General features: G+C 47.0%; 4 protein-coding genes across 9 annotated transcripts; 2 read left to right on the top strand and 2 right to left on the bottom strand.

Moving 5' to 3' along the window:
- The first annotated feature begins 7,750 nt into the window (after positions 1-7,750).
- On the top strand, positions 7,751-19,265 carry PILRA (paired immunoglobin like type 2 receptor alpha). 2 transcript variants are annotated; one of them, XM_030845949.3, is made up of 7 exons: positions 7,751-7,941; positions 8,256-8,642; positions 14,726-14,920; positions 17,214-17,244; positions 18,250-18,299; positions 18,510-18,541; positions 18,714-19,265. In XM_030845949.3, the coding sequence occupies exons 1-7, from the start codon at positions 7,887-7,889 to the stop codon at positions 18,834-18,836; spliced, it is 873 nt and encodes a 290-aa protein (XP_030701809.1). In that variant the 5' UTR covers positions 7,751-7,886; the 3' UTR covers positions 18,837-19,265. The 2 variants fall into 2 exon arrangements, 1 of the variants encoding a protein (XP_030701809.1); XR_009559111.2 differs by lacking the exons at positions 18,510-18,541; positions 18,714-19,265 and adding an exon at positions 12,457-12,637.
- Positions 19,266-19,633: 368 nt separating this feature from the next.
- Positions 19,634-44,930, bottom strand: ZCWPW1 (zinc finger CW-type and PWWP domain containing 1). 4 transcript variants are annotated; one of them, XM_060285235.1, is made up of 16 exons: positions 44,792-44,930; positions 42,364-42,470; positions 38,584-38,640; positions 37,511-37,764; positions 36,946-37,024; positions 34,827-34,949; positions 28,977-29,093; positions 28,123-28,243; positions 27,424-27,499; positions 26,912-27,016; positions 25,910-25,993; positions 25,241-25,307; positions 24,731-24,828; positions 21,482-21,542; positions 20,649-20,783; positions 19,634-20,089 (listed from the first exon to the last, which is right to left on the bottom strand). In XM_060285235.1, the coding sequence occupies exons 3-16, from the start codon at positions 38,606-38,608 to the stop codon at positions 19,770-19,772; spliced, it is 1,665 nt and encodes a 554-aa protein (XP_060141218.1). In that variant the 5' UTR covers positions 38,609-38,640; positions 42,364-42,470; positions 44,792-44,930; the 3' UTR covers positions 19,634-19,769. The 4 variants fall into 4 exon arrangements, with proteins under 4 accessions (XP_060141218.1, XP_060141216.1, XP_060141217.1 ...); XM_060285233.1 differs by having other exon boundaries at positions 28,123-28,297; XM_060285234.1 differs by having other exon boundaries at positions 28,123-28,297; positions 42,364-42,473.
- Positions 44,931-45,652: 722 nt separating this feature from the next.
- Positions 45,653-51,083, top strand: MEPCE (methylphosphate capping enzyme). 2 transcript variants are annotated; one of them, XM_030845920.3, is made up of 4 exons: positions 45,653-48,409; positions 49,850-50,068; positions 50,241-50,367; positions 50,642-51,083. In XM_030845920.3, exons 1-4 carry the CDS (start codon positions 46,730-46,732, stop codon positions 50,716-50,718), a joined length of 2,103 nt encoding a protein of 700 aa, XP_030701780.1. In that variant the 5' UTR covers positions 45,653-46,729; the 3' UTR covers positions 50,719-51,083. The 2 variants fall into 2 exon arrangements, with proteins under 2 accessions (XP_030701780.1, XP_030701781.1); XM_030845921.3 differs by having other exon boundaries at positions 45,660-48,409; positions 50,486-51,083.
- Positions 51,084-51,533: 450 nt separating this feature from the next.
- Positions 51,534-53,452, bottom strand: PPP1R35 (protein phosphatase 1 regulatory subunit 35). Its single transcript, XM_030845944.3, has 4 exons — positions 52,460-53,452; positions 52,127-52,379; positions 51,913-52,049; positions 51,534-51,801 (listed from the first exon to the last, which is right to left on the bottom strand). The coding sequence occupies exons 1-4, from the start codon at positions 52,973-52,975 to the stop codon at positions 51,628-51,630; spliced, it is 1,080 nt and encodes a 359-aa protein (XP_030701804.2). The 5' UTR covers positions 52,976-53,452; the 3' UTR covers positions 51,534-51,627.
- Between the last annotated feature and the right edge of the window lie 16,014 nt (positions 53,453-69,466).

Consider the following 69,466-nt stretch of genomic DNA (forward strand, 5'->3'; position numbering starts at 1 on the left):
TAAATAAATAAATATTTTAATTAATTAATTTATTTTTTGGCTATGTTGGGTCTTCGTTGCTGTGCACAGGCTTTCTCTAGTTGCGGCAAGCAGGGGCTACTCTTAGTTGCATTGCGCGGGCTTCTCATTGTTGCGGAACACAGGCTCTAGGCATGTGGGCTTCAGTAGTTGTGGCACGTGGGCTCAGTAGTTGTGGCTCGCGGGCTCTAGAGCACAGGCTCAGTAGTTGTGGTGCACGGGCTTAGTTGTTCCGTGGCATGCGGGATCTTCCCGGACCAGAGCTCGAACCCATGTCCCCTGCATGGGCAGGCGGATTCTTAACCACTGCGCCACCAGGGAAGTCCCAATAAATATTTTTTAATAAATAAATAAACAAACAAACACACAAGTGAATTCATAGAAGACACATGAACACCTGGGTCACTGGAATCCAGCCCCCACTGCTGGCCCAGGGCAACCTGGGAGCTGTGAAGAGGGAACTCATGACTAACACCCTTCTGGGCCCAGAGAAGTACTTCTCCCCACAGCTCACCCCATGTCCCGACGCAAATGGGACAGGACCCAAATGCCGTAAGGATCTGGGGGTCATGCCCTTGTTGACATTGAGGACTGTCAGTGCATGGGCCTGTGTGAAGGAAACAGCAGAGGAGTACAAACTGACAGAAAAGACAAATTAACTTGTGAAGTCTTTCCCTCAGATAACTTGAAGGCAATCGATTTTTGCAAAACAAGTAACTGCCTCCCAACTGTGCCAAACACCCACTACATACCTTCTTCTTCCCATGTTCCAATTCCTGGTTCCAGAGATGCTCACGAATTAACACGCTGTGCATAACAGTTGTACATGGCACAGAAGAACTTAAAACAAGTCCTATTATATATCTATATACATGTCTGGGTGTGAATATATATATACAGTATGTATATGCATATATAAAATATATAATATATATGGGTTTGACATATGCATAAAGCAAGCTACCAATGTTGCTTTTAAAAGTGATTAAAATCATGGCATAACTGATAATTTAGATCATGAAATAAAAACATTTTGTAATATTTTCTGCAATAATAACTTCTGATATGTGACCACACCGCACCATGTGAACATGTCGCATAAAATGTGTGACATTTCCCAATCTAAGTGTTCCTTTAAGAAAAGTATTGATGATCCTAGTTGGGGCTGCCACAACAGAGAGAAGTTTCTCCAAACGGAAATGAATAAAACAAAACCACCTCCGAACTACAATGATTCAAGAAATGTTGTCTAATTTGGCATTACTGTCAATGGAAAACAAATTATGTGAAGTATTGATTGTAACAACATACTTAGTGATTTTACTGGGAGAAGGAAAAAAATAAATTTCACAAAATAAATATGTAATAATTTAAGAATTCCGTATGTCTTTAATTTAAAAGTCTTGCAAATATCACCAATGCATTAACAGAAACTGCAGGCTCATGCAATAATAATTAAATACAGTTGTTTCTGTTTTGCTAACTTTCACTGGTACAAAGACATATTTCTCAGTTTTGTATTAAGATGGTCTACTTCGAAGGGCAGAGATACAGCACATCTCTCACTAAGCAGATTATGAGCAGACTCAAATATTTTGACCTAAGGCATGTGGGCCTCTGGTTGTGCTTGGGCCAGGGACCCATGACTGGTAGGGGACAAACCTATGGTCCACAAGGAAGGTGACCAGCCCGCAGTGAACCTGACCACACCCTGGGGGCCACACCCAGGAGGGGCCAGGAGACACCCCCTCGATCAGGACCCTTCTGCTGCTCCCATTGTCTGAGCAGAACGGGGCAATAGTCCATCAACCCCCGGGTAAGGGCAGGGGTGACAAGCACACAGGGTAGGCGCAGGAGGGAAAAGGAGAGACGTCCAGCACATTGTGGCAGCCCTATCATCAGAGGCCCAACAGGAGGACTTTATCCTGTTAGGCTACAGGAAGCACAGCTGAGTAATGCCTCGAGGTTTGGTACCTTCTCCACCTTTTTTTTTTTGGCCGCATTGGGTCTTCCGTTGCTGCGCGCAAGCTTTTCTCTAGTTGCAGCGAGCAGGGGCTACTCTTCCTTGAAGTGCACAGGTTTCTCATTGCGGTGGCTTCTCTTGTTGCGGAGCACCGGCTCTAGGTGTGTGGGCTTCAGTAGTTGCAGCATGTGGGCTCAGTAGTTGTGGCACATGGGCTTAGTTGCTCCGTGACGTGTGGGATCTTCCCGGACCAGGGATCAAACCCGTGTCCCCTGCATTGGCAGGCGGATTCTTAACCACTGTGCCACCAGGGAAGTCCCCCCTTCTTCACTTTTAGAAACAAAATTCACCAATTTGTACTGAGGAACATTGCTTTTTGTTTGTACCTAATTAATTTTCTACAGAGATCACAGTTTAATAAAGTCCCATGACAGATTGTGTCCCGGGGGCAAGCACTGGGGGTGTGGGCCACTCCCAGTTTTCAGATATCATCCCCGGATTTTGGAGATGCCTTTCTCTCCTTCGGTCCTTGGTGTCGCCACCCTCACTCACTCATCTCTGCAGATACAAACTCCCTCCCTGCTCCCCTGGGGTCTCATTTGCCCTCATATGCTTGTGTTCATTTCAGCGTTAACTCTTTTCATCACAATTTTGCTTTGTCCTTCAGTGTATCACTCTAGAGCCATTGGTCCAGTTTTGTGAATCAGGAATGTAATGAAGCCCAATAGTAACACTAAAAAATAGACAGGGGAGGTAGAGATTGAAGCAATGTGTCTACAAGCCAAGGGATGCTGAGGATTTCCAGGAGCACCGCAGCTGGAAGAGGCAGGGCAGCGTCCTCTCTGAGAGGCGTCAGAGGGCATATGACCCTGATGACATTGTGATGGTGGATTCTGGCCTCCAGAATTGTGACAATAAATTTCTGTTGTCTTAAACCAAAACCAGATAAATACCAGGGACCAGTGACATGCAATGACGTGAAGTTTTGTGGGCTGTGATGAACTGCATCCAGTGTTCAGGACCTTAACTGAGATCTATTTGCCAATTCGGGACTTGCAAGCACATTATCAGCCTTTCAGAGTGAGAGATTACTAAAAAGATATTACAAAGAGAGAGAGAGAGAGAGGGAGGGAGGGAGGGAGGAAGGGGAGGCAGTGAGGGGAAAGAAAGAAAAAGGAGGATTTATATATCAATCATAATTCATCATAAATTTGAATTCTGTGAAATACACGTAAATAAGATAATTTTGTGGCTTTTTATCCTAAATTTGCCAAGTAACCTGAGGATCGCTGGGGAGACCCCACAGACAGGGATGTGCTGGAGCTGACTGTTAAATTTGGGGGAATGTTGCAAGCCAGTTGTTAAACACAGCCATTATTAAAAATTAAATAATATGTATACAACAGTGTGAGTGTACTTAATGCCAGTGAACTGTACACTTAAATGGTTAAAATGGTAAATTTTATGTTATGTATATTTTACACAACAAAAAAATATTAATCAAGAAAAAATAAAATAATATAAACTTACAATTAAATTATATTAAAAATGAGGGAAGCTCATCATTTCCTACTTCTTTAACCATAGTTCACTACTACGTATGCTCTCGAGGTTACTGTGCTATTGTATCCTCATGGTGGGAAGGCTGTACAATGACACATGTTATACATTTCCTCCTGACTCACATTCAGTGATTTCACATTGGTAGTCGTATTATCTGCTCAGGCTGTCAGACCAAAATAGCACAGACAGGGTGGCTAAAAAACAGAAATGTATTTCTCAGTTCTGGAGGGTGGGAAGCCCAAGATCCAGGTGCTGACAAGGTAGGTTTTACTCTAAGGCCTCTTTCCCTTGGCTTGTAGGTGGCCGCCTTCCTGCCCTGTGTTCACAATGGCCTCTGAGTGTAGACTCGTGGAGGAGGCAGAGGGGGCACTCTGGGGTCACTTCTCATGAGGACATTACTCCTATTGGGCCAGGGCCCCCTCCTCATGACCTCATTCAACCTTAAGCATTTCCTTAGGGACGCATCTCCAAATACAGCCACACTGGGGGTTAGGGCTTCAACATATGGATTTGGAGTGAGGGGGGCACACAAACAGTCAGTCCATGCAATAGTTAACTTGACACATGGAAATTGGAAAAGCCTACAAATCAGGACTCCTTTTCTAGAGATTGTTTGGTGAACACTTACCAGCACACTGCTCTGAGGGGAAGTGCAGACAATGATCTCTTGGTCCCATTCTTCTGAGTATCCTGCACTTCTCCCAGCCTGGGAGCTCAGCAAGGTCGGGGGTCAGCCTTTGATCCCCAGCTCTCAGCCCTCTGCTCTCATCTCCTAGAAGCCCAATCAGCATTTGTCAGATTGACCAGGAGCTGAAATGCATCCTGGTGGCATGAAAAGGAGGCTGACAAGAGAGGAAGTCTCGGTCCCACAGAGAAGAAACTTGTGAATATGACAGAAGCAGGAACTACAGACGCAGCCTCTGGAGTTGACTGTGGGACGGATGACTTCCCTTCCCTGAGCCTCGGGTTTCTCATCTGTAAAGTGGGGGTAGTAACAGTACCTCCCTTGGAGGGTCCCAGTGAGGACAGGATGAGGTAACACAGAGGACCCTGCACATGGCCTGGAAAGCTACATGGATCATCACACAGATACCTATCCTTTAAAGATCTCTCCTTCTTCCATAAACATTCAGTCAGCACTGACTGCCCCACTCACTGTGCCACGTGACAAGGACCCCCTGAGCCAGTGTCCCAATCAGTCCTCAAGCTTCTCCCTGTGCAGAAGGAAGACAACACAGAAAAGGGAAGCGTTGGCTGTTAACGGGGCCAGAGGGCTGTTGACCTTCATCACTGCGTGGAGAAGTGGTAGGGAGCACGGGCTCTGGGCTCAGACCCAACGCCACAGCGGACATTTACATGTGAGGTGACCTCAGTTAAATCTCATCATCTCACTCGGGACCTGAGTTTCTTCCTGCATAAAAATGAGGATCAAAATAGACCCTGCTTACCTCCTGGGGCTGCTGGGAGAGTTAAGAGCTATTTTAAAACCTAACCTGGATGTGTTTTAATCAGGTATGGTAAGACACACATGCAAATGACTGTTATGAAGGAAGCAGTTTATATTCACAAAACCATAAAAACAAGATGCCCAGCACTCCACGCAGGGCCATGCAGGGACGCACTAGGGTCAGTCAGGAGGCAGAGGGAGGGAGGGGGAAACATGGGCAGGAGCCTTTGTTGTAGGTTCTGTGAGAAAGACAAGGCAAGGGAGAGCAGGCAGGTTTAGGATCAGCTGGTATGAATAATGTCTGCGGGCTCTGGGGATTAGGGGCTGTCCCTAGTTGCCTGGCACCTGGCCCTGGGATGAATATGGCAGAAGAACATGGGCCTCCTGGAGCATAAGAGCCAGATGGAGGAGGTGGTGGGGAGTGTGGGCTCTGGACTGGTTGGTTTGCATATGACAGGTGAGCTCCTGGGCACGTCCATTGCTCTTCTAAGAACTGGCAGCCCTGGGAGGGACAGTCTCTCCCTGGTCAGTGAGGCCCCAGATGTCAGAGCATCAAGAATACAGCAAATAAGAAAAGATGGCCAACACGAGTGCAAAGCACCCGACACACAGGAAGTGGGAGATGTCATCCCTGCCTGTTTCAACTTTGTGGGGCCTGGGTCTCCCTCTACCTGCCTCACATAGTGAAGCAAGCTGAGAGTCTTCCCTTCCCAGCTGGACTCTAGTTCCTGGAGGGCTCACTGCACGCCTGCACCCAACCAGGGCAGGAGAAGCCTTCTCTGGGCCCCTCCCTGCCTGCAAAACAAGAGGAAGTACACAGAGTGCTGATGTCAGCAGAGGCCCGTGGACAGCCCACGGGAAAGAGCAGAGACCAAGACCTTGCCCTTCGTACCTCCCCCTTCCCTGTGCTCTTTCTTTGCCTCATGTGTCCTACCTCACCTCAGGGGCCACACTCACATCCCTCCTGCCTTTGTTTCCCCAGACCCTGAGAAGTGGCCAGCTGAATGAAGCACAATGAATGACCCCCCAGGATGGGCTGTGGAAGGAAGGGGAAGTGAGGGAGGTTAATGGGGGTGGTTGGTGGGGGAGGGGCGATCTTGGGTAAGCATGAAGCTCACGAGGCAGACAGACCTGAGTGCGGTCCAAATCCAGACCTGGAGGGAACCAGAGTAAGTGAGGTCACCTCCCTGTGGACTTTGAAAGATGCTTGGGCTGAATTGGTGACAGGAGTTCATCCTCCCTTCCCCCAACAGGAATGGGAGAGTTTGGGACTCTCCATGCCATTAAGGCTCTGGGCCTCAGTTTCTCCCTGGGTAAAATGAACATAAGGATACATCACCACAGAATGTTGTAAAGCTGAAAATGAGAAAACGCAGGTTTAGGGCTTGACTCAGATAAGGGGGTTCCATGAAAGTGCAGAATCTGTCCTCTGAGGCCTATAAGTGCAGGCACGTAGAGAAAGCCAGGACTACCTGGCTGGCCATGAGAGAACTGTGGAAAACATCTATTAGGATTGGGAAAGAAACTGAGAAAAGGAAAAAGGAAGTTCAAATCATGTCCTCCCACCCCCATGGTCCATTCTGTGAACCAATGCCAACGTCATCCTGGAGAGTGGGTGAGCAGAGCCTCCATCCCAGCCAGCCCTGGGGGGGCCACCAAAGTTCCCAGCCCCCAATCTCTCACCCCGCCCACCACCAGTCACAGGCGGGCAGGGCCTCCATCAGAGGGGGTCCCAGGGACTGTCAGCTGGATGGCTCATGACTGCTCTGACCTTCATCCCCTCTGTCCAGGGAAGGCTCTGGATGAGCCAGGGTCGCACAGCTGCAGATGGAACCCCCTGAGAAGCGTTATTAAATACAGTCTCCGGGCTCACCCCGCAGGGCTCTGTACTCACAGGGTGAAGCCCAGAGATTCTGTGGTGCAGCCAGGAGGAAGCATCCAGAAGGAGCAGAAGGCTCTGTGGGCTCAGCAAGACTGGAGTTCAAGTCCTGGACCCGCCACCTCAGAGTCCTGGACGTGGGGCAGGGCGTGTCTGAGCCCCGGTGTCCTCCTTGTAGAGTGTGAGGACAGAGGGCCCTGCAGATCCAGTCCTGCATCTCTGGGTGGAGGCGTGGCCTCCAGAAGGCCCACCTTCTGGGTAGGTGGGAACCTGCGCCCACCCTCACCTCAACTCAGGGAGGGTGTGAGACTGCACACAGGGAGCAGAGCAGGGCGGGAGGGGCCTGGTGGGCCTTGGTTCTGCCTGGGGATGAAGGGGGGCACTGCAGTGTCCCCTACCTGCAGAGAGAGACCACCAGCATGCTGGTGCCCCTGGTGCCTGGGCTGGGGGCTGAGGCTTGACCACCAGCAGCTCCCTCCTCCTCCTCTCTAAGGGGCTGTAGCTGGGCAGGGACTCAGGGCCGTGGACCTCTCCCTGAAGGAGCCTGAACTGGTCCTGCTGTCACCCCTTTCCCTGGGAGGAGAGAGACACTCAGAGAAGCAGAGAAAAGGAGAGACAGACACACAGAGACACAGAGGCTGACTCCTAAGGAGATGCCAAGGGGGTGGCAGAGGCAGGGAGCTGAGGGAGAGAGGAGAGGCCCCAGCTGGCCCAGGTCAGGACCAGCCCCTCAGTGTGCAGAGCGGGGCAGGGAGCCCTAGATCATGGTTCCCTTTGCACTGACCACAGAGAGGCCCTTTTGCAATATAGGAAAAGAAGCCAGATTGATAAAGGAAGTGTCAGTCATGGCAGGGGTGGGCGGGTTTGGGGAAGGCCCCTACCCTCCTCAGTCCTCGGAAGGAGCCTTGTCCTCGCTCTCCTGGTGCTGAGACTCCCCGCAGGCGGCCCCTCCACAGGCCTCCCGTCTGGCCTTGAAGGCTCTGCTTGTCTTCTCATCCCGGGAGGAGGGCAAGGCCATGGGTCTGCCCCTGCTGCTGACCCTGCTGCTGCCCCTGGCATCTCTGCAGGCAGGTGAGAGGCCGGGACTGTCCTGCTCTGCCTAGGGCCACAGGGACCACCCCCCTGGGGAGGGGCTATGGCTGGGTATCTGTAGAAGTGTCCCCTGGGGTAGCCGGCCAGGCCTCCCACCCCCAACAAACAAAGAGCTGGTCCCACAGTGCCGGGTCCCCCCAACTCCGCACCCTCCTCCCCGCCCCAAGCCTGGAGAGGGGCTCACCCAGGCCAGAGGGCCAGTCCTACCACCTGTCACACATCCCACTGTAGGTGAGGGTGGCTGACGGTCTGGGGTCACCTTCAAAGTCTCTCCCTTTCCCTCCCTCCTCTAGGTCACTGGGCAGAACACAATCCAAACACTGCCTTTGGGATGAACCAACCAAAGGAAATCTCAGCCCCCGAGGGTGGCTCCATCGACATCCCCTTCTTCTTCTATCACTCCTGGATACACAGCGTTCTCAACGTGAATATATTCTGGAGATGGAAACACTTCCATGGGGAGTTCATCTACAACACGACCCCGATGTTCATCCATAATGATTTCAAGGACCGGCTCCTCCTGAATTGGACAAAGGGTGGGAAGAACGGCTCCCTCCAGATCTCGAAACTGCGGAGGGAGGATGCGTCTAGCTACTTCTGCCGGGTGGAGATGGACACATGGGGAAACGGCAAGAAGATGTGGCAGTCCATCGACGGAACCACACTCACCATCACCCCCCGTGAGTCCAGCTGTCCTGCCTGAGGCTCTTGGAGGCCACTGGGGTCTTGTCTCCCAGGCCTGGCCCAGGCCCCCTCTTCCTCTCTTCTCTCAAACTCCTCTCCCTGCCCCCTCTACTCCTCCCCAGGCCTCTATCAACCCCTTTTCACCTTAATCTTCCCCAGCCCTGCGCTGCCTCCCTTGCCCATCCTCCTCTCTGCCCCCTCCCTCATCCTCAGGCCTCCGCCCTCTGGGCTCCCGGCTATTCTCCTCTCTTGCTCCAAGCTGGGGCTGCCCCTCCCCTGCCCTCACCCCATGTCCTCCAGGTGACTTGACATCTTTGGGATGTGGCTGCCTCCCCTTTGTCATGTGTCCATGTGTGGGGACTCAGCTACCCCATGTCTGTCTCCCCACGGCCATGAGCTCAGCCCACACACACAGTAGGTGTGTGGTGGCCACCAATGGTGGCCCGAGGCGTCCCGTGTCCCCATCACCTGTTTCCCATCTCCCCCTTCCTTCTGCTGCTCTGCTCCCCAGAACATGGCCCTCAACGCTCCCACCCCCATCCCACCTCTTTCCCATCTCCTCTTCCCCCGCTTCCACCCTCTTTACCTCCTTGCCTCCCCCGCACCTCTCCCTGTGTGGTTCTAGTCACACTGTCCCCGTTGTCCACCCTGATTTTGCTCCTCTGTCCTGGTCATGACGAGGCAGCAGCAGCGGTAAAGGCAGCTCCCGCCGACTGTGCCCTGCCTCCCGGCTGGACACCTTGGCAGCATCATCCCAGCTAAACCCCAGCTAACCTTCCCCACGACCCCGGTAACAGTCGGCCCTTCTGCCATCCTCCTGTTACAGGAAGGGAGACCGAGGCTCACACAGCAAACACCTGCCCGAAGTCACTCCTGGTGCAGGTGGGGTTTGACCCCAGTTTAACCCCAGAGCCTCTTCTCTTAACCATGAGCCGCTTGGCCTCGGGTACTGACCTGATCATCTTGTTTTGACTATTTTTCACCTAATAATGGCCGTGTAGCATCAACGGATCTCCCTCTGTCATTCAGTGGGGCGTTGAACTTGAACCTCAGTGTATCTGACTCCAGGGCAGAGGTGAGGGGTTCTCTCCCAGGTACAGGCAATAAAGGAGTGTGTTGTCTGTAGATTATTTTTTTGAAAATTGTCTACGTTTGTTTGCTTTTTATAATCACTTGTGCTGGCAATTCTAAGCAGTATCAGTGATGAATCTCTGCTCCCGGCTGGGATGGACACTCCCCGTGTCTCCCCCTCAGAAAACCATTGCCCCTTCTTGACCACTATGCTGGTTTTAAAGCAAATAGATAGTGACTCACAACCTGAATTAAGCAAGACAGCCTTGGATTAGTATTTCCTGCACCTCCTCCATATTTCCTTAAATGGCCTTTTTTGAGGGACTTCGTCTCTCCTTAAATCCCTCTTCTTCCTTTCCTAATTCTTCCTTCTTTTTCTCATTTCTGTGTTTCAGTCACACTTACTGTGAGTTTTTTCATCAATAAGTTAATTTTTTTCAATTAATTCAATTAATTGGATGGTCATGCTCATTACTTTTTAAAAGATACAAGAAAGTAATAAAAAGAAATGTTTTTAATCCCAGTGAAGTACCACCATGCAAAAACATCACACCAAAGGAATATCTGTAGCAAACATATCTCATAAGTTTGAGATTGGCTTATTAATTTTTTTTTACAAACGGTTTACTTTTGTAGCCAAATCTAATTATATTCTCATTTGTAGTTTTTCTCTTTTATTTCTAAGCTGAAAACCCCACATCCCACTAGGGGTGAAAATATTTTTTCCTAATTTTTGTAAGATTTGATTACTTTTCATAATAAAATTCTTCAACATAGTGAGAATTTATTTTGGTATATAGTGTGAGATAAAGAACTAAGTTGATCTTTATACCAAGAAACAAATCAGTTGTCCTTACTTCATTTATTGAATATTTTTTCTTTTTTCCATTGATTCATAGGCCTAGCTTTTAAGTTCTTTTGTAGAATAGCATCCGTTTCTGGTCTGTCTATTCTGTTTCACTAGTCTGTGTTTTCTTATATTAGTGCGACACTGTTGTAGTTATTAAAACTTTATCATGTTTCAATGACTGTTAAGACTTTTGCCATCACAACCACATATTCCTTCCTCAAAATCTTTATTTGTTGCCCGCCTATTCTTCCACATAAGTGTCAGAATAAGTTTGCCAAGTACCTAGAAAAATGCTTATGTTGATTTTTTAAATAAGAATTGCATTAAACCTATAAAGCAATTGACAGAAACTGAAATCAGTATGATGTGCAATCTTCTCACTGAGGAAAGGGTCCTATTTTGTATCCCTCAGTAAACCCTTGTAATGTTCTTCCAAAGATCATGCAAATGCCTCACAAGACTTTTTCCTATTCTCTACTTTTATTATTAATGTGCAACATTTAAAAATGTATACTTGTTATAATTTTCATTTTAAAAGTAATGCATAAATTCTGGCCAAGATGCTGGGTTATATGCACATGTTTACCTCCACTCCCTCCCAAGATCTACTAAAATGACAGCAAAGGGAATTTTTTAAGACAAAACCCCACAAAGACAAAGTATTTGCAATCCAGGTGAACAGAAACAAAATTGGGGACGCTGGAAACAGATAGACTAATGTAACTGGCTCAGGAGACCAGAGGAGTTAAACCCTAAGCCACCAGCAGGGACACCCAGAAGGAAGGCGATTTACACTGCAAAACCCTTTAAAGGGTCAGGAATGGCAGCTCCTAGTACTCATGAAACTGGGGGTGGAAGGGGGCCTGAAAACTAGAGGACTAGTTGAAATGTATTTAAGAAGCAGAGACACCTCCGTACCCCCACCCACAACCCCGGCCAAAGAGTGGATATTTGCTTTCTAGAAACGATAACCCACAAGGAGCCTGGGGGGAGTACCCTGGGGCCTAACTGGCGACAAGGATTTAGTTCTTAAATCTGGAGATTTGGTGAACTGATGAGACCTTAAACAACTTGACCCCTGTGGGAGCCTCCCAGGATGCAGGTAGCCAGGCTGGTACCCACAACCCACCCACCAAGGGCAGAATATTAGGAGACTCTTCTCTGGGATATCTATCTGATGGGCCTGAAAAGATCTAGAAATATAACAGATCACTCTACAGCCCACTAACTGACATGCCTTTTCTGCTATAACACACACAGCTTCCTGTATGCTGGGAGCCAAGGGGGTAAGGTGATTGGGGTCTCGGCCTTGCACCAAATCCCCTGCACTAAGGATTGTACCCTCACCTCAGCTGTGCCCAGGTTGCTTGAGGCTACAGAAGCTGTTTTAAAAATGACTGAACTAAACATTTAAAGAATGCTTTTCCCATGAAATGCAGAGAACAGAACAATCTGGGGGGAAAGGGCATCTGGAAGAATCCAAAATTATGAAAGATTAAAATTTTCAAATAACTATCATCCTCAGAGAGTTAAGGAATTTCATGTATATAACACAAAAGGGTGCTTTACAAAGGAGCTTCTGAAACAAAAAAAGGTCTTGGAAATTATAGGTATACTAGCAAAGATGGAAAACTCAATAAATGATTGAAAGATGAAGTTTGTGGAAATATCTCAGAAGGTAGAAAAAAATTCAAAGATTTGGATATTGTAGTGGGTGAACAGCAGCCCCCCAAAGGTCATGTCTACATCCTAATCCCCAGAACTTTATACTGAATAATGTGAATACTGCCTTATACTGTTGGAGATGTGATTCAGTTGAGGAATTTGAGATGAGATTATCTGGGATTATCTGAGTGGGCTCTAAATAGTAATAAAAGTGTCCTTATAAGAGAGGGGCAGTGGGAGATTTGACACAGATGGAAGAGAAGGCAGTGTGACCACAGAGGCAGAGACTGTAATGAAGCAGCCACCAGAAGCTGGAAGAAGCAAGGAACAGATTCCGCTTCAGAGCCTCCTGAGTGAGCGCAGCGTGGCTGACACCTCGATTTCTGACTTCTGGCCTCCAGATCTGTGAGTAAACTTCTGTTGTTTAGAGTCACCCAGCTTGTGGCAATTTGTCATAGCAGCCATAGAAATGTAATATAGGAATTATAAGGAAGGATAAGAAAAATTGAGAATTGGTCCAAGAGTTCCAACCCCTGAATAATAGTTTTAAAAACAGAGAAAAAAGAAGCCCATGGGGGAAGAAGTTATCAACAAAATTACTCTAGAAATTTTCCAGAATGAAAGAACCCAGCAAAATGGATAAAAATAAAGAGACCAACCCTGGGGCACTGCAACATGAAATTTCAAAACACCAGGGATAAAGGAAGATCCAATACATTTCCAAGGAGGAAATCAACTGGCCACATAAAGAGATTCAGGAATCAGAGTGGCTTGACTCTCTCAATAGCAATAGAGGAAGCTGGAGGACAGTGGTTGAATGTTGTGAAATTCCAAGGGAAAATTATTTCATTTATTCATTTAACAAATGAAATAACAAGCACTGACTGAGTGACTATTATATGTCAGGTCCTAATCTGGGCACTGGGATAAAGGAGTTAAGACAAAAAAAAAAAAAAATTATTATTTGTCTCAGAAAATCATCAATTTCACAGAAATTTTTTAGAATTATCAACCTATGATTGAGCACACATCACTCATGATTTCAACAGACTCTTTGTGGTTGTTAAATCTGCAGGAGTCTTATCTGTCTTCTTGTTTGTTTCTTCTCTAACCACTTCCTGTATTTGTTATTCCTTCTGCTGTTCTGTTTCATAAAAACATTTATTCCAACATAGGTTTTCATTACTTTCAAACTATGAGTTTCCTTAGAGCTGGCTCCTCTCTGTTTGGTAATTTTTTTCTTTGGAAATTTTCATTCACTTTAAAAATTTCTTCCCATTTTAAATAATTACAGCATTTAATACTATGAATTTAGCTTAGAGTGTGGTTTAGTCATATTCCAGGAGTTTTTAAAAAATACATCTTGCTCGTTTTTATTTTCTAAATAGCATGTCATTATATATATTTATTTGACTAAGAACTTAAAATTTTTTATCTCAACTGAGTGATGGGATTCACACTTTTATTATTAATTTCTACAAGTGGACAGAAAATTCAGTCCACACTAACCTGAAGATTTTATTGGAGTTGGATTTTCTGTATGTGGCTTAGTATTATGTCAATTTTTTTTTTTTTTTTTTTTTTTTGCGGTATGCGGCCCCTCACTGTTGTGGCCTCTCCCGTTGCGGAGCAGTCTCTGGACGTGCAAGCTCAGCGGCCGTGGCTCACGGGCCCAGCCGCTCCGTGGCCTGCGGGATCCTCCCGGACTGGGGCACGAACCCGTGTCCCCTGCATCGGCAGGCGGACTCTCAACCACTGTGCCACCAGGGAAGCCCTATGTCAATTTTTTAATGGTGCCTTAAACATCTACAAAGATACAATCTGTGTGTAGGAACTAAAGTTCAATACATATTAATTTAACCATAATAATATATTTCCAGGATACACTAGGTGCTTTACAGATGTTTTCTCACTTATTAAGACAATCATGTAAAATGACAAATACTGTTTGAATCCACTTCTATGAGGTACCTAGAGTAGTCAAATGCTTAGGGTCAGAAAGTAGAATGGTGAGTGCCAGGGGCTGGGGAAAGGGGGAATGGGGAGTTGGTGTTTAATAGGGACAGAGTTTCAGTTTGGAAAGATGAAAAATTTCGGAAGATGGATGGTGGTGATGGTTGCACGATAATGTGAATACACTTGATGTCACTGAACTATACACTTAAATATGGTTAAAATGGTAAATCTGTGTTACGTATATTTTACCACATTAATTTTTTTGATCCTGTGACTTAGTTGTCCCTATTTGTAGGTGATGAAATGAGGTTCTGAGATCACAGCACTGATCAGTGGTAGGGTCAGGATTTAAACAGAGTGATGAGGATTCAGGGCTTCCAGTATCTGCCCTTGTTACTCCCCTCCCTGTGGGAGAGCTTCAGAGACTTGCTCCCCACACCCCCACATTCCCCAAACTAGGGAACAAGATGTGACAGCTTCACCCAGATACCTCCAGCCCTTTAGTGAAGAATTTGCATATTTCTCATGTCTTCCCAGCCACCAAGACAACCACTCAAGGTCCCACCACCACCATCACCACCACAGCTGGCCTCAGGGTCCCAGAGGGCAAAAGGAGTTCATGGTCTTGGCCCTTGAGTACTGAAGCTACAGTCGGGTTGGCACTGGCCAGCGCTGTGCTCATAACTGCAATTGTGGGACTGACTGTGTACCTCAGGTGGAAGAGAAGCAAAGGTAAGTGGTCTGGGACCCCCAATCTCTCCCCAAGATTCCCAACTGGGTGTTCCTCAGAACACTCCTGCATCTGAATGACCATAGATGCCCATTAAAAATGCAGATCCCTGCTGGGCTTGAGATCTGAGCTTGGGAATCTGCATTTTTAATGGTCTCCTCAGGTGGTATTTGTGTATCAAGTTTGGGAACCACCGCTCAAGACCAATCCCTCTCCACAAATCTGGTCGTTTCCAGTTCTTTTCATTTGACTTAATCATTTCTCATTTGTCCTCACCTTTTAGTGCAAGGGTAGGGAGGATCTGCTCTGGGAAATGTAAGGAGAGAACAGAAGGGACAGGAAGGTGGCTCCACTCAGCAAGCACTGGTTGGACACCCATTTTTCAGGGTCTGGGTTATAACTGGAGATGCAAAAGTAAATAAAGCACAGGCCCTGCTTTCAAGGAACTGGGGGATAGGAGGATATGGGGATATAACTGGGGGATATGCCTCAAGGGCTAATGGCCTCATTTGCAAATAGCTATGGTAGGTTGGGAGGAAGGAGGGGTAATCAAGGAGCACTTCCCAGAGGAAGTGACACCTGCAAAAAGTCTCAAAGAATGAAAAAGAATTAGCCAGGTGGTGAGGGTGCTGTAGAGGTCACCGTCCTTCCAGGGGAAGGAAACCATGCTGGGAACTCTAAGTAGCTCACAGCTGTGGAGGAGGCAGGAGATGAGAGAAGAAGACCTTGGAAATCACACCCCAGAGCCTCTAATCCCAGCAGCAATGTGATAAAGCAAAGTGGCAACCTCAGCTTGGCCTTGCAGATACAGTGTCTGCAGTGGAAGGGCCAGAGGTGGGCCAGGCTGGGGTCAGTCTAAAATTGTTATTTTAGCTCTGCAGAGCAAAAACCACAGTGGTTGTGTCCTGAGAGTGAGGATGAACGTTCAAGATGTAGAGAAAATGTGACATAGTCACTGAGGAAATGCAAGATGGTATTTGAGGATCAACTCAGATGAGAAGCCATAAAGCATCATTGCACATGACTGTTTTTTTTCAGCAGTATTCAACCATGCAGGTTTAGAAACCTTTAGGAATTGCTGATTAAAAGTTGTGTTCAGGGAATTCCCTGGCGGTCCAGTGGTTGGACCCTGTACTTTCACTGCCGAGGGCCTGGGTTCGATCCCTGGTTGGGGAACTAAGATCCCGCAAGCCGTGCCACAGCCAAAGAAAAAAAGTTGTGTTCAGCTGCTAGCATCAGAGAACAGAAGTAACAGTGGGTTAAGTAACACAGAGGGTTTCTTTTTTCCTCATCTAAAAGGATCTGGAGCCAGAAAGCAGACGACACCGTCCTTAAGCACTCAGGCTCCTAACTTCCTGCTCACTGTCCTGAATACTGACTTCTATCCTGAAGGGTGCTTTATGGTGCAAGATGGCTGCTAGGACTCCAGGCATGATTTGTGAATCTAAACAGGAAACAGGATGTAGGAGGAAAGGACAAAAAGACTATGACCCAGCTTTCTGTCCTCCCTTTAAAGAGCTTTCCTGAAAGTCCTACCTACAACTTCCCCTTAGTCATAGGTCCCACATCTATCTGTAGGGGGGCACACTGCCACTCCAAATAAAATCAAGGTTCTGTAACTGAATAAGAAGAATCAAATGGATATTGGGATAAGCAAATAGCATTCCCTGCTTTAGGACACATCCAGGATTGAAGATGTGTCAGCAAGTGTGGCAGAAGGACAGGGGAACACAGGAGGTCAAGGAGCGAGTAAGAGGGCACAGATGGAGAGTAGAGGACTCAGCAGGGAGCCTGGATAACCTGAAAGAAAGTGGATCATCAAGAGACAAGAGTTAGTGAGGTTAAGCACAGGTACAGAGGGATGATGACAAAAGAGAGCTGGAAGGAAAGACAGTAGTAGCATAACTATGATACTAGCATTTACTAGGTCAGGGGTCTCAGCTCGAGTGATTTAAAAAAAAAAAGGCCCAGGGTGTGGCTGAGTGGAGCAGAGGTCACTGGAGTTGGGGGAAGTGGGCAAGTCCAATGTGTTCAGAAGGTGAAGGGGCGCAGGGTGCAGGGAAGAGCTGCTCTCCTGATGGGTGTTGAGGACAAGGCAGGATCGGTGTGGGCAGCCTCAGGGTGCCTGCTGGGTGCAGGCTCAGAGTCCCAGGCCCTCCCAGGCGGGTTTCAGCCGAGCCGCTTCGCTGCTCTGGTCTCTCCAAGGATTAGCTCAGAGTGGGGCGGGGCAGAGAAGGCAGGCAGGAGACAGGCCTCCATGGATGACACATTGACACACTGTTGGTCCCCCTACAGGTCTGCAGACTAAAGCCAGAACCCCAGCCAGGTGAGCGCTTCTCCTCCAAGGCGGGAGGGGGTGCTGTTTTGTGAAGCAGGAAGTTTCTTTCTGAGAACAGCACTAGGGAGCCTTTCACAGCCCCTCCCCTCCTGGACTCTCCATCCACACCCTCCCAAGTCCCCTAACAGGCCAGACTCTTCACTTCCGGAGGCTCCAGCTCTTTAAAAAATCGAGAACAGTGGACCAGCACTTTCTCTGATTCTTTCCCAGAACATCTCCCTTTGTCTTTCTCTGGCTGCCCCTTTCCTCCTTCATCCCCAGTTCTCAGCCTTTTCCTCCGTTCATCCTGGTTTCTCTCCACCTCATCCTTCCTGAACACACCTACCACCTCCACGTTCTGTCCTCTTTCTTGCCCCTCATCCGATCTGTCCTTTTCCCCTGTGAGGCGGGACCTCCAGCTGCTCTGCCCTCTGTCTTTACTCAGATCAACTTCCCTCCTGGCTTCCAGCCTGGCTCCCTCTCCTCGGGCCCCAGCTCCTCTTCCTTTCCTGAGCTCTTACCCTCCTCATGGCCCACCTCTTTCCTTTCTCCATCTTTCCTTCCACTTCCAGGCTTTTCCTTCTCTCAGCCCCTCCCTCTTTCCTCTCCCTCCTGACTCTTGATAGCTGCCCTCCTCGGACCCCTCCCCATGGCGATGGCCAGGGAACCTGAGATTAGCTTCCTGGTTTTAACTGAGGCTCCAGTTTTAACTGAGGCGCTGCGGCAGAGAGAACAGAAGTTCCCCCTCCTGCTTCTCCTCCCTGTGCCCCTGCAGTAAAGCCGCTTCTCCAGAACAATCCACCTCAGTCAGCACTCAGGGACAGGGCTACACCGCAAATGACCCCTCAACCCCGTCCAGGCGGCCTCCTTCTGAGAGCCTCAGACCTCTGCCTTCATCTTCCGAGTGTGTCCAGGCAGGTCACAGAGCCCTCACCAAGAGAACCAGCCCGATGCAGGTGGTAACTCTTTTCTGCCCAGCCTCTGACACATCGCCCCCTTCCTGTTCCCACACAGGGGATCCTTCCAAAACCCAGAGGAGAAATACGAGAACATTGGGAATAAAGGTAGGTCCTGCCGCCATCATCCCCGCTCTCCACCTGGGCCGTCCTTCCCCCCGCACACCCCCTCCCTACACACGTGCCCTCAGCATCCTCCTCTCTCCCCCGCCTCACCCACCCTCTCCCAGACCCTGTTCCTGACCTAAAGATGACCTCACCACTGGAGCCCCCTTGCTGCCAGGCCACCTAACCCTGGCACATCTTGATTTTTTCTAGGACAACATACAGGCCCCAAGCTGGACACCAAGGTAAGCAGCTCAGATTAGGGCCTGAAAGAATTAAAGGAACGTTTGGAGAAGGTGGGGTGGAAGAACAGAGGGACTGTGGTTTTGGCAGGGCATCAGCTGTGGGATTGCGGCTCTAAGATGGGACAGCTCCCCCTCTGCTGCCTAACCCCTTCCCCTTTCCATTCTCCCCCAGGATGACGGCATCTGGTATGCCTCCCTCACCCTCTCCAGCTTGACCTCACCAGCAGCGCCTCCCCACCCGCCTCCCCAAGAGGGCCCCCAGGAAGAGACCCTATACTCTGTCATAGAGGCCTAAGGAGTGAGACTGAGTGAGGACCTGCTTAGAGTCAGCTGCACACAGGGATCTCAGTTTCTCATAATCACCCTGGACAGACACAGACAACTCAGAAGCCAGCAGGTGTTGAAGGCCACCAAGGACCTGAGAGACACACCGCCACCTGCTCCAGTTCCCTCTTCAACTTCCTAGCCCTTGACCACAAAAATAAAAGTCCCTGTACAATCTGCCTGAATGCATCTAAGGAGAAAGCTGACATCACCTTCAACTTCTGTCCTTCTTGCCATAAAGGAACCATAATAGATAGCTCACACCCAAGATCCCTCCCCTAGTACTTTTGTTCAGTGACTGCCTCAGGCCAGGGACCAGTAAATCCCCAAACACTGGTAGTCAGTCTGGAACCCAAGGTCTGTCTCCTAATTTAACCATTCTACTTCCCTCATGATAATAATTAGCATGCATTGTGTTAGTGGTTTACTTCATTTCAGCATCATCAACAACCCTATATGGCACTGGATGTACCATCTGAGGCAGGATAACAAGACCCAGAATGGTTACAGTGTTTTTCCTAAGGTCATGTAGCTAGTAAGTGGCTGAGGCAGGATTTGAACCCAGACCTGTCCTTCTCAGTGTCCTTCTCCTAGGACTCGGGTGTCATCGCCTTCCCAGATCCCTATACTGACAGGCCTCCCACCAGAAAGCATGACGTGCCACAGTGACACGGAGGAGGAGGGAGAGAAGCCAAAAGAAAGCAAGTGGTTGAGACGAACCAAACCAACTAAACCAGTAACCTGGTTTATTAACATAAACTGCACAACTCTGACCTTAGCCAACCAACCTCACAGCCAATGAACAACCCCAACATTTATCAGCTTCTCGGGGATCCTCTGAGAGGCTCTGCCTCCTGCTCCCACAGAAGGGATGAGAGAGCAGGCAGGAGGTGCGAGCCCACGGCTATTCCTCACAGAAGGTCACGGCGAGCTCCCCTGCGTCGTCTCTGTGCTGTGGCTCCTCCCTCTGCTCCAGCTCTTCTCCAACATCCTCCATGAGTTGGTCCAGGTCCAGGTCACTGGAGGCTCCATCATCAGAGAGGACACTTCCAGCTTCCTGAGGCCATGGCTCCTGGGGTGCAGGCCCTTTTTTCCCCACCACGGGACAGGCCCCGGGAGGAGCTGGTGGGGTCAGGACCTCTGGCACTATTCTAGCTTCTTTTTCCTCAGATGAGCTGCTTACTGGGGCCTTGCTTTGGGGAGCTTTAAATTTTTTCTTAGGGCCTAAATGAAAAAGTGATAAAACTGAGAGACTTATTGGGTCACCTGTCCTCACCTTTTACAAGTCAAACTCCTAAATTTCTATTACCAAAACAATCTCTGGAAAAGATGACCTTTCTTAAAAGAAAGAAAATGGGGTTTGGAGTCAGAAAGACTTGGATCCACAGGCTAGACATGGGTCTTGAGCAAACTTTAAACCCTTTAAACCTCAGTCTCCTTATCTGTAAAATGGCAAATATCCAGCCATAGAGATACTGAAAGAATTAAAGGGAACAAGTATAGAAGTATCTATCTAGCCGGCCCATGGAAATATCCATAAATGTTAATTCCCACCTCCTTACCATTCTCCTATCCCTGAATGTTCCTGAATCAAATCGAATAATAACCACTAAATGTTTCTACAGTGTGTGCTGTGTTCTACAATTTGGATGACACCCTTTTGGCCAAACTTTTTTTTTTTAAGTAATGAAAAGCTGTGAAATTATTAAAAAATGATCAAAGGAGGGAAAATGCAGACATGAACCTCATTTCCCCACAGTTCTCCCCAAGTCTTGAGCCTTACCTGGCTGCTCAGGTTCTGAATTCCCATGCCCTTTTTTCCTTCCCATGATGGGTAAAGATGGAGCTGCAGATTCATTTCCCAGAGATCTCTTCATTGTCTTCCTTTGCGGGGTTCCATCTCGTCCATGTGCTCCACCTGCATCACCCCCAACCCCCAACCGTGAAAGACATTGGTTTATTTCTCACTGAGTGACAGCATGCCTAGGGTCCATAGACTCCCCACATTTGTCCTCCGCCTTGCATCTTCTGCTCATTTTCAATCTAGTGAGTCCTCGTGGTTCCTTTCTTTTCCCCAAATATTTCCTTTTTCTTCCCCCTGGGTCTTCTCTTTATAGTTCACCTCAGAACCTGCCTCCTCCAAGAAGTCATCCTTCTTGGCTAAGAATTTAAAACATTCATTCCACCTTTAACCTAAGATTTTGTAATTCAACTCACAGAAGTGAGAAGGCTACAGCTTCCCTGACAACATTAGCATGAGTCTTTTTTTTCTTTTTTTTTTTTTCTCGGTACGCGGGCCTCTCACTGTTGTGACCTCTCCCGTTGTGGAGCACAGGCTCCGGACACGCAGGCTCAGCGGCCATGGCTCACAGGCCCAGCCGCTCCACAGCATGTGGGATCTTCCCGGACCGGGGCACAAACCCGTGTCCCCTGCATCGGCAGGTGGACTCTCAACCACTGCGCCACCAGGGAAGCCCCTAGCATGAGTCTTGCTCATTTTCTCAGGTTCTGGAGCTGAGACATCAGTAAGGCCCAGCCACATGCAGACCCTCCCACTCTCTGCTTCTGCCTTGCCTTAACTGTAGCACATGTCTGATTTCCAGCTGACTTGCTTACCTCTTGCCTTGGGTTTTTTTGTCTGAATTTTGGCTGGCTTGGGACCAGGCAAAGTTGGATCCTGAGAAAAATAAGGAGAGAAAAATAAGAAAATATAAATGAAGTCACATAATTGTGATTTAATAGAGTGGGACGCTACAGAAATGATGAGTGCACTTAAGGGAGTTCAAATTAGGTTCTGTGAGTCTGATACTATTTAAATCAATGACAGCACTTCCCTGGTGGTACAGTGGTTAAGAATCCACCTGCCAATGAAGGGGTCACAGGTTCAAGCCCTGGTCCAGGAAGATCCCACATGCTGCGGAGCAGCTAAGCCCGTGTGCCACAACTACTGAGCCTGTGCTCTAAAACCCACATGCCACAACTACTGAAGCCCATGCGCCTAGAGCCTGTGCTCCGAAACAAGAGAAGCCACTGCAATGAGAAGCCCATGCACCGCAATGAAGAGTAGCCCCCCTCACTGCAACTAGAGAAGCCCCCACACAGCAACAAAGACCCAACGCAGCCAAAAATATATAAATAATTATTTTTAATGTTTAAAAATAAATAAGTAAATGACAACAAAGATAAAAATGTTCATCCTTCCCATTCTATTTGTTATTAGTCAATGCAAGGCTTTATGCACAACAGAAGGAAATAAAGTTAGGCCACAAACATGATAAAAACTGGTAAATTAAAAATTAAAAGAGAAAGTGAAAAATATACACTTCAGAGCTTCTAGTTTCCAGATCTACACACAAGGAGCTTGGAAGCTGTAACTGTGTTCTAACAACAACTAAAAAGCTGAACAGACTGAAATACCAATAACTCTTCTTAGATCCATAAGAACAGTGAGGACACAGGGAAAACCTCTGCCCTCAAAACTGAAGATACACAGGCAAATACAGGGAGTCATGCGTATCAGAACATACACTCACAAGCAGAAACCACCAAGAGAACTAGTGTCAGGATAGGAAAACCTCAACAGTAATAAAGGAATTGCTCAGTGTGGACAAGTCTGAGAGTTAAAAACTCCAGGGATACCCAGTCATGGGGGACTTCCAGACTTTTTGTGAGTTTTCCTTCCAGGAGCTCAACCAGATTCTCACAGAAAATATCAGAGAAAAACTCCTTCATGCTTCCAGCAGGGAGAGGGGGAAAGAACCATTTTGAAATATACCAGAGCATTCTGTTCTTCTTAACAAAACCTACCCTCAGGAGAAACCAGTTAACCAGAGCCTAACCTACTAGGGTGTTAACAGAGCCTAACTGTCCTGGGGATAGGGAAACACCCAACTTCAGCCCACTCTAATCACCCTGCCCCACCTAAGGGGGTGGGAAAAAACTAAGAAACACTGTGAAGTTTACAGTCCAGAGGCATAAGTTCATTAATAGACTTAGACCCAATCACAGGATATAGAACACTTCCCCTCCCCTGACACCTTACCACCACATTACTAAAGATATACTTACAGCACATCATGTTCGGCAATCAAGAAAAAAACTACAAGGCATATCAAATGGCAAAAACACAACCTGAAGAGACATAGCAAGTATCGAAATCAGGGACTTCCTTGGTGGCACAGTGGTTAAGAATCCGCCTGTCAATGCAGGGAACACGGGTTCGAGCCCTGGTCCGGGAAGATCCCACATGCTACGGAGCAACTAAGCCCGTGAGCCACAACTACTGAGCCTCCGCTCTACAGCCCATAAGCCACAACTACTGAGCCCACGTGCCACAACTACTGAAGCCCGTGCTCCACAACAAGAGAAGCCACTGCAATGAGAAGCCTGCGCACTGCAACAAAGAGTAGCCCCCGCTCCCTGCAACTAGAGAAAGCCCGCGTGCAGCAATGAAGACTCAACGCAGCCAAAAATAAATAAATTAATTTTAAAAAAGTATCAAAACCAAACATGCTAGAGAATTATCATTTTGGAAATTTAAAGCAAATATGATTAATATGCACAGGGCTCTGAAGGCTAAAGTAGACAGCATTCAAGAACAGATGAGCAATGTCAGCAAAGAGATGGAAATCCTAAGAAAGAATCAAAAAGAAATGCTGAGGATCAAAAACACTGTAACTAAAATGAAGAATGCTTTTGATGAGCTTATTGGTAGACTGGTCACAGCTGAGGAAAGAATCTCTGAACTTGAGGATATCTCAAAAGAAACCTTCAAAACTGAAAATCAAAGAGAACAAAGACTGGAAAAAAGAATGCAATATCCAAAGATTGTAGGATGACTACAGAATGTATAGATATGTGTAATGGGAATACCAGAAGGATAAGAAAAAGAGAAATATTGAAAACAATAATGACTGAGAATTTCCCAAATTAATGTCAGATACCAAACCACAGATCCAGGAAGCTCAGAGAACACCAAGAAGGATAAATGCCAAACAGTCACACCAAGGCATATTATTTTCAAACTACAGAAAATTAAAGTCCTGAAAGAAGCCAAAGGAAAAAAAAAATCTTACCTGATATGCTAAGGAAGGGGAGAAAATGGAATCATATAAAAGCTCGATCAAAACCACAAAAGGCAGAAAAAGAATGGAAGACAAAAGTAGGAAGAAAGAACAAGGGCAACAAATAGAAAACAGTAACAAATATTGTAGATAATAATACAACTGTATTAATAATTACTTTGAACATCAACAGTCTAAATGACTGTCTAAAATGACCAATTAAAAGACACAGATTGTCTGAATGGATCAAAAAACAAGACCCAACTATATATTGCCTACAAGAACCCCACTTTAAATATAAAGACACATATAGATTGTAAAAGTAAATGGATGCAGAAAAATATACCACGCTAACACTAATCAAAAGAAAGCAGGAGTGGGCTTCCCTGGTGGCCCAGTGGTTGAGAGTCCGCCTGCCGATGCAGGGGACATGGGTTCATGCCCCGGTCTGGGAAGATCCCACATGCCGCGAAGTGGCTAGGCCCGTGAGCCATGACCACTGAGCCTGCGCGTCCGGAGCCTGTGCTCCGCAACGGGAGAGGCCACAACAGTGAGAGGCCCACGTACCACAAAAAAAAAAAAAAAAAAAAAAGATAAGTTCCTATAGATATGAGATATTAGAGAGAATAACTGAGGAAAGAGGAGACTCTCCTTCCCTGAAGACCCCCTAAGAGATAAAACCAGTCAGCCAGTCAGGGCTACTCTGATGCAGGGACAGGACGGTTCCTTAGAAAATATAAATCCATGCTAACCAGATGGCCTACAGCAATCTCCTAAAAGGAATCCCCAAGATCAATCTTACTTTTTTTTGTTGCTCTTCCTCCTCTTCCTCCACCTCTGACTCTTCCTCTTCTTTCTCCAAGCAGGAATCTAAGCTGTTAGCCCCAGAGAGCATTACATCTAGAACAGGAATAGGAAGGAAAGGCTAAATAATTTATCCGATAAAATAGGTGATGAGTTAGTGGAGCTGATCCCAGAGAATCAGTCTTCTAATTCTGCCTTTCAGGTCCAAGTCACATTTTCTCCACGAAATCTGATCCTAGATTATCATGGTTCCACCCTTTTCAAAGTCCTGTCACTATTCAACATGCACCCTCCCTCCCTACTCCCTTTTTTTCTCCACTCCTCTCTCTACCCATCTGTGCATCCATCCATCCTGGACACTTGGTCAATGGCATTCATGAAGAGCCTCCTATTGTAGAATCCAGAACTAGGTTGATGATATTGGATATAAAATAAAAGCTTCAGTTGCTGCCCTCATGAAGGAATCCCTTCCCTCTCTCTCTAGTCTTTAACCTCCTACTTATCCTACCTTTTCCTTCCCCACTGTAGTCAGATCCACTGTATCGGCTCCAGAAACCAAACAGGTTAACCCGCTCCTGAGGGAACCAAGAAACAAAAGCATCATCTACTACTCTCCCAGGGGCTATTTTTGTCCTGTCTTCAAGGTTTTTAGTTATAGAATTTGTATTAATATTCCATACCATTTTCACTTGAAATTTCATACTTTCTATCTAGATTTTGTAGAGCTTAACTATTATAATGTTATAATATTATAATATACAATATTATTATAACTTCTTTTTCCAGTTTGTTTATAATTCAGTTAATAACTGGGAAGGGGAAATTCACTGTCATTCTCTACCACACCCAAAAGCAGAATCTGAGGGTAAAAACTGACTCCACATAAGAGAGAAGATAAGGTACATACACCTGAGACTCGAAGTTAAATAGGTTGGTGGGATTCCCCCTACTAACAGTCCCTGTTTGGACTGAGAAAAGATCCCATTTGTCCAAGGGTAGGGAAAAGAATGGATGATTTAAGGCATCAAGGGAAGCTGGCCTGGGAAGAAAAGACTAGTTCTAGCACTAAGACTGTGTAATGGGGAAGGACAGCCGGTTTTCCACAGTAGGAAATGCATAACTAGCTTTGTGTCCCAAGTCCCAAAGAGAAGCAGGTATGTGATCTAAACTTTCCCACCTGAATACTGATCTGCTCTGCCTCTTGAGCCATCATCAGGGCTGCCCCCAGTTTCTGGCTGAAGTCCTTATTCTTGCACTTTTTCTGAAATGAAAGATTTCAGAAAAGTAACTCCAACAAACTGCTACTCACCAGACATTACCTTTACATTTATTTCCAGTTTCTGGTATTGATATGATACTCCTATTCTTAATCTTTTGAGCTCAGAGACACAATCCCGTCTTATACCCAAACAAACCTTTCATCAATTCCTAGCAAAATTTTCAACCAACATTTTGGTGTCCTCTCCAAAGTAAAGCCCATGGAAATTTGTAAAGGCAAAATTAAAGGAGTTCGGATGACTGTACTTCTAAGCTTCTCACAAGTTTCTTTAGATCCAGCTGCTTGATTTAGTACTCACTGCCTGATTTTCTAAGGTCCCTGAGCTCCTAAACCTCTGCTCATTTGCAAGGCTCATCAAGCCCAAACTGATTATAGGGAAGAAATATTATTTAGTTAATTCAGTGGTTCTCAACCAGGGGAGATTCCCCCCCCATAATAGATTTGGCAATGTCTAGAGACAATTTTTTGGTTGTCACAGCTAGGGTTAGGGGTCCTACTGGCTAGATGCCAGTAGGATGCTGCTAAACCTCCTACAATGCCTAGGAATCCCCTCACAACAAAAAATTATCTGGCCCAAAATGTCAAGTGTCAAGACTGAGAAACCCCAAGTTAATCTGTGCCTTCATTTCTATCACACCTGCTTTGGCTAAACTGTAGAAAACCATGGTCTTTAGGAAGGCCCTCTATCTGCAGACAGGGAAAGAGACTAAGAAAAATCATTATCCTGCTGCAATCCTGGTAGAAAGAAGTGTACCTCATGAATAACCTCACCCTTGCATACTTGGTCAGATATGTACTTTCTCCTCACACAGCTTCCCCTGGGAGAAATCAGGTTTAATAAAGAGAAGATTTAGTTTTTCAAGTTCCCTATATCACAACTGACCCCTGAGGGTTGCTCACCACTGCAGCTAACTCCAGGGATAGCTCCTGGAAGTTCTTTAGCATGTTGACTGGGATCCAAGCACGAGAGACTGTTTCTCCAAAAAATGTCACATGGTACTTGGACTGTAATAAAAGATGGTTCTGTTATAGACTCTTGTCCTTCTTCTTGCTTTGGCTCTCTAGCCAGAAAAGGCAGGAGAAGAACTGAGGATTTACAAGGAAGCAGGGGCTGGGCCTTCTCTGTTCCTTTAAACCTGACCCACATATCCCACCTCATTCCATTGTTCTTCCATCCTGACCTCAGGAGTCCTAACCAAAGCATACTTATCAAAACATGAATGTCCTAGTAATGAATAAATTTTAATTAGATACAAATTTGTTTCTATATCTTTTTGTCACTCTAGCTAAGAATCTGTTTCTGCTTGTGTCTGCTGGCTATGTCTATATTTCTAACTATGTACATCTGTTAGGATGGATTTGTTCATTACTTTGGCCTGAGCACCTACCCACCCTGAATCAGGAGAACTCACCGGCAGGGAATCAAGATGAGATGCAAAAAGAAAATATTCCCCCAGGTCAGGATCAGATTCTACCATGCCTGGCCACCTGGAGAAGACAGATGGGTGTAGGGCATGGAAGAGAAGGGGTTAGGTGAACAGAACACAAACTCATCAATATACATGTACATAAAAGGGCAATATGTTTCGCAAATAAAGGACCCCCAAAATAGACCCCTCTGTCAACCCTCCACAGTGGTCACTACCAAATGATTGAAGTGACTTTCATCAATGTACAAAGAAGCTCAGAATCTTTCTAGTAAAAATACCTTATCCTTCTAGGCCTTCTGGCAACCCTGAGAAAAAAATCTTTTGACTAGGGACATCTCTAAAAAAGAAGCTATTCCACCCTTCCTTGTTCTCTTTACTTTGTATATCTCTCATTTTCCAATGTCTAAGAAAATATCTTAGAGCCACTCTTCTCTTTCTACCCATCCAGGGTAGAACTGTCCAACCCTTTTTTCCAGGGAGATACCACCTCCATCGTGAAACCTCTAGAAAACAGGTTCTTTCAAAGCCTCCAAGCTTAGCACTTTATATTCTCCCTCACCCATGCTCTTTCTAAGGCAGGTACCATTTCCATTATAAATCCCTTCCATTTCCTCCCTCCCTGCTTGAATCTACCACTCCCAAGTTCATGAAGGATGCTCTGACTCTGCCATAGCGCCCTACCAGGGGTAACCGTATTGCTTGGCCCAGATGATGGATCCTGGGATGTAGGAGGCATAGGCCACTTCATTCTCATGCCCTGTCCAGGTCTCCTCAGGGATATCACAGTGATTATACTCCAAATCTGCCAAAGGAGAGGAGGAATGAAGGGACGGAAAGAGCCTCATAAGGTGAAAATCTGGATGAGGGCAGAGGAGAGGACAAGAAGAAATTGGTATATGCAGCAGGTAGGACCAAAAGGACACCTGGGAGACCCATGAAGGAAATGCAGCCAGAGCCTGGAGAAGTAGGAGAGTTGCCTCGTTATGCTCTGTAGAAAGAGACTCCAAACTTCTACCTACATCCCACGAGTCTGACCCTGCTTCCATCAGTGTAACATCATGAAGGTAATTTCTCTGATATTCTGTTTTCTCATCTGTAAAATAGTTGGGCTAGACTAGAGCTTCCTAATCTCTTTCAAGTAGTTTCAAACATTCTAGAATTCTAAGACACTGAATCTCTCTCACTGGCTTTTCCCCATACATCCCATATCCCTTCCTATCTGCCAACCCAATACCAACAATCTAATCAGATTGACAGGCTCAAACCAATGCTGAAGAAGATGGAATTCACTCAGAACATATGTTTAGATTCCAGGACTCTCCTCACAACATAGCTCTTCAGGGTGTCTTCCTCTAGCCCTTTATGCCAGATTCATCTTGTCATGACAGCAAGATCCCTCCCTCTCCCCAAACACTAACTACAAGGACCCCTGGAGTCCTAAATATACTTTTGTCATATTTAATCTAAAGGATGGAAGCAGGGAAAGAAAGGGACGAACAATAAAAACTGAAAAAAAAATTTCCACTCCATTCTACCTGTATTCTGGTCACAGGACCAATTATCTGGGAGGACTGAGGGGTCAATGTTCCCACGTAGCCGCCTCCATTTCTCACAGTTTGGAGAGGAACACTGGACCCAGACTAGACATTGACCTGTCACAGGAAAAAGCCTGATATAAGAGACTCAAAAATATGTTCTTCCTTCTTCAATTTAATTAAAATCAATATACTCCCTGCCACCACCACCTCTGCCAGAATCACAAAGCCTTAGAGATCAACTCATCCAATCCCTAATTTATAAATGGTAAAACCAAAAGCTCAGAGGAGATAACTGACTGCTAAAGATCAGTCTAAAGTGGTGGCAAAGCTGAACTAAGAGCCCAGGTCTCACATCTCAATCTTTCTCCTATACCATGCTATCACCTCTCCTCCCCCAAGGCAGAAAGGAGTGTTTCCCGTATTGACAGTTCTTAAAAAGGTTGTCTGGCATATTTCTGGCTAGTGCCTCATTTCTCTGAGGGCATGTCACTACTAAAAAGTTCTTCTGAAGGACTAACCAGCACTTCTTTTGTGCACAGCATCTGGAGTTCCTGTTTCAACCTCAACAAATTAACCTGACACCAAATCACCAAGTTGCAGCCTTTGGGACCAACAGCCCTGAGTTCACCCCTCTCCAAAAGACAGGTTTAAGCCTATCGTTTCTCAAACTGTTTACTTCAGGCTGTGCTCAATGGCCAAACACTCCTTTTATCCATTACCTTCCAAACTCTCATCCCCACCTTTCTCTACCCCCACATCTTCTAAGTTGACCCAACGTCCCACACAGCCTCTCCTCTCTCCCTCCCAAACTCTTCCACTATAGTCTTTGGGATTCCAAACAAAAGCAACAAAAGTCCACATGTCTTCAATCTCTTCTCTGAAATTCTGCCTCCCTTCTGAAATCTGGTGATGCGCTAATGACACTGCCCCAACCCGACCCCACCCCACCGCTGAAGCCCTTTAAGAAGAGCCTGTCCTTCTCACACACCCCACGCCAGAAAGTGGGGTCAGCATCATCCTTGCTCCCCATTGACACTTGCAGACCATTACTATCCTCCCTCCTATAAAATCCTTCCTCCCTCGAGGTCTATGCCATGGGACTACACTGCCCTCTCATCACCCTTGTCACGATGCTGGCATCTGGTTCAGTCTTCTCTCCACCTCCTGCCCTCGTAGATGACCACTACAGCCACAGGAGTAAACTCACAAGGCACCCCGTATGTTCTCCTCCATGCCACCTCGGTCACCCCCTCACCTCAGGAACCCACTCCCACCCTGCATGCCACACCCAGTCATCTGCAGGGACCGCACACTCCCCTGAACCACTTATCTAAACCCCTCTCTGATAAAAATGCCCCATTCTTCCACCTTACTTGCTCCAAGACCCCTGTGGCAACTTTCAGTTTATCTAGATCTCCAATCCACTGGTCCCTACCTTTCTCTCAATCTAGTAGCAATTAAGATTAACTGTTTTTCTTCACTCTGTACTTACGCAGGTTTGATTTCCTTAGATTCTCTTGCAGACATCAACAACTCCCTTTCCCTCTGTCCTTCCTCCTGCCCAGCTAGCAAACACAATTCTGAATGAACCCACTCTCCTTTTTCTGTGCCTATACTCATTTGACTGAGCATTGCTAGAGAAAAATCACTGACCAGCCACCTAGGTATACTATATATTCACAGCTAACAATATCAACCAATATGTTTCTCTAGTTAGTTCACTCTCCCACTGTCAAATTTTACCTTGAATGCCGAAACATAAGGGTGCCCTCCATCCCACCAAAATCATCCCTCAGAAAAGCAGTTGGCTTACATTTGGGTCCCTTCACAATATCTCATATTATGGATCACCTTCTCAATTACTTTATTTTGAAGAATAAAGTACTGGTTGAGAATGATATATTAGTCTGAAGAGACAGTTTCCAATGATAGTTTTGGATGTTTACAGAGGTGACCTGGAAAGACTAGAAGAAAAGAGTGGGGGAAAGGGCCAGGGACCATAAAAGTGAACAGAGATCAATCAAATAAACGGTGGTTGTAAAAATAATGAATATTAAAGAGGAAATGAGTGGGGGAAAATCATCCTAATGCTATAAAACTAGATATTTATGGTTTAGGATGAACTTTCCAAAGACAGTTTTTAAAGACATACAGTTCCTTAAAGTTTCCTCTTAAGCAACTTAGAAAGAAGAGGTGTTTGAAAACAGTGTTTGAGGCTCACGATGTGCCTCCGTGATAATGAAGGCTGATGTCATAGACACAGGTCAAGAGCATTTCAGTTGACTGCTCATTCTTGAAACACTAGCTTTCTTGGGTTCTGTGATCCCTCATTCTCCCATTCCCCCATCCCATCTTTCTGGTAACTCCCTCCTCAGTCTCTTTTACTGAATTCTCCTCGCTCTCTGTCCAATCTCTAAATCCCTGAGTTGGAGTTCCAAAGCCTAATCATGGGTCTTCACTCCCCATGCTGCACTTTCTCCTGAGGCCGGCTCATCCATTCCCTCAGCTTTGAAATCCACTTTCACACCTGACAACACACAGAAGTACGTTAACAGCCTCCGTTCTGAGCTCCCGGTTCCTATAGCCATCTTGCTCTTTGGTATCTCTATCTGGATGTCTCACAACGATCTCAAACCTATTGCGCCCAAACCCAAATGCTTGATCTTATCCTACAGAACTGTCTTTTCCCACCTCCTTTCACATAACTGCTCAAGCCAGAAGCCAATCATCTTTGACAAACCCTCTCCTCTCTCTCACCTCCCAATATCCAGCTCATTACCAAGTTCTGAAAATTTTACCTCTAAAATATATCTTAAAACCATTCACTTCTTGTCTCCTTCATCATCCTAATCCAAGCCACCAAAATATCTAATCCTAGCGCTAACTTCCTAGCTGGTCTACTCTTGTCTCCCCATACTCCATTCTCCAATTAATCACCAAAGGGGTACTTTTAAAACATCAATTTGATGATGTCACTTCCCTGGTTAAAACCCACCAGGGGCTTCCCACTACACTTAAGATAAAATTCTCACTTTGTAACATGGTCTTTGATCTAGCCACTGCCTACCTCCTTACATTTATCCAGAGTCACTTTCCAGCCTTGCTTCCCTTGCTCTCTGAATCCCAATTATACCAGCTTTCTTTTAGTATCTGGAGTAAGACAATCTCCACTTTACCTAAAACTGTCTCCTACGCTTCACTTTGCTAACTTCTAGTCTTGCTCCAGGTTTCAGCTTAAATGTTATTTCCTTACAAATGCTTTCTCTAGCTGACCCAATCTTAATTAGGTCTCCACCATTTCCTCTCATGACATTCTTTTCCTTCCCTTCACAGAACTTAATGCAAATTTTATTTACTGGATACTCCCTTTCTACTTCCTGCTCCAGGAGCACCCACCTCTCCTTGGCAACTGTGAAAAACAGGAAGAGTGGTTCATTAATAGGAAGAGGCTTACACAGTCACTACAACCACAATTCAACTCACGAGCACTGCCAAAGGAGTGAATTTCCATCTCCCAGTCTAAAATCTATCCCTCGTCTTAATACTGAGAGTTACAGATGGAACACTACTACCCAGACCACCCGACTACCCAAATTAGACTTATACCTCCAGCTCTTTATACTGATTGCCATGTCATTACAACACGAGGAGTGGTTTACTGCCCTAGACTACCTTGTTTCGTACCTGCATAGTCTTCCTAGAGTTTTCTTTCCAGTATGTACAAACCATATTATTCTTCTATAATCCAAATTTTATATATATATATATATATATATATATATACGCATGCCTATTAGACACCAGCTGATTGTTTAGTCCACTGTTCCTTAATCTTAGGGTTCTGGTTTTTGGTTTTTTTCTTTTTTGGTGCAAGCCTGTTTTCCCCCAGATTAAGTCTACTTATTTTCAAAATTTTAAACATACTAATATATTGTATGATCTATTTTATTTATCATACTAAAATTTCCCAATATTACCAAGGTTATTTCATATAATGTATTTGTTTGTTATCTATCTAGCACACTAAAACTGTAAATTCTATGACAGCAAGGATTATCTATTTTGTTCACTAATATATTTCTAGTACCCAGCACAATGTCTGGCATATAATATAAGGCATTAAAAACTATTGTTAAAAGAATAAATAAATCTATATGCATCCTTATTTCCCTCCATCCAATCTGAAAGGCTGGGTCCTTTCTGACTCAAAATAAACCCTCTGATTCTCTTCTCATTCTCTTCTTTAATCTCTCCCTCTCTATAAACAATTTTCTCTCAGCATATAAATATGCTGACAATAAAGAGGTCAAGTGTCTTTCTTTTAAAAGAAAGCTAAAAAAAAAAAGAAAGAAAAATCTTCCATCTACTTTATACCCACTCCCCTTTATTTACTATTTTTTCCCTCCTAGTTTTCACATCTAAACTAATTGAAAAAAGTATCTATTCTTCAACCAACAATAACCTGCCATTCACCCTCACCAACCCCTATGGTTGCTCTAATCAACCCTAATGATTTCCTAATTGTGATATCTGTTGATTTTCAAATCTTTATTCTTTTTGTTATCTCTGTAGTAGCATTTAACATGGCTAAACACTCCCTCTTTCCTGACATTCTCTCCTCCCCTGGAATCTGTGATACCACACTCTCCTAGTTTTCCTCCTACCTTTCTGAGCTTTCTCTTAGTTCTTCTTAGCTTTCTCCCTGGGTACCTCTTCCTCTGCTCAACCCTAAACATTATGCTCCCCCAGGGTTTTTATCCAATATTCCCTTTTCACTCTACACCTTCTTCTTGGAAAATTTCATCTATTCCTATTGATGCAGATGACTCCCGAATCTGTATCTCCGAGAGCCCAGACCCCTTTCTTGAGCTCTAAATCTCATCACAGACCCCCTAACTCAGGCAAAGCTCAATCCATCATCTTCAACTTGCTCTTTCTTCTATATTTTCCACTTCAGATCATGATTCTTCATCCACTCAGTCACTCATGCCGGAAAACAGGACCATCCTAGAGGCCTCACTCTTCTTCAGCTCTCATACCCAGCAGCAATCGTATCATATTGATCTTGCGTCCTAAAGATCTCAATTTTATCTCTTCCTCTTCACTGCTATTGTCTGTCTTCCTTGCCTGGATAATTATTTCTATGGGTCTAGTCTTTCTCCTGCCAATCCATCTTCCATGCTAGTGTCAGAGCAAGCTTTCTAAAATGCAAATCTTATCAAGTTTTGCCTACTTAATGTCAATCGTTCCTCTTTACTTTTAAAATAAAATCCAACTTCCTTAGCCTGACTTGTAAGGTCCTTTAAGATCTGGGGCTTACTTGCCTCTAACCTTATCTCCCCCACCCCTACAACCTCCTACTCCCCAAAATACCCAAAAGCTACAAACATTAGCCCTCCTCCATTACTCTGCCAATAATTATCACTCTGACCCCCATTCCCACCTTAGTTCGTCTGACTAAATTATACTTCAAGATCTGGCTCAAGTGATATCTTTTTCTTGGAAATTTTCCCAGGACTACTCCCAATTTGTAGCTTTCTTGTTGGCCTTCCTCACAAGCTTCTCTCGCGCGCGACAGGCTTTTATTTGTTTCCTCTGCATTTACTCAGTACCTCCTAAAATGCCTAGAATTTAGCAAGCACCAAACACCTGTGGATTATATGACTTAATAACTGAATGAATGAAATAGTTCTCTCTCTTCCTCAGCACCATATCCTCTAACAAGCAGCTGTGAGGGATAAATTATAGTCTTTGCAGAATTTCCTCTAACATCCTAACCCTTACCTCTCTCCTCCACCTCCAATTTTCAAGCCCAAGGTAGGTTTTTCAAACCATGGCTGAACTCACCAAAACCACTTCCCTCTCCTTTTTGTTGGTCCCTGATCTGAGAATGATCCTGAACTGTTTTCTTCAGTTGATCTTTCTGCCTGTGCTCATGTCCACTTTGAGCTTTCTCCATTTTCTCATTTTCTGGGAAGATAAAAGAAAACACATGAGCCATGCCGCTAAGCCTGCGCGTCCGGAGCGTGTGCTCCGCAACAGGAGAGGCCACAACAGAGAGAGGCCCGCGTACCGCAAAAAAAATAAAATAAAAAAAAAATAAGAAAACATTGTAGGGTAGGGAGATGAAGAAGAGAATCTCTGTAGATAGTAGAGGCCAGTTAAAGAAGGAAGAAGAATCATAGCTCAATAGTTTCAAGTCTTGGGCTGAAAATTCTCAGTATGCCCACTGTCCAATTCCCTAATTTCATGGAGTAAGTACTTGAGCCAGGTGTCAAAATGTATCTGACTATACTTACGAGCGGCCTTCTTTCTTTTGCTTAAGGAGAGTTTATTGAATTTCTTCTCAGAGGGTGCAGGATCTGGCTGGCCTGGCTTAGATGTCTTTATCTCAGGGATTACTCCACCTTCCTGAGAGGCTGAAATCTCTAGAATATGCGGTACCACTACCCTCTCTCTGCAAATAAGATTTTTAATTAAAAGGTATAAAGGGGCAATTTGTAGTACCCCTCTTTTGAAAAAACCCAAGGATAAAAGTTAGGAGGACAGAAGAATTGTAAGCTCTCTATGGCCTCCTGAGGTCATTTTATCCATCTACTGGCCTATTTTTCCCAACTCAACTCAAGTATCTTTCCTGAGATGAGAGAAAGCTATAGAGATATGAAAAATGACTACATAGATAGATAGATGGATAACCATTTATCAATATAAAGTCTACCCTGTGATCAACTCGCCTCACTGGGATAAACTTACCCATCAGCACTATTATTATCAGTAGTAGAAGAAGCAATTCCTGGTTCCTTGTCTAACTGGGTACATCTTGTAGGCTGGGCACAGGAAGTCTCTGCAAAATCGAGGCTAGATTCCATCCCTCCCAAAACAAAATACTATAAGCAGAGAAGCAATTAAAGAAAACAGCTACTCCATTATTTCCAAACTGTAAACTTTCATTAAAATATCTCCCATCAGTTGCCTGGAAGAGCTTACCTTTGGACTTTTGCCACACCATAGAACTTACAAGTTTTTTGTTTTTTTTTTAATATTTATTTATTTATTTATTTAGTTGTGCCAGGTCTTAGTTGCAGCAGGCGGGGTCCTCAGCTGTGGCTCACAGTCTACTTAGTTGCAGCTTACCGGCTCCTTAGTTGTGGCATGCAAACTCTTAGTTGCGGCATGCATGTGGGATTTAGTTCCCCAACCAGGGATTGAACCCGGGCCCGCTGCATTGGGAGCGTGGAGTCTCAACCACTGTGCTACCAGGGAAGTTCCAACTTTCAAGTTTTTTAATTCTCAGGAAAAACTACAAATCTATATCCTTCTGCAAGCCTTTCCAGATTGATTTGCCTATTCTAGGATAGCCAGGTAATGTTAACTTTATTTTGTGTACATAACAGAAATTTTATGTACCATGTTTTATATCATTTGCTCCTCAAACTTTCTCTAGGAATGGAAGTATACCTAAGAATAGCTGAAAATGTCAAACCACTGTCCTTAGCCTCATGACCTTATGGAGAAGGCCTCACGACCTATGCTATAGAGTTCCTTATTCTAAAATCAAATTCCTGAGCACATGTTAAAGCAGTATTAGAAACAGAAATATACAACGGTAGATGGAGATGGAGACTAAGTTCTTCAAATCTGGGAAAAATAAGTTATCTTTTCTATGAATATTGTAAACATATAGAAATAAATTTAAATTACATTTTAAAAATCTAGATGAGACTATTTTTATATTCTGAAGTCAATGTAATCTATTTTTCTAAAAGTCTGTACCCTCTGTCTAAGGTGGTTTAGCTATAGTCCTGTTGATAGAAGATGAAGTATTTAAAAATATTTCAAAGTCTCATCTAATATTTCTTTACTTAGAAAGATGGAGGGAAGGAGAGAAGCTATCGACTTATTCTACCCCTCAGATAACAATTTCTTTGCCAAACTGAAACTCTTTTACTCTCACTATAAGCCATACCCAAGCACTCCTGGAGGGACTTCTGTAGCACAATCTGGACAATCTCCTCAAATTCTGCATTTGTAAGAGTTGATTTTCCCTGCAGAGAGAAGGGTAGGGGAGAAAAACTGCTCATCTTTCCCCAGTCCTCCTCTGTGACTAGTCAAGGAAGCCTCCTTTAGATAAGGCAGTAAGTTCACACGACTGAGAGCATAAAGTCAACCTAAGGATTCCATAAATTCTATCCCAGATCTCCTGGGAGTAAAGGAGTCAAAGAAAAGGAAAAAGTTCATAAAATTTCTGTCTACTTCTACTCTCACCTCCATCCCACCTCAGCCCCTCCCTGCCCAGTATGCCCTGCTAAACGCTTTCATCAAAACACTTTTTACCTCTTAGAGAAGAAAATAGAAGCCCCAAAAAGAAATCAAAAACGGAAACTACAGGATGAATTTTCCCTGTGGGATTTACTACATTCAAATTTATGTTATAAATATTTAAATGTCTTCTGAAATGAAAAGATCCTGTTTGCCCAGGCTGGGTGACTAGGAGAAACTGTCCCACTAGAGCCCATCATTGTGATTTTTACCTTTTCTTTCTTCTCTGCTTTCTTGCTGTCTTGAGCCTTTCCTTTTATCTCCTGGCCACTGCTTGTACCATTCTCTTTGGTTGTTTTCTTCTTCTTCTTCTCTAACCTGGCCTTTAGCAGGCTTGGCCTGGTCTCTGCCTCTGGGGAACTGATTCCCAGGATCTCCTCCTTCGATGAGTTAAGGTTATAGGGCATCAGGCTATGCAGTTTTTGTGCAGGTGGGGCAAAGGTTTTCTTTGGTCCCTTCCCGCATTCTGAAAGAAATTTGATCATCAAATGGAATTTATGAAATATAGAATCTAACACAGAAATTGCCAAACACTACCATTGATTGACCATATCAGAATTATCTGGATATGAAATATTAATAATATTATAATATGAAATATTAATATTATAATGAAATATTATAATATGAAAAAAATAAATTATTATTTAACAGATTCCTAGGCCTTCCTTCCCCAACCCTCCCAGCCCCCCACCCTCTCATCCCTGCCCTAAGATTCTGATGAAGTAGTTTGAAGTGAGGCCCAAGAATCTGTAATTTTATGAGGCTATCTAGATGATTCTGATGCACTACCAGGTTTAAGAACCACTGAGTAAGTCAAAGGTGATAAATATAAGTATGCAGGAAGCTGAATTATTCAAATGTGAATTTTTTTTTTTAATTTGCTTGTTTTAACTTTTCACAAAATTTTAGGGGAAATTAGAGAAATTTTTAAAAACCTAGTCAAAATCTACAAACGATGCAATGAAAATTGTACTGATCCTCCCAGGTATAAGTAATGTATCTTTCTTCTGAGCTTCCATAATACTTTGTACCTGTCCTGTGGCATTTACCACATTCAAATTTATGTTTTAAATATCTAAATGTCTCTTCTCTCCCTACGAGTTCATACATTTCTTGAATAAGACTGTTTCTAAGTCAAATGTATTTCACTCAAAGTGTCTAGAAAAGTAGTAACTTTAACAAAGTGGACAGGAAATACATGTGAATTGAGCTTCCCTTTGGGGGGAAAGATGTCCAGATGACCAACGGCTGAGAAAGAAGAGGAAAGTGACTCTTGACTCACCTTTACTCTGCAAGGTTGTCATCATTCAGCTCAGAAGCTACACTTTTCTTTATGCCTCTGTTAGAAAAAAGAAATGAACTGCTATTACTCTGAACATGATTTTTCAAATTTTATTGAAGCCTAGTTGATTTACAATGTTGTTAATTTCTGCTGCACAGCAAAGTGATTCAGTTAAACTTATATATATTCTTTTTCATATTCTTCATCATTATGGTTTATCACAGGATACTGAATATAGTTCCCTGTGCTATACAGTGCTGATCGAACATGATTTTTTTTTTTTTTTTTTTTTTTTTTTTTTGCGGTACGCGGGCCTCTCACCATTGTGGCCTCTCCCGTTGCGGAGCACAGGCTCCAGACGCGCAGGCTCAGCGGCCATGGCTCACAGGCCCAGCCGCTCCGCCGCATGTGGGATCCCCCCAGACCGGGGCACGAACCCATGTCCCCTGCATCGGCAGGCGGACTCTCAACCACTGCGCCACCAGGGAAGCCCTGATCGAACATGATTTTAAACTTTCTCCTCTACCTGTCTTCTTGGGTTCAGGGTCTCTTTGCCTGGGACACTTGAACTACATTTTCTACCTTCTTGATTACAATTCTACTCCTCAGCAGTGCCAATTACATGCTGGAGGATAATAAAAGTTGCTGTTTTAAAGATCAGCAACAATCCTTAGTGTTTTAAGTGCCTAGAACCATGTGCAACATGAGGCAGGCACTTGTAAGTAGGTAGAAATGATAGTGGCAGTGATGTGTTAAAAAACAAAATTCAGGGGCTTCCCTGGTGGTACAGTGGTTAAGAACCTGCCTGCTAATGCAGGGGAAACGGGTTCAAGCCCTGGTGAGGGAAGATCCCACATGCTGCGGAGCAACTAAGCCCGTGAACCACAACTACTGAGCCTGTGCTCTAGGAGCCTGCATGCCACAACTACTGAGTCCGCCCACCTAGAGCCCGTGCTTGGCAACAAGAGAAGCCACTGCAGTGAGAAGCCCGCACACCGCAACAAAGAGTAGCCCCCGCTCACCACAACTAGAGAAAGCCCGCGTGCAGTGATAAAGACCCAACGCAACCAAAAAAAAAATAAATTAAAAAAAATTCAACTGAGTAAATTTTGAGGATCTTATTGGCTTTATTCAACAATTCACGAATTGGGCAGCATCCAATCTACCAGATAGACAGGAGCTCCAAGGAGCTATGCAAAATTAAAGACTTTTACAGGCAGAAGGGAGCAGGAAGAAGGAAGTAATACTAGGCAAAAAAAAAAAAAAAAAAAAAAAAAGCAGGTTGGTCATACAAGGTTACTTTCCTTTAAGGGACTATTGGAGTCTATCAGGCAGATTACCCAACTAGTGATGATCAGGCAATTCCTGACTGACTGGTTTAAGATTCCATTTCTGGGAGACCTAACATTGTAATTAAGTTGTCTTGGTTTAGTGACTTGGGGCTTAGCATAAGCAACCCCATTTGGTGCCTCTTATTAAAGCAAGACACGTTTTTAACAGCCAGAAGTATAAATAGTAGCAGAGTAGTGGTAGTAGGGTGTGGACAGTCCTGGGAGTTAAACAGTGAGAGTTTTCTTCAGAGGGATAACCTCATTTCACAAGGTTCTCCCGAATACTTAAAAGACAAATAACCTATAAATTCTCCTACCTAATTCAGACATCCCTATGCATAGAGAACCCCCTTTATTAACATCACTATAATGTATATCTTCCCTTTACCTAAATCTTCTAGTCTAATAAATTTCCGAATGTGCCGGACTCTCGCAATTTCTATTCATGGCTCAGAAGTATTTAGTAATCAGCAAAGGTCCCCAGAGAAGCTAGTAAAAAGAATCTAGCATATTCACTCTATATCCATAGTTTATCTGTAGCTATCTACTCACAGATGTTCTACAGATGTAGAACACAGATGTTCTATATCAGCATGCTTCATTATTTCTACCAAAGTTGTGACTAATAATAATGAGTAACACTTATTGAGCACTCACTATAATCTTTGAATATGTCATCTCATTTAATTCTCCCAATAAATCTGTGAGATTGATACCATTTTACATTTGGGGAAACTGAGGCTTAGAGGGATTTAGAGACATTAAGTAATCGATAAAGTGGTAAAAATCAGGATTAGAATCTGTCTGATTTATAAGTTTGCGTTATGAATTGTGCTACACTACATCCCAATCGTCTAGTTCAGTAGTTCAGTGCTTCACAATAACCTTAATATCACAGCACACATGTAAAGCATACATTAAAAGTACACATTGAAACACAGAAAATATTTCTAGGTACTCTAGGGTAAAAGGACCAGGCTGCCCACATCCATATACAACTGAGGGATGGGAGTGGGGGGCCTCCAGCCACACTAAAGGCTGAAGAGGTTAACATCTCTACACAGCTATAAGTCATTTGTGACCCAGCACAGTGCCAAGACTCATCTTGTGATGTTCCAAGAACTTGTACATTTTTCCAGTTTTCACTTTCCACCATTAATATTATTTCTACCCAGCTGTGGTTTGCCCAAAACCTCAGTGTTAATACATGGTAGAGTCAAGATGAACCCAGGTTTTGGCTTCCGAATTCTAATAACATGTCTGTTCTTCTCAGTGATCTTATTTCTGGCTGTTGGTTTTGAGTGCTTTGAAGGCCCTGGACCTGAAACTCAATCTTCCTACTCTGCCATCTCCCACTATAAAGAGATCCAAAAGCAGCATAAAATGGATCTTTGGGTTCATACAGTCTTCCCTCTAAAGGGGCTGAAAATTTTACAACCCTCAAATGTCCAAGCTAAACACTCAGTTGTTCAGGGTGTAGAATTCCTCCCTCCAGATCCCAAGATGAATTCAAAAGGTACTGGAGACTTGACTTAGTGTGGCCACAGCATGGCTGAATATAAAGTATTTTTAATTTTTTTTTGGTATTTTTCTGTTCCTTTTCTTCATTCCATAAATGCGAATAATTGATATGTGCTATTCTGCAGTAACTACTTTTCCTATATATTAAGGAGCACATTTTATCATTGTTTCCATCTTAACTTTTCACCACCAACTCCCAAACTTATTTGACACTGGAAAAAAAGCAAGTGGGACATTGGGGGAGAATCACTGCAGCAAACTGGTCCCTTCTTTACGATAATCCTAAATAGAAGCTAGAAACTGGATAAAATTAGGCTGCAAAAGGAATAATAATAATAAATGACAAACATATCTTCTCCCAGACTCTAGAATTCCAAAAATGATCCTGAGAAGTCCCTATGAAGACAATCAGAATTATAAAACTATACTAAATGAGAAAAACAAAATGAAAATTAGTGTACCTGAGATGACAAAATTTGATTTTTTTAAATGTTCCTCTATATAAGATCCTTGTGTATCCGTAAACTATCTCTGGAAGAATACACAAGAAACTGACAAAAGTGTCTCAGCAGACTGGAAACGGGTGGCTGGGGGTGGAAATGAGCTCTCTACTGTACCCTCTTGTGTAACTCTAGCATTTTATACATATACCACCATTTCAAAATGATTTTTTAAAATAAAAAGAGTATTTTAATCAACCTAAAAAGGCAAAATTTTTCCAATATTTAGGTTCAAATCATTATCTAAACCTATACTGACCTCTCTAGGCAAAAGTGTGTTACTGGAGCCCCAAGCAACTAGATAAAATTGTGGATCATCGTTGAGTTAATAAGATGTAGTAAATATACAAGCAGCAATGAATACTGGTTTTCCTTAACCTACAGTGAGGGTGTGATGAAGAACATTACTTTTAAATAAAATCTCTAACCTGATCAATAGAGAAGGGAAAATCTGGAAGTCACCGTCTGACAAGTCAAGTCTCTGCTCCTCTGTTTCAGGCGAAGTATTTTCTTCCACAATAACGAATGTTGAAATCTACTTCAGAGAGAGAAAAACAATTTTAAGGAAGTTAAAAAATATACAAAATACCACCAACTTTCACCTGGCCAGCTAGGAAATGACTGGGGGCTCTAGACCCAGGAATAACATTTGAGGTTTTAATTTCTTTTTTCTGACCTTAGATGAAAAAAGAGAGACAAAAAAAATCCAATAAAGCTTTAAGTGTGAAAGTTCCATAACCAGATCCTAACTATTGAACTGACATAAGAAAGAAGGGTGAATAAGGAGGGGAAAATAACTTAGAAATAATAAAGGGAACCAAGGGAAGGTGAATGAGCTATTCCAAAAAATAGTTTTCTTTCATTTAGAACACTAAAAATCATGACACTGATTATAGAATGAAATCACCTAGCTCAGCAGATCTCAAAGTGCGATCTAAAGACCCCTGAGGGCCCCCTCCCTTTTTCAACTACTTATCTGTGTTAGGCTGGGTTTTCTCATACTCTTCAACCAAAACAAGATATCATAACAGATTGAATTCAGAAACAGATGAAAATCCAGCCAGACATGAAAGAGATTGCAGAAATGTAAAACACCATTCTTCATACTAAATTTTCTTTCATTTAGGAAAATATATTTTCATTAAAATATTATCTACGTTAACATTATGTAATGGGTTTATTATTGTTATTTTAAAATTAATAAATAAATGCTTAATTTTTTTCTCAGTTTAATTTCTAATATACTAGTATCAATAGATCCATAAATAGATATAAACCAATGTTTGGAATCCTTCATAATTTTTAAGAGTATAAAAGGATTCTGAGACCAAAATGTTTGAGAATTGATCTAGCTAAATAAATTCAGTCTTGTCAATATTTTTCAAAAAGCATTAATCCTCCTCTCCCTTTCCCCCATTTAGAATATGTTCACAAATTTCTCCCCTCTTAAGTATCCAATTATTCCCTCTTTATATTGTCCCTGGAATCCTTGGTCTAAAAGAACAAAAGAAACGCTTTAGAATTGTCCTCTAACACAGACTCCGTGAGCCTCAAAAAACTGTATTTAAAGACTATATTTTGAAAAAAAAAAAAGACTATATTTTGAGCAGAGAACAAGAAAGATCGAGTTTCTGTTCTCACTGAGCTGACATTCTAGTGGGAGTAGATAGACACATACAAAAATAAGAAAATATATATTGTAAACTAAATAAATAAAGACTATATTTTGGGAGCAGTTTTCTCAGGGTTACTTGAGATGCTGCCTCCCAGGCTTGAAGTCCTCCATATGGCCACCAGATAAAACATAACTCTTAAATAAATAAATAAAGACTATATTTTAAATATCCTTTAAGCTGGAGTTTGATTTTTGTCTTAATGTCTAACGGTATGTAGATCCCTGCTCATTATCATTCCTCCGTCAGTAAGAGTTCTTTTTCTCTTTCTCTCTTCCTTCCTTCCTGTCTCTTTCTTCCTTCTTTCTCTCATGTGCACTCAGCAAGCATGATTTAAAACTTTTAACAAGACAGAAGGAAAAAATGATCCCCACTACGCTTACTGCCCATAACAGACTACCTAACAAGACATTTACTGTCATAACTACCTGAACTAAACCTTTTACATAATCTTATAAATAAATTAATGGTGACTAAAGCTTCTCGGTTCAGAGAGTGCAAGGAAGCACAGAGATACGGGGACTTATCACCAAAGCAGACTCTTTCTTTAGGACCCTGATCCTGGTTCAGACCCTTGCTATCTAACTCCCGGAAAGCTTGCATACTGGCCCCAAACTATTGCCGACCTCAAACTAGCCTTTTTGTATTGCTTTCGCTTAAAGGGGTCATGCCCATGGACTCCCAGACTCCGGCAGCATTTTGACTCACAGAGCACCAAGGTGACGTTTGGAACAATAAAAGGCCTGATTCCACCTTATAAACCAGAGGGAAGAACTCTGACGGACCCACATATTTCCCTCTCTCTTCCCTCACCAATTCCGTCTTACGCACAACATTTAAGACCGGAGGTACCACAGAGCCAAAAGTCCTTGACTCCCCTCAAAGGGTAAAAGAGTGGCTTTCTAGCGTCTCTTCCCCATCAACAACTCCCCCGCCATGAGAGAATTTCCCCTCAGCTCCCACCCGCAACCCGCGGAAGCACCAGGATCCGCATTCTCCCTCAGGTCCGTCGTCGCCCGCCGTGATATTGAGTTACTTTTGTTTGTTTGTTGGGAGTAAGTTTGCGGTTAGAGATTCTGAGGACAGGGGTTAAGAGTTGGACGGCACCCTGAAGAGAAAACTTCTCAGGCGACAGGTGTCAGGATTGGCCACGCCTAGCACCTTCAGCTGCAAGCGGAACTACCTTCTGGAGAGATGAGAACCTAAGGGCGAGGAGCAGAGTGGGGTAATGCAGAGACTCTCCAAGCCCCTCAAACCTCGAGCCAGTTTTCCCGCCACCAGGGAAAGGCGCGAGGCCGCGCACAAGCTCCACCTCCACCCCCACCGGCGGCCTGCTCGCAGAGGTAAGGCGCATGCGCAACTGGAATCGGCTTCTGCGTCTGCGCAGCTGAGTTATTGCCGCCATCTTCCAACAAAACGCCCTGTAAAACTACAAATCCCATAATCCTCGGTGGCCTCACTTTTTTTAGGTGGCAGCAATAGCGCCTGATCGTTCAAGATGCACATATTCCTTTTACTAACTTTACTCTGTGCTCGAGACTGCCTTTTCCTTCCTCTGGGAATCGTGCCCTGATTCCCATTCTTCCTCTTAGTCTCCTTCATGCCCTTATTTTGATATTTTATTTTGAGACTGTCCTTAACCCCATTCTCGCCTCTTCCTCCCTCTTCTCAGCCACAGGACCCGCACCCCAAGCGCTGTTGGCAAGGAGAACGAGCCACAAAGCACCCTCTGGAAAGGCCGTCGAGTAGCTTCTTCCCCATTGACTGAGGCAGGGGGTCCCCAAAGCAGGCCAAAGCCTCTTCTCCGCCCACATTCGTTTTTATATAAGGCGGCGCGAAGCCACAACGTGTGCTTGGGAAGGCCTGCGTACGAGGGGGCGGTGGTGGTGGGTGTACTGCTATTGGTGGCTGTGGTGGGCGTCGGGGTCGCTCTCCGCGGGCTGGGGGGCTCGTGCACAGACGTCGGGTGGTGGATGGGGAGGCTGAGAAGAGGGCGTAGTGTCCCCAGGTGATTGCGATTGGGGGAAGGCGGAGGAGCGAGAGAACTACTCGGCGGTTTCGAGGGAAGAGGAAGTTGGACAACATTGCCTGTTTTAGTTTTTTTTTTTCCAGTTCAGCAGAGAATATTTTCAAGGGGGTGAGTTAAAATGACCTGTCGTATTATACTGAGAACAGTTAGTAGGAAGACGGGCAGTACGCTCCGCTCCTTCCCCTCCCCTACTTCTAGGTTCACCCCCTCCACTCCCTCGGAAGCCCTTCTAAATAGGTGGACACAGGGGGCAACCAGGTCATGAATAATTCATGAGGGCCGCCCCGTTCCTTCGCCACACCCCTCCGAGTCATGCTGACGCATGATGCGTGTACCAAACCTGAGGAAGCAACGTAACAGTTCCCGCCCCTAGGACGGAGGGCGGGGCGTCATCTCCAGCACGTGCTGCATCTACCCGCGCAAGCCCAAAAGGGTGTGCGCAGGCGCTGCCCACTAGGGGGAGGAAGGAGGCGGGGTAGGGAGGTTGCTGGGTTTAGAGCCGGGCGGAGACCGCTGAGACTCATTCCTCAGGAACAAGGGTCGGGTGTCAAGGAGACCTTTTCACACCAGCTCCCCGTCCCCCGCCTACGGTGGGTGGGATCGCGCGGCAGAGACAAAGGATATCAGTAGGGACGGACATAGCTGCGAAGGGAAGTAGGGTGTCAGTTTGGGGTGGTGGGCTTTTGGGGGGGCTGAGGGGGCTATATTTAAACTCCCGGAGCCGTTAAGTTGGTTCGTACTCCGATGCGCGCGCAACCAGGGTGGTGGCGGAGTGCGCATGCGTGATTCCAGGGAGCGAGGAACGCGCCCCAGCAGTGCGCGCTCGCGGCGAAGCGGTAGTGGTAGTGGAGAAAGGGGTCGGCGCACGCGCGGTTGATTCCTCGAGTTGTTCGGGTCTCGCGGGCATCTTGTTTTGGTCTCGCGGGCGAGTAGGGCGCGCTTCGGGGGAGGCGCTTGGGCGCGAGACTAGGGGAGAAGAGCAGAACTGCGCGCGCACTCGCGAAAGGGGGGGAAGCGAGCGGGGTTTAGGAAGGGGGGTTAAGCCCCCTGTCCCCCCGGTTGCCCTCGACTGGGACGGAATAAGGGGAGGAAATGATCGAGATGGCGGCGGAGAAGGAGCCGTTTCTGGTGCCGGCCCCGCCGCCGCCGCTTAAAGATGAGTCGGGCGGAGGGGGCGGCCCCACTGTGCAACCGCACCGAGAGGCAGCCTCCGGGGAGCTCCGCGGCGGAACACAGCGTGGGCCGGGCCCGCGCGCACACTCGGCGGGATCCCCGGCTTCTGAGGCCGGCAAGGAGAGCCCCGGGGCTGCACCCACCCCTCGGGGCGGTCAGTCGCAGCAGCAACGAGGGGGCGGCCCCCAGGCGCAGTCGCACGGGGAGGCCTGCTTGTCGGATCCCCCCGGGAGAGCCGCTCCCCCGGACGTGGGGGAGGAGCGACGGGGAGGGGGCGGAACAGAACTGGGCCCCCCTGCTCCTCCTCGACCCCGTAATGGCTATCAGCCCCACCGGCCCCCTGGGGGAGGTGGGGGCAAGAGGAGAAATAGCTGTAATGTAGGGGGAGGTGGTGGAGGCTTCAAACATCCGGCCTTCAAGAGGCGCAGGCGGGTCAATTCGGACTGTGACTCTGTCTTACCCTCCAACTTCCTCCTGGGGGGCAATATCTTTGATCCATTGAACCTGAATAGTCTCCTGGATGAGGAAGTGAGCCGCGCACTCAATGCGGAGACCCCTAAGTCATCCCCACTTCCGGCCAAGGGGCGAGATCCAGTGGAGATCCTCATCCCCAAAGATATTACAGACCCTCTCAGTCTCAATACTTGCACTGATGAGGCCCAAGTAGTCCTTGCTTCGCCACTCAAGACTGGTCGGAAGCGGCATAGACACCGGGGACAGCACCACCAGCAGCAGCAGCAGCAGCAGCAGGCAGCTGGAGGGAATGATAGCCACTCCGTGCTGCCCACAGCCCCCCTCACTTCCTCACTCCATGGGGAGGGCACCCCGCAGCAGCAGCAGCAGCATAGAGGCCAGAACCGGGACGCCCCCGAACCCTATGAACTCAACACAGCCATCAACTGCAGGGATGAGGTCGTGTCTCCCCTTCCATCTGCCCTACAGGGTCCCTCAGGCTCCCTTTCAGCCCCTCCAGCTGCCTCAGTTACCTCTGCATCCTCGTCTTCCTCCTCACGACATCGCAAACGTCGCAGGACTTCCAGCAAGTCAGAGGCAGGGGCTAGGGGTGGAGGCCAGGGTCCCAAGGAAAAGGGCCGAGGGAGTGGGGGAGGCCGCCACCACCTCCACCCACTACCTGCTGCGGGCTTCAAAAAGCAACAGTGCAAGTTCCAGTATGGGAATTTTTGCAAGTACTATGGGTACCGCAATCCTTCCTGTGAGGACGGGCGCCTTCGGGTGTTGAAGCCTGAGTGGTTTCGGGGTCGGGACGTCCTAGATCTGGGCTGCAATGTGGGCCATTTGACCCTGAGCATTGCCTGTAAGTGGGGCCCGTCCCGCATGGTGGGCCTGGATATTGATGCCCAGCTCATCCATTCGGCCCGCCAAAACATCCGACACTACCTGTCCGAAGAGCTGCGTCTGCCACCCCAGACTTCTGACGGGGCCCCAGGAGCAGAGAGTGAGGAAGGGACCACAACCGTCCGAAAGAGAAGCTACTTCCCGGCCTCACTGACGGCCAGCCGGGGTCCCATTGCTGCACCCCAAGTGCCCTTGGATGGAGCAGACACATCCGTCTTCCCCAACAATGTTGTCTTCGTCACGGTAAGAGGGTTCACAGGCTCTTGGGATAGGGACCAGGAGTGAAGATGAGGTTAAATGGGAACATGGCAGGGAAAGGTTATAACCCAGAGGGTGTCTATGCATGCACCCCTCCCTAGGAAAACCAAATCCTCCAGAGAAGGGTCTGAATCTGCGATTGATTCCACTGGGTGTGTCTCCCCCCCTATAACCTGGGTCGGGGGGGCGGTGGCGGTGGCTCTACTTGGAGTCCTTTCTCATGACTGCAAGCCCCAGAATTGGGGCAGACTCCTCTTGCCCTGCTCTTGGCCAGTACTGTAATCCAGACTTGTCCACCTTCCCCGTTAGAGGATGTGGTCCAGATGAAAACTTGTCCTCCAACCTACTGAAGGTGCATGAAGGGGTGGGTTTCAGACATGCAATGTCTTGGGATGGGGGAGAGGATTAGGGTAGTGGCTGACTAATTACAGTTTCTGTCCTTTGATGGGGACCTTGTTTGCATTAGATGCAGAATTGATTGTCAGTGGCCAGGAACCTAAGCGGCTTGGCCTAAGGTCATCTCCACACTGACCCAAGATGGTGGGATGGGGAAGTGTCAGAAAGAGTACCTTGGGGAAGCAGGAGAGAGTACCATGTCTTCAGTGTCTGTCCCCTGACTGCAGGTGGATTCCCGTAAAATGCTCCAGTTAGGCCAGCTACAGGAATAGTTGGCAGTGTGTTGGGTTACAACCTAGAAGAATGGACTTTGCAGAGGGTGGTAATGAGCTTATCATCTAGAAAAGGTTTCCTGCGGGATGGGGTTCTTCATTTCTCTGGGAGAAAAAGAATAGGCCTGAAACTTTGCCAGTCCCAACTACAGGGAAGGAACCCACAGGTCTCCCTTTCAAACCTGGGTTGGGGCCCTTTGCATAACGTTGAATCTCTCAGCTTAATGACTGTGGGGTGGGAATAAGTAGCGGACAGGGTCTTGGGAGAACCCCACCATTCTTTCTCTGCAATTTGACCCCAGCTTTGGTGATCTCGTGGATAATTTGCTCAATTTAAAGTTACCGGGCTTCCCTGGTGGCGCAGTGGTTGAGAGTCCGCCTGCCGATGCAGGGGACACGGGTTTGTGCCCCAGTCCAGGAAGATCCCACATGCCACGGAGCGGCTGAGCCCGTGAGCCATGGCCGCTGAGCCTGCGCGTCCGGAGCCTGTGCTCCGCAACGGGAGAGGCCACAACAGTGAGAGGCCCGTGTACCGCAAAAAAATAAAGTTACCCAAGCTCCCTTTTTATGTTTGATTGGCTTACCACCAATAGAAAGCAAGAAAATGAGACTCAAACAGGGTACCATTTGGGAGTTATTTTGAGAAGTGTCAAAGCAGATTGTGGCCAAGGACTAAAGTGAGGCTGCAGAGTGGGTTGTGAGGGGGCAGTGGTTCTTTTATGCCTCTGTTGACCTCACCCCCAATTCTTGCTCTCAGGGTAACTATGTGCTGGATCGAGATGAGCTGGTGGAGGCCCAAAAACCTGAGTATGATGTGGTGCTCTGCCTCAGCCTCACCAAGTGGGTGCATCTCAACTGGGGAGACGAGGGGCTGAAGCGCATGTTTCGTCGAATCTACCGGCACCTACATCCTGGGGGCATCCTGGTCCTGGAGCCCCAGCCTTGGTCATCCTACGGCAGGAGAAAGACTCTCACGGTGAGTTGGGGTTTCTGGAAGTTGGGCCTATCCTTCCTTTAGTTGAGGCAAGGAAGGCCTCAAAGCAGAAAGAGGACTTTCTGAACAAGGTGAAAAGGCCCCCTGGGTGGGCATCATCCTCCACCAGCAGAGAAGGCAACGAGCTAAAGTGATCCCTTGTCGTCCTCCCTAGGAAGCAATCTACAAGAACTACTATCGAATTCAGCTGAAGCCAGAGCAGTTCAGTTCCTACCTGACATCCCCAGAGGTGGGCTTCTCCAGCTATGAGCTTGTGGCCACACCCCACAACACCTCCAGAGGTAAGGCTGGCTTATTTTGTTGGGGGAGGAAGGGAGGCCAGTCCTGGTGCAGGGTGCAGACCCTGTGGAGTCTTAAGGTCCTGCCAAAACCCCTCCTGATTGCACACTCTTCCCTCAGGCTTCCAGCGTCCTGTGTACCTGTTCCACAAGGCCCATTCCCCCAGCCACTAAGTGGCCCCCTGAACAGAAAGTGTGAAGCTGCCCGCTGCTCCAGAGGACCTGGGGGGGGAGAGGAAAGTATCCCAAGGTCTTTTCTTTCTGCCTCCAAAAATAGTTTCCTCTCCTGGATCTGCAGAGAAAGCTTTTCCTGTGTTGCTGCCCCAGCCTCTTCCCTACACCTCTGGCACCTAAGCAGCAAGCCCAGCTGTGCTGGAGTCACCATCATCTTCCTCTCCCCTAGCCCACTGGGCTGGATGGCATGGACTGTTTGCTGCCCTCTGTTCTCCGAGGGCATGGGAGCTGGGGGGTATCAAGTTCTCTAGCCTCTTCCTCCTGTTCTCCCAAGGAGAGGTTCCCATTTCTCCTCGGCCCTTGTCCCTAGCTGCGTTTCAGTGGACCACGGATAGATGGACTGAGGGTTAAAAGGGGGACGTTGCTGGGGAGGCATGCAGGTACTGTGAAAATCCTTCCCTCTGCTGTCCCTCACTGGGAGAGGGGGTTGGGTTTGGAATGTGAGAACAGCACAATAAACTTGATGTTTAGGGCAGTGGCCCACACACCTGTCTAGCACATTCTAGTTGGGGGCGGGGGGGGGGGGACACGGTGCCTCCTGGTAGAACCTGTGCTTCCTCTCTGCCCAAACTATAGTCTTAAGGAAGAGGGCAGGTTTTTCAATGGTTGGGAAGGCTGTTGAATGCTAACGAGACCCACACCCAAGTGTACAGAACCCTAGGCCAGGAAAAAGGGGTATGTGAACTTTGATGTGAAACCTGAAGAATCTATCCTCCCCCAAAGAAACACTGACAAAACTTTTTTACGTAAGTTTTGGGCACAAAGCTAACTTTGGAAGTTAACCGTGGAGTCGAAGTGGAACTAGAAAAAGGCACTTTTAGGACCAGACCACCTGCCTGCTCTATTTCTCATCACTACCAAGTTCCTTTAAAGGAGGGCCAAAACCTTGACTTTCTGGCAGCTTCCAACCTGAGGCTTGACCCCATCTCAAGGCTCCCAAGAAGAGTCCCATTTGTTAGCAAAACCACTTTATTCTCATAGTTTAAAAACAAAAAGATATGAACTAGCAATCCAGGGAGCCTCCCAAGTCTACGCTTCCCATCGCCTCAGTGTCCGATGCATAAGGAAGGTATCCTCTGAAGGGCGGGGCCGGAGTTGAAGCCGGAGAGGGGGCAGACCTTCCAGGGTCAGGTGTGGAGATTCATAAAATAATGTTTCTGGATCACACAAAATGGTCATGTCTGGCCCTGGCCCAGATGGCTCCTGTTGGAGTTGGAGCAAAAAGCAAGGTTACCCTCGGGGAGGGGACAGAACCCCTGGCAGTTGGGGAGGAGGGGGGACGGGGTAGGGGAGACTCAAGCCCAGGTCCCTCACCTTTGGAGGCGGGGCTCGGGCCTGCGGCGGCAGGAGCGCCAGTTTCTCCCTCAGCGCGGCGTTCAGAACCTGTTCCTCGGGCACCTGCAGGCTCACCAGGTCTCGGAAGAGCCGCTTGGAGCGCGGCACGTTCAGCCCTGAGACCGCGGGAGCGGAAATGAGCGGCGCCTCGCACCCCCGCTCCCGCGCCCGGCCGGCCGCCTGCCCCCCTCACCCTCGGCCACGCTCTCTTCCAGGCTGCAGCGGGTCTGGAACGACTTTCTCAGCTGTTCTTCCACGGCCTTCGCGGCATCGAACTGGCCCCCGGCTGCGGCCCGCGCGGCCTGCAGCTCGAAGCTCAGGGCCAGGCTGCTCTGCTGCGCGGGCGTCCCCAGGTCCTGCGGCGCCGCGAGCTTCTCGCTCGGTGCGGTGGCGGCCGGCGGCGGCTGGGACCGTACGGGGGAGGGCGGCGCCAGGCGGAAGCGGACCTGGAAGCAGAGAGCGGGGCGGTGAAGAAGTAGGCGCGGGGTCGTCGGCGGGCTGGCGGCCAGGCCTTCCCCCAGCTCACCTGCCGCCCCTTGCGGGCCCCGCCCCGCCGGTCCGCCCGCCCCTTCCGCCGTCCCGGGCTGCAGTTGGACCGCCCGCGCCCGGGGCTCTCGGACAGAGGGCTCAGACTTAGGCTCAGGTCCAGGCCGGGCTCCGGCACGGGGGCTCCGGGCACGGGGGCTCGGGGTTCTGGGAGTGGCCCTGGGTCAGCCACGGCCTCTCCCCCTTCCACCGACTCCAGCTCTGGCTCCTCACAGCCCATCATCTTGGGGTGTCTGCAGGGGTGCGGGGTCGCTGGGGCCCAAGGGTCAGGGAACACAGACTCGCCACCTCCTCTCCCCCGCCCTTCTAAGACAGCGCTACCGAAAACCGTTAGCGCCCGCCCCGCCCTATTGGTGCGCCTAAGCGTCATTTCCGTTGCCCCGCTCCCCGCGTCCCGGAAAGCTTCCGCCCGCAAACCCTTGCCCCGCCCCCAGGCCGGGGTTTTAGAGCTGAAGCCCTTGGAAGCTCTACGGGTCCTCATTAGGACCATTTTCATCTAGAAACTTGCGCTACAGCGTCGTTGCCCTATCCAATCGCCACCACGTGGCCTCCGCTGGAATCCAGAGTGTGTCAGTCCTCCCTATTAACGGTCCAGCGTCCCCATACTGGATCTCCCTACTCCGTGCCTCCACAGCATCTCCGGGTGTTCCGTCGCCCCCAAACTTGGCCCGGAGCTCCCCAGTTTGAATGAGGGCGTGGCTCGCTGACTCCAGCCCCGGGCCCCCTCCTAGGTGACCGTGGTTGCCTGGGCGACAGCAGCCTCATTCAGTTTGCGGCCTTTTGTGACTTTTTCCCCTTCGAAGATCCACTAAAATATTCATCTATATAAAAAATAAATATCTGCATATAAGTACAGTTTTTTAAAAAAAGGCTCCGTGGATTTATCCCGGACTGCAGGGCAGGAAACGGGAGCTCTCGCCTCATTCCCTAATGTTCCTTGGGGTAGGCCCTCTCAGTTCTGTGAGCCTCTGTTTCTTCTTCTGTAAAATGTACTAAGTTGGGTTCAAGACTTTTGAGGCTCTCCCAAAATGCGTTAACAGTCAACAGGCATGTTTTTGTGTCACTTTTCAGTTTGTTTTCACATACTTTATCTTCCAAGAAATGCTGTGGAAGATCAGATAGAATGGATGGCGTTACCCATATTTTACAAAAAAAGTTTTCGAGAATCTCAATGGTGAAACTAGAGGCTTTCCTGCTAAAGTCAGGAATAAGTATGCCCATTTCCTCTACTGCAGATCCTCCTCCACTTATGATGGGGTTATGTTGAGAGAAATATATCGTTAAGTCGAAAATGCATTTAATACACCTAACCTACTGACCATCATAGCTTAGCCTAGCCTACCTTAAATGTGCTCAGAACACTTAATTTAGCATATAGTTGGACAGAATCATGTAACACAAAGCCTATTTTATAATAAAGTGTTGAATATCTCATGTAATGTATTGAATACTGTGCTGAAAGTGGGTACAGAATGGTTTTAAGTGTATCACGTTGCTTACCCTCATGACCACGAGGTTGACTGGAAGCTGCAACTCACTGCCTCTGCCCAGCATCACAAGACAGTATGGTACCATATATTGCAAGCCCGGGAAAAAGATCAAAATTCAAAATTTGAAGTACGGTTTCTACTGAATGCTTATTGCTTTCACACCATCATAAAGTTGAAAAATCGTAAATCAAACCGTCACAGGTCAGGGACCATCTGTATACTTTGTTTTGTATATTTGACTTTGGAAACTTATATGTTTTACATGATTATATGATACAAATTAATTTTTAAAAATCAGTCCCTAAAAGTTGAAAGCAAGATGAAACAAATGAACCTAAATGTATATTTACTACACAGATGGGAACTAACTAACTACACAGATGGGAACTCTTCTGAATGACTTGAAAAACACAGTAATTTAGCTATACATCCAAAAAATCTACCCTAAAGACAAAATTAACTGCTGTTTAAAAAAATTTTAAACTGCCATAAAATCTTAAATTATATTCAGTAGTCATATTGTTGGGAATAAGTGAAAATGGGTAGGATAGAACATAATTATGTTGATGTTATCAGAACTGGAATTTTGGCATAGGAGAAAAGACATACAAATATAAAATCAATGATGTTATGCAAATTCCCTATACTGTTGAATTTAGGAAGTATCTTATGAACCCATGGAATATTTTAGTTTAAATTTAAAAGCATATACTAATTCTGTCTACTGAAAAGCCCTTAGAAGCAATGATGGACCCAGTAAGCACCCCTGGCCTCCAGAATGTGGTAGCTAATTTCATATCCCTGGGCATTTCAAAACCTACACGCCAATGTTCATAGCAGCTTTATTCATAATAGACAAAAACTGAAAACAACTCAGTGTCCTCCAACAGGTAAGGACTTAAACTATGGTTCACTTAATGCCATAGAGTACTAGTCAGCAATCAAAAGGTGCACACTATTGATAACATGCAACAACTTGGATAAATTGACAGGTTATTATGCTGAGCAAAAAAAGTCAACTCAAAAAAATTAGATGCTATATGGTTCCATTTATATGACATTTTGGAAATGACAAAAATTTAGGAATGGAAGACAGATTTCGTGGTTGCCAAGTATTAGGGACGAAGTGGAAGAGATGCAGGTGGTGGGAAGGAGGTGGGTGTGGTCATAAAAGGTGTAACCCCAGAGTTTTTCTTTGGTGTTGGAACTGTTCATTTCCTTTACTGTGGTGGATACAGGGACCTACACAGGTGATAAAACTACACAGAACTTCAACGAAAGATCTGAAACAGAAATTAAGGAAACAAGCCCATTTACCATCACATCAAAAAGAACAACATACCTAGGAATACACCTACCTGAGGAGGCAAAAGACGTGTACTCTGAAAACTATAAGATGCTGATGAAAGAAATCAAAGATGACACAAACAGATGGAAAGATATACCATGTTCTTGGATTGGAAGAATCAATATTGTCAAAATGACTATACTACCCAAGGCAACCACAGATTCAATACAATCCCTATCAAATTACCAATGGCATTTTTCACAGAACTGGAACAAAAAAAAATTTAATTTGTATAGAAACAAAAAAGACCCTGAATAGCCAAAGCAATCCTGAGAAAGAAAAATGGAGCTGGAGGAATCAGGCTCCTTGACTTCAAAATATACTATAAACTATACTACAGTAATCAAAACAGTATGATACTGGCACAAGAACAGAAATATAGATCAATGGAACAGGATAGAATTAATCTACGACAAAGGAGGCAAGAATATACAATGGAGAAAAGACAGTTTCTTCAATAAGGGGTGCTGGGAAAACTGTGCAGCTACATGTAAAAGAATGAAATTAGAACATTCCCTAACACCATACAAAAAAATAAACTCAAAATGGATTAAAGACCTAAATGTAAGACCAGATACTATAAAACACTTAGAGGAAAACATAGGCAGAACACTCTTTGACATAAATCACAGCAATATCTTTTTGGATCCACCTCCTAGAGTAATGAAAATAAAAACAAAAATAAACAAATGGGACCTAATGAAACTTCAAAGCTTTTGCACAGCAAAGGAAACCATAAACAAAATGAAAAGACAATGCACAGAATGGGAGAAAATATTTGCAAACGATGCTACCGACAAGGGATTAATCTCCAAAATATACAAACAGCTTGTGCAGCTCAATATCAAAAAAAACAACCCAATCAAAAAAAGGCAGAAGAGGGGCTTCCCTGGTGGCGCAGTGGTTGGGAGTCCGCCTGCCGATGCGGGGGACGCGTGTTCGTGCCCTGGTCCGGGAGGGTCCCGCATGCCGCGGAGCGGCTGGGCCCGTGAGCCATGGCCGCTGGGCCTGCGCGTCCGGAGCCTGTGCTCCGCAGAGGGAGAGGCCACAGCAGTGAGAGGCCCGCATATCGCAAAAAAAAAAGGAAAAAAAAAAAAAAAAAGGCAGAAGATCTAAATAGACATTTCTCCAAAGAAGATATACAGTGCTCCAAAAAGCACATGAAAAGATGCTCAACATCGCTAATTATTAGAGAAATTCAAACCAAAACTACAATGAGGTATCACCTCACACTACTCAGAATGGCCATCATCAAAAAGTTTACAAACAATAAATGCTGGAGAGGGTATGGAGAAAAGGGAACCCTCCTACACTCTTGATGGGAATGAAAATTGGTCCAACCACTATGGAGAATAGTATGGAGGTTCCTTAAAAAAATAAAAATAGAACTACCATATAATCCAGCAATCCCACCCCTGGGCATATATCTGGAGAAAACCATAGTTTGAAAATATACATGCACCCCAATGTTCATAGCAGCACTATTTACAATAGCCAAGACATGGAAGCAACCTAAATATCCATCGACAGAGGAATGGATAAAGAAGAGGTGGTACATATATCCAATGGGATACTACTCAGCCATAAAAAAAAGAATGAAATAATGCCATTGGCAGCAACATGGATGGACCTAGAGATTATCACATTAAGTGAAGTCAGTCAAACAGAGAAAGACAAATAGCATATGATGTCACTTATAATGTGGAATCTAAAAAGATAATACAAATGAACTTATTTACAAAACAGAAACAGACTCACAGACTTCAAAAACAAACGTATGGTTATCAAAGGGGAAAGGTGGAGGGGGCATAAATTAGGAGCTTGGGATTAACATATACACACTACTATATATAAGGTAGATAACCAACAAGGACCTACTGTATAGCACAGGGAACTCTACTCAATATTCTGTAATAACCTATATGGGAAAAGAATCTGAAAAAGAATGTGTATATGTATAACTGAACCACTTTGCTGTACACCTGAAACTAAGACAACATTGTAAATCAACTATACCCCAATATAAAAAAAATTAAATTTAAAAAATTTTTTAAAAGCTATTTAGAACTTAATACATACACACACACACACACACACATACACACGAGTACAAAACTGGGAAATGTTAATGAGATTGGTGTATTATGTGAATGGCAACATCCTGGTTGTCACAGAATAGTATAGTTTTGCAAAATGTTACTGCTTTAGTCGGTTCATGCTGCTATTAACAGAATACCACAGACTGGGTGGCTATAAACAACAGAACTTGATTTCTCACAGTTCTGGAGGCTGGGAAGTCCAAGATCAAGGTCCTGGCAGATTCCATGTCTGGTGAGGAACCACTTCTTGGTTCACAGGTAGCTATCTTCTCATTGTGCCCTCACATGGCGAGAGGGGTAAGGGAGCTCTCTGGGGTCTCTTTTGTAAGGGCACTAATCACCTAATCACCTCCCAAAGACCCTACATCCAAATACCAACACTTTGGGGATTAGGTTTCATTATAGAAACTTTCAGGGGACACAACTATTCAGTCTATAGCAGTTACTATGGGGGAAAACTGTGGAGAGTGTACGAGGGATGTTTCTGTATTATTTCTTACAACTGCATGTGAATCTACAGTGATCTCAATAAAAATTTTAATTAAAAGTAATGCTGGGGCTGGGAAGAAGGGCAGTGTGTGAGGGTGGGTGTATAGAGGAAACAAGATTAGCCAAATGTGGGTGATTGGTGAAGCTGGGTGATGGGTACATGGGGGTTTATCATAATATTTTTCTTTACTTTTGTATATATTAGAACATTTCTATGATTTAGAAAAAAAAAAAAAACTTTGGGTTTATTTTTTTTAAAGGAGGCTGAGATAGCTTTGGCACCCAGGAAGTGTTGGAGCTGAAACTTGAAACTGCACCCTATCCCCCAACCCTCAGGCCTGGGCTGTGACAATGGATATAAATGCCCTACAGGAACCCTAGCCATGAATTCAGTAAACTCAATTCCTCAGTCTTAAAATCCAGCCACTTCACCTCACATCAATCAGAATGGCCATCATCAAAAAGTCTACAAAAAAAAAAAAAAAAAAGGTCTACAAATAGGGCTTCCCTGGTGGCGCAGTGGTTGAGAGTCCACCTGCCAATGCAGGGGACACGGGTTCGTGCCCCGTTCCGGGAAGATCCCACATGCCGCGGAGCGGCTGGGCCCATGAGCCATGGCCGCTGAGCCTGCGCGCCCAGAGCCTGTGCTCCGCAACAAGAGAGGCCACAACAGTGAGAGGCCCGCGTACCACAAAAAAAAAAAAAAAAAAAGTCTACAAACAGTAAATGCTGGAGAGGGTGTGGAGAAAAAGGAACCTCCTACACTGTTGGTGGGAATGTAAATTGATACAGCCACTGTGGAGAACAGTATGGAGGTTCCTTAGAAAAATAAAAATAGAGCTACCATATAATCCAGCAATCCCACTCCTGGGCATGTACCTGGAGAAAACCATAATTCGAAAAGATTCATGCACCCCAATGTTCATAGCAGTAATATTTACAACAGCCAAGACATGGAAACAACCTAAGTGTCCATCAACAGATGAATGGATAAAGAAGATGTGGTATGTATATATACACACACACACACACACACACACACACACACACACACACACACAATGGAATATTACTCAGCCATAAAAAGGAATGAAATAATGCCATCTGCAGCAACATGGATGGACCTAGAGATTATCATACTAAGTGAAATAAGCTAGACAGAGAAAGACAAATATCATATGATATCCCTTACATGTGAAATCTATAAAAATGATACAAATAAACTTATTTACAAAACAGAAATAGACTCACAGACACAGGAAACAAACTATGGTTACCAAAGGTGAAAGGGAGGTGGATAAATTAAGAGTTTGCGATTAAAATATACACACTACTCTGTATAAAATAGGTAACCAATAAGGACCTACTGTACAGCCTATATAGCACAGGGAACTATACTCAGTATCTTATAATAACCTATAATTGAAGAGGATGTAAAGAGAATGAATGTACGTATAAGTGAATCACTTTTCTGTATACCTGAAACTAACACAACATTGTAAATCAACTGTATTTCGTTAAAAATAATTAATTAAATAATTGATTTTTAAGCAAAAAGAATAACTATAAAACATTTTTTAGAAATCTGGCCGCTACCTCTTCTTAGGCCTGGATACAGAGATTAAAACAAGCCATTCCCGGGAATTCCCTGACGGTCCAGTGGTTAGGACTTGGCGCTTTCATTGCCGGGGTCCTGGGTTTGATCCCTAGTTGGGGAACTAAAATCCCGCAAGCTATGCAGCACGGGCCAAAAAAACCCCAAGCCATTCTGTTTGCTAGCTTATGTTATGGGCCTCCAAGAAGTGTAAAGTTCACCGAACAACTTTAAAGAAACAATATGAATATGAGGATGGGTAAGTGGAGGTGAGGGAATGAGGGGTCTCAGTCCAACCTCCACTCTGCCTAGGATTTTTTTGGCTGGAATTGCTTGTGCTCTTCTTTTTTTTTTAATTATCATGTACATATTTATGTTAATACAATTTGATGTTGCTCTTCCTCTCTAAAAAAAAAAAAGTCCCTCCTTTAAGATGGAACTGATAAGCAAGGAAGATTCCTTCTCTATCCTGAACTTCAGAGTCCCCTCGTGGCGGCATGTTCTAGAGCTGTACCCTCTTCTGCAAAGATGGATTCCAGTTACACACCACAGAAAACCAAGCCCTGACTAGGGGCAGCAGAAAGTGTGAAGGGGGAACCCAGGAGGAGGGAGTGAGGAGAGAGATTGTAAATGTGGTCCAGGAACTGACATACACACCCCACCTACTCAAAGCAAAGGGGAGGAGGAACAGAGAAGCTTCCCCGAACCCCGTTAACTGAGATTGCCAAGTGAGGGGGCCCTGCCCGAGCCCTCATCAACTAGCCCCTCCCTCTACTCTCCAGGCTGGGGAGGTCCCACCTCTGCATCACTTCCCATCCTGGGGAGGGTGGGAGAGGAGAGAAGAAACAGTGCTGAAGGAAGAGGGAAAGGAGCACAAGAAGACCCCCAGGAAGAGGTCATGCTTCGGGTTCTTGGGTTTTGTCTTGATCGGTTACACTCACCAGGTAGTGGTGCTCCCTTTAGTCATCTAGGACAGGCAATCCCAGACACGGATCCTGGCTTGGGACAGACAAGGCTAGGTGCTGGAAGGGGTCATTCAGGGTCATTCCTGAGGTTCTGCTGGGCCAGACAGTATAGGTGGGCTAAGGTGGGACAGCAGACAGGACAGGGCCAGAGGTCCTTCAAGGGACCATGCTGTTGAGTAGTACCAGCATGCATCCAGCACAGTGGTGTGACTGGGACCATGGCAGCAGGCAGCTAGGAAGACCCGCCCCAGCTGAGAAGGCAGGGGAAGAGCCATGGTTCCATCCAGGAAAGCGCCCTCCAATAGGGCCCAGACACGTCAAAGAGATGAGGCAGCAGCCCTCCACCACCACCCTCTGCAAACCCCACGTGCAGGGACCCCTCACTTCCCGTCTCCCACTCCCAAACTGGCTGCTGCCGAGGGGTCAACCCAGAGACACCTCCTCACTGTGTCCCTGTCACACAGGGGATGCTGGAGGATGGGAGTGGCTGACCTTGCACTTCAACAGCTGTAACCCACCCCTCAGCCACACACACGTCCAGGCTCCCAGCCCCAGTGTACTTTCCCATCCTACCTAATCTCAGGGGTTGGCAGGGTAAACCACCCCCCAGCAGAGGGCCTGAGCCCTCCACTCCTTTCTCCCAACCCAGAAGGAACAGACCGACACCTGGAGGCGAGGGCACAGGTCCGGCTGCCCGCCAACGCACTGACTCTGAGCCCCTCGGCCTGGCCCCTCCAGAAGCAGGGAAAGGAACAGGAGGGCCAGGATGACACCCCTTATGTCTGAGTCTCCAGGGATATGGGATGAGACCAGCTTCTGGGATGGAGATTTGAGGGTAGGGAATAAGGTCTCATTCGGAAGAAGCTGTCCACAGTCTGGGTGGGGTAGAGAATGAAGAAGGGGAAATTGGATGACACTAGGAAAACAGAGAGAAACAGATTTTCAGGGTTGGAGGTATGGAGAATTCAGTGGAGTTGGGCTTGGCAAAGGGGAGAGTATTAGATTGCGAGCCTGGGCTTGCTGGGGAGGGGATGTCCTTGATGTCAACATAGGGAACAGAAGTTGATGCCCGTTGGTTAGGGCCTAAAAGAGCCTGGGGAGAGGCTGGTCAAAAACCACTGGAGCTACAAGAAAGGGGATAGAGGCCATGAGCAAGGTGGGTGGGGTTAGAGCCACAAAACATATGGCCATAAACCAGGAAGATGGGGCCATGGGTAGGGGAAATTTAACTATGCAGAGGGACACATGGTAAACTGCTGGCCTTAACCTAGGATACAGGTCCTAACAGATCTCTGCCTGGCTAAGAGTCGGCACCTCAAAAAAATGGGATGGGGGCAGTCTGCTACTCAATGAGGGAGGGCACACAGGATATGCTGGGGGATCCCTAGGGTGAAGGGTGATTCCGCGGGAACCTCTAGGTCAAACAGGCAGATGCTGGTGTGAGGTCTTTGCACAGCCCAAGGCTGGCTGGTGGAAGAGAAGGATCAGAGTCCCTCTGACTCCACTCTCTGCCGTGGTCCCAGGACCATCTGCCAAATGTCAACCCAACAGGAAAAGACAGGGTGGGGGGCGGGGGAAGGAGAGGAGGGGGCATGCTGGGAGGGATGGGAAACATAAAGTTTCCAGGTAGGGGTGAGAGGTGCTCTAGGCGAAGAGGAGAGACGGGGGGTCAAGGGGGCCAGAGACAAGGTATTGGGGGCTGGGACATCATTAAGTGACTAAGAGGCAGGGGCCACGTTCCCCAGCAATAACCTCAGCTTGGGCAGCTGTGCAGAAACTTGAGGAGGGACCAGGGCCGGGGGTAAAAGGGAGAAGGCCTGAGAGGGAACTGAAGCTCTGAGGTCCTGCCTTGGTCCTGAGGCTGCAGGAGGTTCCAAGATGGTGGAGAAGGAACCCTGGCCCAGAGCCCACTGGTGTCCACCGCTGCTGAGGCTATGGGAAGCTTGGGTGGGGCAATAGGACTCTCCTCCCCAAAAACTACTGGGACAGGGGGTCCCAGCCTCCGCAGACCACCACCCTCCCTTGTCAAAGTCTGACCCAGCTCCCCAAACTCTTCCCCTTTATCTCAACCTGTGTCTCTGCCTCCACACTCTCCCCATCTCCCCTAAGCTGCCCCCAAGAGGTGCCCAGGCCCAGACTGAGCCCTCTCCCAGGACCTGCAATGCAGAGGGGATTTTAGAGTCTATGAGAAAACTGACCCAGGGCCAGCAGCTGGTAGGTGCAGAGCCAGGGCCTGAGCCCAAGGCACCCTCCTCTGTGTGGTGCCCAGCCTTCCTCTCCCCACCCGCCATTTATGCTCAGGCAAGAGGGTGGCCATGTTCCCCAGAGCCCAGCACAGGCCCACCACAGAGAGAGAAGATAAATATTTGCCAAATGAGAAAAAAGTATTCTTTTCAGGTTTTAAACACTATCCCTGATTCTGACAATTTAGGATTTGACTAATATGATGACTTTTTTTTTAATTGGCCCAAAATTCTTTGACATTCCTTCCATTGAGAGGTGCAGTGTACATTCCCTCCCCTTGAATCTGACTCACATCCGCCTTCACTGAAACAACTCTGCTCCCCACAAGCCAATCACCACACTAGCTGGGAACTGGAGCAGGAGGGAGGGCAGGTGAGACAGCCAGCCTGGGGGTAGTAGCCCTGCTGAGGGTCCCCCAAGGAGCCAGGTGGTCTCCTTTTGTTATGTAAATTAAGCAGCTCTCCAGGTAACCATCACTTTTCCTCCTTTTCTGTGGCTGCCAGGGAGCTCAATGCTAAAGTTGGGCCAGATTGCAGTAACTGACATTGGCCTAGGTTTCTAGCACATTTAGCTCCTTTGAGACTTTAAAAAGTAAATGGAACACCTGCATCACAGGATTGCTGGGAGGATTACAAGAAGACATTTAACATCTTTCAGAACCCACTACATGCTAGGGGTTATGCTAACTGCTTGAAACAAAACCCTGTGTGGTATTCTCATCCCCATTTTGCAGATGGGGAAATACATCCGCATACGAAGAGGCCAAGTGATTTGCTCAAAGTCACACAGCAAGTAGGTACAGGAAATGGGACTACACTCTAAGGCTCTTCTCGTACATCTAAAAAGATAATGCATGTGTGAAAGCACCTAAGTCAACAATGGTTTCCTTCCTTCCATCTTTGGGCTCCCTCAGTACATCTGACCATCCCGCAGCTGGGGCATTTCTCACCCCGCATTGAGACTATCAATTTACCTTCTCTCAGCTGTGTACTGGGCTGGAGTGAATCACCTTCCAAACTGCCCCAGGGAGGACCTAGCACTCAGTAAAAGTTTGCTGAGTGAATGAAAACCACACCACTTGTATTCCATTACTCATTGTAAAGCTCTTTCATTCATCCCACAAATATGTACCGAGCACCTACTCTGAAAATCTAGGGCTGCAGTTAAGTCCTCTGTGGACACAGCTTTGTTTAATCCTACCAATCACTGTGTGTTTGCTGTGGGTGCTATCATGCACATTTTTGAGGAGTCTAAGACAGTGGCTCTCAAACTCCAGCACGCATCAGAATCTCCTGGAGATCTTGTTGAACACAGTGCTGGGCTCCACCATAGAGTTTCTAATTCAGTACGTCTGGAGTGGGGCCCTAGAAATTGTGTTTCTAATAAACTCCCAGGAGATGCTGATGCTGCTGGCCCCTGGTCCACACTTTAAGAACCACAGCTGGTAATGGGTGAGGTGTTGGTCTACACCCAGGTCGGTGTGACTGCCCAGGCTCTTACCCACAATCCCTAGTGCTTCCTAACCTGAGAGCAGGGCAGGTGGCATGAAGGAGGCCTTTAGGCAAGTTCTGTTTGCACAACTTGGGGAGAAATGCAATCGCCCTTCTGGTCTTTCACGCCCCTCATCCCCACCCCCAGGTGAGCCTACCTGGAAGCTACTGAGAGTCTGGCCTAGAGCTGGTCCTGGGACCTCTCCTCCTTACTTCTCAACTCCTTTCCTGGCTGTTTCCCACAACTTGTAGACTAAGCCAGGGCTCCCTAACCCCTGGGCCGCAGACCGGTAATGGAACAGGGCCGCCCAGCAGGAACTGTGCAGCAGGCGAGCGAGTGAAGCTTCATCTGCGGCCCCCATCGCTCCCCATTGCTCAGATTACCTCCTGAACCGTCCCACCCCCCGCTGGTGGAAAAATCGTCTTCCACGAAACCGGTCTCTGGTGCCAAAAAGGTTGGGGACTGCTGGACTAAGCGATCAACACTTACGTGTGTATTTGGCGGAAGGCTGGTGTAATAACTGACCTCTCAAAGATGTCAGGTTCAATCCCAATTACCCTTAAAAGAGGGAGGCAGCAGGACACTTGATACAGAAGAAAAAGAGACAATGTGACAAAGGCAGAGATTGGAGTGACAGCACCCACCAGAGGCTGGATGAAACAAGGAATGGATTCTCCTTTAGAACCTCTGGAGGGAGCACAGCTCTGCTCACAGCTTGGTTTCAACTCAGTGAAACTGATTTTCAACCTCTGGCCCCCAGAACCCTGAAAGAATGAATTTCTGTCGTTTTAGGCCACCAAGTTGGTGGCAATGTGTTACTGCAGCCTCAGAAAACTAATGTAGCTGAAGGAAAGGTCTGGGCTGCCCCTCAGGCTCAGGCCACCATGTCCCCCAGGATCTCACCCACACCTTCGCCTTGGCAGCATCCCCATCCTTGGAGGGCTGGGATTGGAGGCCCTGTGGTGGGAAGGATTTGGCCATCAAGGACCATCTTTCCTTTGAGGGCTTCTCCAGGCTCCAGAGAGTTGCCAAGGGAAACCAGGGCAAAGGCAGGAGGAGAAAGGGTGGGTGGTGGAAGACAGGTGGAGTGTTGGGGGCACTGGAGAGGGGAGCCTGGTGTTGGGATTACAGAGGAATGACTGGCCCCCCGTGAGTCCCTCTGTGTGGGGAGAAGGAAGCAGGAGCCTTGACAGCACAGGGGGGAGGGGTGGCCATGGGGCGGTCTGTTGTGTGGAGAAGTTGATGGGGGTAGGTCTACATCCAGCCATGCCCACCCAGGGGCCCCCAAGATCTTAAACTTCTGGGGGTGGCCACCCAGCTGGTCACCAATCATACTTAGCAAGTGTCAGGCTGCCGAGGCAACCAGGAAGGGTACTAAAGAAACTGAAGCCTTAGACACTAAGTTTTAGGAAACGTAGGCTGCTAGCAGAGACCTAGGAATCAGGAACCAGCCCCCTTTCTGCAAGTTACTCCCCACACACATGGTGTCAGTCCTTCAACCTGAGAGAACCCCCAAATGCCCAGTACATTTCCTGCTGGCATCCCAGGCCGCAGAAAGGCTGCTACTTGGGCAAAAAAGGGTTGAGGCTGGGTTGATTCTGGGCTGGAGGGACAGAGGAGGCTGCAGGCGGGGACTGGGTAGTCTAGCAGGAAGTGAAATCGGTAGAGAAAGAGGCCTTTTGACACCAATCAGCAGTGTGCTGTGACCACAGCACTGAGACCACATCTACAGTCCCAGGTCCAAAGTCTGCCCCTGGGGGACAGGGAGAGGAGTAGGAGGGACTCACATTAGACAGAGGACTGGGCCTGGGACCAGAAATCAGAGGATCCCCAGACCTCCAGCAACACCATCTTTTTCCTCGTTGGGCCTCAGTCTCCTCATCTGTAAAATGGGGGGAGGGGAGCTACACTAGTTGATCTCTGAGCACCTTCTGTTTCAGACAATACATCCCTTTCCCCAACAGCACACGCACATACACACACACACACACACACACACACACACACTAATTTCAGTCATTTGCCACTACCAGGGGCTAGTCCCCTCTCCTTGGCATCTCCTGCAGCCAGCCCCTTCCTCTCTCCTATCCAGGACTTCCACTTCTCCCCAGGACTCCAGCATCCCCCACTCCCCATCGGCCGAAGCAGCCTCCCCATCCAGCCTCCACCAGCCTCACTCCCAGCAGCAGCAGCAGCTCAGGATGACTGTGTAGAGAGAGCATGCCCACAACAGCAAGGCCTACCAGACAGAGCAGGAAGCAGCAGGTCTCCTGATACAGCTCAGAAGTGGCAGGTTTGGGGGATGCTGGATGCTGAAGATCAGCTGCTCCTTGGCAGGAGAGAAAACCCTAGAAGCATGAAGTGGGTGCAATGAGAGCTAAAGGGGTGGATGAGGTCAGATCCCCCACCAGGAACAAGTTCTGTGCCAGGGAGAGGAAAAAGAAACGTGAGGAGATGGCTGCAGGGACAGCAGGGCAGCCTAGAAGGAGACTGTGCAAATGAGAAAAGTGTGCCCCTTCCTCAAAGCTCTTTAATGCCATCTGATGGAAAATTGCCCTAATGGTTCTATACATCTGTCGACTGTGGAGTTGTGCCGTGTACAACCTGCACAATGGCAAGCAGAGGGATGGAGGAGGGGGCCTCCGGGAGAGAGAAGGAGGGACCCCTGGGTCCAATCAGAGAGGTGGGGAAAGCAGTGGTCCGTGACAAGGGCACCGGCCTGGCAGACATTTTTTCACTCTCATAGCACTAACTGGAAACTTGCCGAAGTTACTGAACCCCTCTAAACCACAATTTACTGATTTGGAAAATGGGGGTGATGCCTTTAGGGCCTAAGGGACGGCCTGCCCTTAGGATTAAATGAGAAGCTGATGCAAATCTCGCTCGACATGAAGTAAGTGCCCCGATGGTGGTGGACTTGGCAACAAGAGCAGGACACAGAGAGAGGGAAAGAGGGAGAGAGAGGCCGGCTGTTCCAGGCCAAAGGACATGGTTTCACTAGCTTGTTGAGTTGTTTTAACTAGAGATTAGCTGTCCCGTGAAACCAGTGTCTCCAATGGCCCGTGTCACCACGGGTGACCCTGAGTGTTTAAGGATACGGGGTAGGAGCTCCTCCATAATCCTCCATCGGCTAACGCCATCGGGGCTGCGGGGGGAGCCGGCCCCTCGATCGGGGCTCAAGGGCTCACGATGGTACTTCTCCCTGTTCGCGGACACCAACACGAGGCCACCCGCAGCTCCGCCGCCGTCCCCGCAAGGCTGCTGCGAGTTCCCAAACCCGAGGCCCAGTGAGGCTCGGCGAGACGGCCATGGAGACGACGCGGGAGTAACGGCGTCCGCGCACCGCAGCGCCCCCGGAGCTCAGGACCGCGAGGCAACCGGTCTTCCACGTGCCCCAGCTCGGCGGCCGCCCCGCTGACCCCTCCGCCCCCACAGGGCCCACCCTGCGCTCGGTGCCCTCGGGCCAGGCCTCTCCCCACCCGCACCCACCTGTCGTGAAGGGAGGTCCGACTAGACGGAGGGCGGAGGCGGGAGACACCCCCGCCTTCCCAGAGGCCACGCCCCTTCGGAGCGCTAGGGCTCCCGGCTCGTGGGGTGACGTCACGGGGTTGGGCAGATGTCCACGGAGGGCACGCCCTTCCCTCATTGGGCACTACTCCTCCCCGTTCCACAGGGACTTTAGGGTAAAGTCCAAATTCCTCCTTTCTCCAGCTTGAAATCCCCTTCTCCACCCACGGGAAGCCCTCAGCTCCCCAGGCTGGAGCCTTCTATGACTCGAAGCGGCTTCCATGACCTTCCCCCAGGGCAGCCTCTGGTGCAGGGTCCCCCATCAAACTAACCGCAGGTTAAAATATAGATTCCCAGGTCCCACCTCAGTCTCTGGCTTTGAGGCCAGGAATCTGTATTTTTAACAAGCTTCCAGGTGGTTCTGATGTCTTCTAAGCTTCAGAATCTCATTGTCCACATTCTCATTCAAAGTGGCAGCAGTTCTCAAACTTCAGTGGGCTTGTTAAAATGGGCTGTTGGGCCCCATCCTCAGAGTTTCTGATTCAGGAGGTGTGGGGTCTGAGAGTCTGCATTTCTACCTGTCTCCGGGGACGCTGATGTTGCTGGTCCAGGACCACACTGGGAGAACCACTTCTTTAATGATACATTTTGGAGAAGAGTTTTCACCTGTTGTCAATTCACTGGGTACCAAGCCCTGTGCAAGGCGCTTCACATTCATACAGCCATGTGAAATAAATATTTACCATTTTTCCCGGATAAGGAAAGTGAGATTCAGACAAGTTAACTCACTTGCTCAAGGTCACACAGCCAGGAAGGGCAGGATTTGAACCAGGTCTTTCTGAATCCAAAGGCTGGGCTGGCTCAGCCTCCCATGCACTGCTGAGAAGTGCAGGATGGGGCTCTGAAGCCCCCCTCCCGCATTGCCTTAGGTTCAAGGAACTGTCTTTGCTGGGTACCAGTTTTTCTGCCCAGAGAGTTCATGAAGAAAAGACAGAGAAGCCTATTCCTCACGTGGTGCTGACCCCTCGTTCCTTCGCTCCCACTCACATTGGAGTGGAAGTTGCCCTGACTTCTCTCTGATCGGCTCCAGAGTCTCCTGGTTAGATCGCGGGGACTAGGAGAAGGAAGGACACTTGGCTGTTACAGGAAGAGCAGGAGGGAGGCAGGACCATGGGGTCCTGAGAGGAAAAGGGGGGGGGTGAGCCACACAGGTGCCCGGGCACCTGGTCACTCCTGCCTGGAGGTTTTGCCCCGACAGGCCCCAGGGGAAGACTTTCCTTGGGGGCAGGGACACACAGGTCAAGCCACAGGTCAAGCCACAGCTGTCAAGCCACAGCTGCTGACGGGGTGGAGAGTTGCATAGCACATCTCAGGTGAAGGACAGGGTGGTGAGGAAGACAGCAAATGTAGGTGGGCTGTTACGGATGAGGAGTCCCACCTGGGACTTCCTACTCCTGTCTACTTCAGAGCCGGGTTTCTCCTTCGTCACCCCCTAACCCCTACTTCTGTGGAGCGGGCCTGAGACAGGGGTCAGCAGCCCTTCGGGACTGTGCTCATTCTCCTCTGCCTCTTCCTCGCAGCCCCCAGCTTTCTGCCTCTCCTCACTGGCTCCTGGGTCTTAAAGGTTCCCTTGGGGAGGGGAGCACAGCCTGGAAAGGGAGCACAGTTGGGGGGCCAGAGACAGGACGCCAAACGGAAGGAGTCTGACCCCATCGGGTGGGCAGACTAGGACCCAGGGGTACATACTACCTACCTGAGTC

This window comes from Globicephala melas, chromosome 15, assembly GCF_963455315.2.
Source record: "Globicephala melas chromosome 15, mGloMel1.2, whole genome shotgun sequence".
Taxonomy (NCBI): Eukaryota; Metazoa; Chordata; class Mammalia; order Artiodactyla; family Delphinidae; genus Globicephala; species Globicephala melas.

What these genes read in the sequence shown, in the direction of transcription:
- MEPCE (XM_030845920.3), top strand. Translation starts at nt 46,730, where the DNA reads ATGATCGAGATGGCGGCGGAGAAGGAGCCGTTTCTGGTGCCGGCCCCG. An exon ending in ACAATGTTGTCTTCGTCACG is followed by an intron (nt 48,410 to 49,849) that starts GTAAGAGGGTTC and finishes TCTTGCTCTCAG; the next exon opens with GGTAACTATGTGCTGGATCG. An exon ending in ACCCCACAACACCTCCAGAG is followed by an intron (nt 50,368 to 50,641) that starts GTAAGGCTGGCT and finishes CTCCAAAAATAG; the next exon opens with TTTCCTCTCCTGGATCTGCA.
- ZCWPW1 (XM_060285233.1), bottom strand. Translation starts at nt 38,608, where the DNA reads ATGATGACAACCTTGCAGAGTAAAG. An exon ending in GTCCTGTGACCAGAATACAG is followed by an intron (nt 28,298 to 28,976) that starts GTAGAATGGAGT and finishes GCCCTCATCCAG; the next exon opens with ATTTTCACCTTATGAGGCTC. An exon ending in AGGAAGAGCAACAAAAAAAA is followed by an intron (nt 21,543 to 24,730) that starts GTAAGATTGATC and finishes TATTTTTCTCAG; the next exon opens with GATCCAACTTTGCCTGGTCC.
- PILRA (XM_030845949.3), top strand. Translation starts at nt 7,887, where the DNA reads ATGGGTCTGCCCCTGCTGCTGACCCTGCTGCTGCCCCTGGCATCTCTG. An exon ending in CCTGGCATCTCTGCAGGCAG is followed by an intron (nt 7,942 to 8,255) that starts GTGAGAGGCCGG and finishes TCCCTCCTCTAG; the next exon opens with GTCACTGGGCAGAACACAAT. An exon ending in CGAGAACATTGGGAATAAAG is followed by an intron (nt 18,300 to 18,509) that starts GTAGGTCCTGCC and finishes GATTTTTTCTAG; the next exon opens with GACAACATACAGGCCCCAAG.
- PPP1R35 (XM_030845944.3), bottom strand. Translation starts at nt 52,975, where the DNA reads ATGAAAATGGTCCTAATGAGGACCCGTAGAGCTTCCAAGGGCTTCAGC. An exon ending in GGAAGAGAGCGTGGCCGAGG is followed by an intron (nt 52,050 to 52,126) that starts GTGAGGGGGGCA and finishes CCGCGGTCTCAG; the next exon opens with GGCTGAACGTGCCGCGCTCC. An exon ending in CCCGAGCCCCGCCTCCAAAG is followed by an intron (nt 51,802 to 51,912) that starts GTGAGGGACCTG and finishes CAACTCCAACAG; the next exon opens with GAGCCATCTGGGCCAGGGCC.